We start from the raw sequence: 72,089 nt of genomic DNA, 5'->3' as shown, positions 1-72,089 counted from the left end.
TAGAGAATGAGGGCACATGTGTAAGGTTCGAAAGAGAAGAAAGAATTGGTTATTTTAAATCCTAAAGATACTGTTTCTCCTCCATGCATCTATGAGAGCTAGCCTAATTCATAGCAAATGGAATACTAATATATAGGTCTAAACTTCAATACATAGAGGGAGATTTGTTGAAGGTAGGGGGGGAATAAGTCTAAACTTCAAAACCTCTAAGTCCATTCTGTTTAATTAAATGAACTCATGAGAAGCCATTCTGAGTCAAGGATTATGTGGAAATTGCTTTATTTTTGCAGGTGAGAGAATCTGAGTCTCCTCGTAGAATAAAAAGCCTAGAATGGGGATTAGAAGGATAACAAGGTCTAAAAAGTGTAAAGCAAATGGCTGGTGTTGAAGTCCCTGGGGAAAAGACACATATTGAGAAATTCAAATAATGTGATGCCTAAAGAACTATAAATGACAGGAACTTATATCAATTTTGAATCATTTTTGTTGTTTTGATATAAATGCTTTCCATTTTTCTAGACTGAGATAAAGTCTGCTACATGCACAATTTTTTTTAGCTTTTTAGGAAACTCAGGAAAAGTGATCTCTCACCCCCGCCCCCTCCCCCTCCACATCTGTATTGATATGGAGCCAAGCAAAGAAAATAGTCCCGGAAGTGACACATGAGTGAAACTGAACATTCAAAAAGACCTGAACTGGATCCAAAATCACCATTAAATCCCACCAGCTTGGCTCAGTGGTTGAGCGTTGACCTATGAACCAGGAATTCTAGATTCCATTCCTGGTCAGGGCACATGCCTGGGTTGTGGGCTCAATCCCCAGTAGGGGGTGTGCAGGTGGCAGCTGATCAATGATTCTCTCTCCTTATTGATTTCTCTCTCTCTTCTCTCTCTCTCTCCCTCTCTCTCTCTCTCTCTCTCTCTCTCTCTCCCTCTCTCTCTCTCTCTCCCCCTTTCTGACATCAATAAAAACACACACACAAAGTCACCATTTAAAAAAAGACATTCGAATGCACAGCAGTCTAAGTGAAAACTCTGAAATACTGCCCCTGACCTTACACATACAGAAACAGAATGTAGGTCTGTGGGTTTGAGCGAAGTTCATTCTAATATCATGTAGATTTAAATGGATGCCTTCAATTAATATGTGGATAGTTGTTTTTTATTCCAATGGGAAAGACTTCCTAAAACCAAGAAGCAGAAGTTCAGAGGTGAAAAGCATCATGCAAACAGTGGCGATCTAAAGGTACTTTGATGCCATTTGACCATACGTTCTGAGGCCAGAGTAGTAGATGAGACGATTAATTGGGAAGAATTCACTTCCTGGAGATGGAGACCTTTACATGGATGGAGAGGCGCTTGGAATACCCAGTAGGCAATAGAAAGCATGAGAGTTCTAAGCAGGAAAGTGACATATCAAATTTATGATTTAGTAAAACCACTGGCCTTGAGGATAACAGGACTATGAAGGGGACAGGAATATAGTTTGAAAGGATCCCCCATGAATCAGTTTTCTTACAGGATCAGCAGCCCTCTGGTTATCTAACACCAGAGCAGTTTCATTCAAAACTTTCTTCAGAGGCCTGGCGTCCCTGCCAGAGGAAAGTACTGAGGAGCAAGAAACTGCTGCCTAGAAAAATGGAAACTCAGATTTATGTTAAAAAAGACAAAACCACAGAAAGATGACTTTGGTGTTTTCTTTCAACTAATGAAAATATCAGAAATTGCTAATACCCACAGTTTTCCAGGAAGAAAGAATTGCTTTGCATGGGGCTTTCCTGCCAATGTTTTCTCCCCCCTCACTTTTTAAGAGAGCCTTTGGGGCACCCTGTCTGCCACAAATTCAAGAAGTGAATAAGTACTTGTTTTAATTTTATAAATTTTATACAAAAAGTGAGTTATATTTGTAAAAACAATGCTGTTGGCTATTAAGAGGAACAGAAAATAAAGAATAAAAATGTAGCTCAATGTATTCAAAAGATAGAAAGGAGGACCTTTAAACTATGATAAACTGGGGGAAATTGTGAACATATAAGAATTTTGTGAATAAAATTGAACATAGAATTACCTAAGGTTAACTTTTTAAATTCCTTACAAAAAAAGAAAACTTTTAAATCATGTTTTAAGAAATAAGATGAATAAGAAAAGGAAATAGCCAATGGTTGAAGAAGATCAAAAATAAGGCAGATCTGTTCACTTTTTTTTCATTTCTCTATCAAGATAGTTTTAAAAAAAAGTGATTAAGAGAAAACTGATTCTTCTAATTTATGAATACAGGATACCTTTCCATTTATGTGTGTCTTCTTAATTTCTTTCATCATTGTTTTAGAGTTTTCAACGTACAGATCTTTCACCCCCATTTGGAATACATTTAGTCCAAAATATTTTTTGATGCTAACATAAACTGCACTATTTTCTTAATTTCTTTTTCAGATAGTTCATTGCTAGTATTTAGAAATGTGAGTTATTTTTGTGTGTTGACTTTGTATCCTGCAACTTTACTAAATTCATTTATTAGTTCTCAAGTGGTTTAGTGGAGTCTTTATGATGTTCTATATATACAATATAATGTCATTTGTAAGTAGGGACAATTTCACTTCTTCCTTTTTTTATTTTAATGCCCTCTATTTTTTTTTTTCTTGCCTGATTATTCTGGCCAGGACTTTCAGTGCTCTATTGAAGAGAAGTGGTAAGAGTGAGCATCTTGTCTTGTTCCTGATCTTAGAGGAAAAGCTTTTTGCTTTTCACTATTGAGTATGATGTTAGCTATGGACTCATCATAGGCTTTTATTATGTTCAAGTATATTCCTTTATATTGAGAGTTTTCAATTTGTTGAGAGTCTTGATTGTTTTTAATCATTAAAGGGTATTGAATTTTGTTAAATAATTCTCCTGCATTTGACAAAATTAAATGATCATGTAATTTTTATCCTTCGTTATAGCCAAAGCAATCTTGAACAAAAAGAACAAAGCTGGAGGCATCACACTATCCGATTTCAAAATATGCTACAAAGCTACAGTAATCAAAACAGCATGGTATGAGTATAAAAACAGACATAGAGCAATGGAAGAAATAGCCCAGAAAAATTTTACATTTACAGTCAATTAATCTTCAAAAACAGTGCCAAGCACACACAATAAGGAAAGTACAGTCTCTTCAATAAATGGTACTAAAAAAACTAAATATCCAACATTCAAGAAAAATAAAACTGAATCCTTATTTCATACCATATATGAAATCAACTCAGAATGGATTAAAGACTTAAACCTAAGGCCTAAAACTATAAAAGTACTAGAAGAAAACACAGGAAAAAAGCTTCTTAATATTGGTCTTGGCAATAATCTTTGGATATAACACTAAAAGCACAGGAAATAAAAGTAAAATTGAATTATATTAAACTAAAAAGCCTCTGCACAGCAAAAGAAATGATCAACAGAGTAAAAAGACAACCTAGGGAATGGGAGAAAATATTTGCAAACCATAAATCTGATAAGCAGTTAGTATCCAAAATATATAAGGAACTCAAATAATTCAGCAGCCAAAAAAATAAAATAAATGACCTAATTTAAAAAAAAAGGGGGGGGGGGCAAAATCCTATGATCCACAGGATAAATGAAGAAACTCCTTGAAAATTACCCGAATGTGTGAAATGACCTTAATTTCAACCTAGAGGATTTTGCTTCCCAAAACAAAAAACTACTTACTAGTTCCAGTGCTAAAAAGGCAATCCTTAAACCCCAGAGCAATTTCCCCTTTTTATTTTAATCAATAACTTGGATGTTGAGATAGACTGTACTACTATGCAAAATATCTGGGGCCTTTCCTGGGGAAAGATTGTATTTCCTTGCATCCTTTAAATAAAAACTTGACCAGTGGCTCTGGCTATTGAAATGTGAGCAGAAGTACCATGAGTCACATTGTCAGTAGAAGCACTGAGTCAAAATAGTTCACTGCACGCTCTCTTTTCTCCTGCAGGGTCAGCAGACCGGTTCCAGATAGTGCTCTGGCAGCATGGGTCCCAGAGTGAGCACCATACCATGTGGGAGGATGTAGGCATCCATCTCTCCATTTATTTAGGTCTTTAACATGCTCTTTGCAGAGTTTTCAGTGTGCAAGTGATTAATAAGACTATCCATTATATTAGCTTTTTTTGTAGTATCCTTAAGACAGTTGTTGTTTTCAACACAGATCATGACTCCTGTGAACAAAAACAGTATTACTTTTTTTCAAATATGATGACTTCTATATCTTTTCCTTGCCCTATTTTTATTCTAAGGACAACATGCAAAAGAATGAAATTGGACCCTTATATCACACCATATCCAAAAATCAACTCAAAATGGGTTAAAGACTTAAACCTAAGACCTGAGACTGTAAAACCACTCGAAAGAAGAAAACATGGCTTCTCGACTTTGGTTTGGGGAATAACTCCTTGGACCCCCCAAAACATTAAACAGTAAAAAATTGAATGGAAGTAGTAAGAGCAGATATCACTGCCTTGCTCCTGACCATAGAGGAAAATAATGCTTTTTTTCCCCCAAACATAATTTTGGATTTCTGATTTTTCTGTACAATTAGATTGGACTTTGTTTCATGTATTTTGAAGCTTTATTATTATGTGAATATAGATTTTCAATTTATATAGTCTCTTCATGAATTGACTTTTTTATCAGTATGAAATGTCTCTTTCATACTATATGAATACTATTATTCCTTGTTCTAAAGTCTACTTTACCTGACATTAATTTAGCTATTTTGGCTAACTTTTGATTAGTTATCCATCCATTTTTTCATATTTTCCATCCATTTACCTTTAATATATTTGTGTATTTATATTTAAGGTGGGTTTTAGTAGATGGTTGTAACTTGCTTTCATATCCAATCTCACCATAAATAATGTAAGGCATTTCAGACTACTAGCTGCCCACATCTACAATCTGTTTTTATCTTTTCCACACTAGATTAGTAAACATTAGAAAATGGGTTTGCTGGGTGGGAAGAGGTCAACCAAAGGACTTGTATGCATATATGCATAACCCATGGACACAGACAATAGGGTGGTGAAGGCCTGGGGCGGTATATAAGGGGTCAATGGGAGAAAAAAAAGGGACATATATAATACTTCCAACAATAAAGATTTTAAAAAAGAAAACGGGTTTGCTAAACAACTAGCTAACTAGTCTCTGCCACACCTAATATTTATCCAGGCATACTGCCATTCAGGAGGAAAAAAAAAAATCCCATTTCCTAGCTTCCACAAAGGTAGGGGATACTATGAGAGAACATTCAGATTAACAGAATGTGAACAACAGTAATGGGGATAATGTCCTTGTTATCATTTGAAAGACAGGTTGTTTATCCTCATCTTTGTTCTTTCCGCTTCAGATGGGCTGACATGTGTTCTCAGCAGGGACCCAGGTTTACCCTTACAGTGGGGAACCATCCCAGAAAAGAGATAAACAACAAGGTCTCAACAGTACCTGGGCCCTTGAATGAAGGAGGCAGAACTACTTTCCTAGACGGCCACACACGATTAGTGAAAACAGCATTGATATAGTCACAGGCACTCTATTTTTCTTTTAAAAATTATATGACTATAAATTGACATGAGGCAAGCATCTAAGCACTTAATCTACTCTGCTCACTTATACTTACTTTTTAAGAACAAAATAAAAACAACCTCTACAGTTGTAGCTTCTTAACTTCCAGGAACAGCAAATAGTTCCATACATGCTGAATCAAAAGAGAAACTGAAGTTTTGTGGCCCCTCTGACTTTGGAAATAGTTTCCATATGATCTAAATCGCCTTAAATTTTTTTTTATTTCATCTGAATCCAAGCAACAAGGTCCTGTTACCACTGACCAGGTTTGTTCTGTACCAGAATAAACGTATAATATTCGTCCAACAAATGTTTAACATTAATTTGCATTTGTGGGTCCTAAGAAATAATAAGGATGCCAGGTGCCTAACTGGGCTCAAATTTTAAAAACAAAGCCAAGCAGCCATTTCTAAACAGGAGCTTCTTACACAAACTGTGATTCAGGGAGAAGCCTGCACTGACCTGCCTGCCTCCCACACTGAACTGTCTGCCTGCACTGTTCCTAACCCTTGAGCCAGCCCTTATCAAGGAGTTCCTGGAGTTCCTGAAATTGTATTTCAACCAACAGGACTGAGAATTTCCCCATCAATAGAAACTACATAAATATAATCCCATCAGCAGCTTCACCAATCAATCATAGCAGCTTCATACTGACCAATCAGAACAGTGTTTTTTGGATCAATGAAAGGATTTGGAGGGTAATTTTCAAGGAGTTTCTTCATTTATCCTGTAGATCACAGGATTTTGCCCCCCCCCCTTTTTTTTTTAATTCTCATAAGACAGACCAATCAAGGATGGGGCAAGGACTTCTGTCTATATAACTCAGCCTCCTCTGCCTTGAAGAGCTCATTTTTCCCTTTCTATGGAAGACTAAAGACTGCATTTCCCTGGATGAAGCCGAAACAATGAAAAAGTCTCCACAGACCAGAGTAGAGCAGAGAAGGCAGAGGGAAGCAGGGCAGAGTGGGGCAGAATGGCATGGAACAGAGCAGACGAATAGGACAGAGCAGAGCTATCTAGCCTCACCAGTGAGCTGCCTCTCCCTAGACCACTACTCCCTCCTCCCTCTCCCCCCCAGGGCTGCCTCAAAGCCATACTGTTCCACAGCCCTGATGCTTCATAATAGAGCTGTAACACTACCAGCCATTCCACACCCCTGCTGTTCTCACAGCCCTGCTGTATCACAATGGAGCTGTTTGCACTGAATAGTTTCCTTCTTCACCACACCCCAAACTCAGGATTCCTGTTGGGGATGAATTGTGCCAATGACTATCGGTTGACACATTTATGCAAAATAAACGAATATAGAAGTTACGTGTCTTATTATTGGTAGGCAGAATGAAAAGAGGGGAAAAAGAAAAAAAGAAAAGAGGAGGTGAATAAACACACATTGGTAAATATGCAATGTTCCTTAATTCATAATGTGCACCAAATTAAGACACTTCAATTCTAAAGAGGCATGTAGAAATCTGTAAGGAAGCATGAATAGGTCAAGTATACACATGCTTATTTTTAAACATATATTTTTATTGATTTCAGAGAGGAAGGGAGGAGAGAGAGATAGAAACAATCAATGATAGCCCTAGCCGGTTTGGCTCAGTGGATAGAGCATCGGCCTGCGGACTGAAGGGTCCCGGGTTCGATTCCCAGTCAAGGGCATGTACCTTGGTTGCAGGGCACATCCCCAGTAGGGGGTGTGCAGGAGGCAGCTGATCCATGCTTCTCTCTCATCGATGTTTCTAACTCTCTATCCCTCTCCCTTCCTCTCTGTAAAAAAACAATAAAATATATATTTTAAAAAAAAAAAAAGAAAAGAAAGAAACATCAATTAAAAGAGAGAATCAGCCGAAACCAGTTTGGCTCAGTGGATAGAGTGTCGGTCTGCGGACTGAAAGGTCCCAGGTTCGATTCCGGTCAAGGGCATGTACATTGGTTGCGGGCACATCCCCAGTAGGGGGTGTGCAGGAGGCAGCTGGTCGATGTTTCTCTCTCATCGATGTTTCTAGCTCTCTATCCCTCTCCCTTCCTCTCTGTAAAAATCAATAAAATATTTTTTTTTTTAAAAAAGAGAGAGAGAGAGAGAATCATCGATCGGCTGCCTCCTGCATGCCCCCTACTGGGGATCGAGCCCACAATCTAGACATGTGCCCTAGGCTGGAATCGAACCCAAGACCTTTCAGTCTGTAGGCTGTCGCTCTATCCACTGAGCAAAACCAGCTAGGGCTCACACATGTGTATTTTGACTAAGTACTGCCAGATTGCTCTACAAAACGGCTGCAATAGTCAATCTTTGCACCAGCAGAGGTCCATATCCCCCTCCTGCCCACACTCATCATTTTCCAGTTTTCTATTTTTCCAGTTCAATAAGTATAAAGTGATATCTCATTATTCTTATAATATGTATTTCCCACTTATGAGTTAGGCTGTGTCCTCATATTTTTGTTGGCCTATTGAATTTCCTCTTTTGTAAATTCTCTTGATCTTTGCCTGTTTTTCTACTAAGATTGGTGTATTTTACAAAACTTTTGTAGAGATTCTTGCATATTCTAAATAGTAATCTCTTATAGATTCTAGTCATTAAAAATAATTTCTCTCATCCTGATTATTAATATTTAATTTGGGTTTGATTAAAATAATCAATTTGGTTGTGATAATCAATTTGGTTTTAAGAAGTCCTTTTTCCTTTTATGTCTCTAAGATATGCTCCCTTTATTAGTTTTCTTATCTTCCATATTTTATCTTTCATATTTGGGACATTAGACATTAATCCTATATAATAAAGAGGTAATATGCAAATTGACCATCACGCCCTCACAAGATGGCTGCCTCCAACCAGGCTGGCAGGGGGGTTAGTGAGGGATGACCAAACAACTGAACAAGCAGGCTGTGTGGGGCGACCAGGCCGGCAGGGGGGGGTGGGGAGCAGTTAGAAAGAACCAGGCTGGCAGGGAGGCAGCAGTTAGGAGCGATCAGGCCAGCACACAGCAGTGGGGGGCAATCAGGCCAGCAAGGGGGGGACAGTTAAGGGTGACCAGGCAGGCAGGCAGGTGAGTGATGAGGAGCCAGCGGTCCAGGATTATGAGAGGGATGTCCGACTGCTGGATCGGGCCTAAACCAGCAGTCAGACATCCCCTGAGGGGTCCCAGATTGGAGAGGGTGCAGGCTGGGCTGAGGGGACCCCCTCCCCCATGCATGAATTTCATGTACCAGGCCTCTAGTTAATCTATATTCATCTGTGAATGTTGTTAGGTTGGAATGCATATTATAATTTTCATATCAAAAACCAGTTCCCCCAACACCCTCTAGACAATTCATTCTTTTATTGAATTGTTCATAGTTTAATTATCCACTCACTGACTGAAGGACATCTTGGTTGCTTCCAACTTTAGGCAATTATAAATAAATCTGCTATAAATACCCATGTGCAGCTTTTTGTGTGGACCTAAGTTTGTACTTGGTTGAATTTTGTTCACTATCAATACTTTTATCTAAACACTTTTTTCAGTGTATGGTTTTAAAAATCCAAGAAAGCAACATTTCCATGGTTATGAATTATATACGAACATTTCTCACTTTGATTCATCATTCTAAAATTTTATTTTTTATTTTTATGGAAAAGAATTCTCAAATCCTTCCCCCTTGTTTTTTCCTGAACTTTTCCATCTCTCCTCTTTCACCCTAGCCCAAGTTTTCACATCTATATCTGTTTCTCCTTTCCAGGCAAGGGCTCCAACCAGGGGGCAAGGCTGCCAGTAAGCAAAGATTTACTCAGCGTGTGAGGACGTGGAAGAATACTTGGCTGGTGCGTGCCCAGGCTAGCTTTCTCTGGCAGTGCTACACTGGAGACTACTGTCAAACACAACGTCATATTGACCAACGACCTGGGGAAGAGCCATTAGAATCAGCAGAAATTATCTGTGGATTGGTCTAATTTTTTTTTTTTCACTGTAAAGGAACATTCCTCTTTCAGGATTGTTATATTTCTTCAATTGACATAAGGAAAATGTTTAAATTGTTTAAACAAGATATGTTTTATGAAGAAGGAACAACAATTCAGCATATATAATAGAGTTTCTATTTAGTAATGCTTTTTGGTAAAGAGCAAATAAAGGATTTCCTATTTTTAGTCAGGTTTTCAGATGTTTGCAAAATGCTCACATTTATTGTAATATTATGCTGAATGCTATAATTTTAACATTTATGGTATGGTGAGGCAATAGAGCATGGGCAGATAAAAGGAAATAATGCATATTATAAGATACATTCATTTGTCTTGTGATCATACATAAATGGATCTTAAAGTGCATATACTGTGTGTGTATTCTTGTACATAAATAAAAAATTTGCAAGTATTTGTGGACACTATTCTATGAATAAAAAATATTTTAAATGATTAAAATATGGCAGCAGTCAATTAAACTGTGATTTATAATGCAACAAGTCATGTAGAAGCTGTAACACATTCAAAATAGATCTTGCTTTGCTATGGACTACTATCCCCTTTGATAATCTTAGGTGGGTTTACACCAGGTCACATGCCTTACTACTTCTTCATATAAAACAAGAAAAGGAAGAGTGATAAACTCTCCCAGAGTAATATACACAAGAGCCACATGAGCACACTTACTTTTGTGGTATCTCTCCTTTGCAAGCCTCCAGGGCCACTGCCCATACATTCATCTTTGACCTTGCAGACTGGTAAACCTAGCTAGACTCTGAATCTCTTCAGCATCTTCATTGTTTTCATTTTTCTATTATGTTTACCTTGCTTTTTTAACTTTAGGTTTCCAGACTCCAGCCTAATCTACCAACCAAAACACATTCCCACTATTTTTTTAATCTTCCAGATTTTGGATTCGCCCAATGACCTGAAACTATGAAAACTCTCAACTCTTAGCTTGTTGTGAGCAAAACTTGATGACTCATTGACTTGATCTGAAGTGTCTGCCCTACCTATGTGACTGCAGAAACCCTGTGTTTCAGTTTAGCATCAACCAAATGAATGCATGATTATCCTCCAAGCATAAGTGGGTATTTAAAATAGTCCCTACTATAAATCTGTTTACTCTCAGAAAAAACAAATATACCAGGAGTCCTCTGTCTTCAATCATTTATCAAAATGTATGAGTATAATACTTTTCCATGTTTTTGTGATTATTCATGGCTTATTATTCTAGTGAAAAAAATGTCATAGGCTTCAGATTGGGAAAAAGATAATATATTTGAAATGAAGCTCCTGTGATAATAAAATATTCTGCTATTAGTAAAAGGTAAGATAAAATTTGTATGTCACTATTTCAATAATTTCATTATTCTGATAAATGCAGGGAGAAGTTCAGAATACCCTCCCTAGGTTCTTAATAAATTTTAAATAAACAAATTAATAACAATAATTTAAAGCAAAATAACTAATTTTATTATCAAATAATTTCGAAGTACACTGAATAGAGGATGAGTCTAAAATCACTTCACATCTCTGCATTTTGCTTTTCCCAGTTGTAAATTGTAAATACGAACATCTATCTACTTCATGAAGATTTTGTCAAAATCAAATTAAATACTGTATGTGAAAAAAATTGTAAATTGTAAAACACTATTGAAATTTCAGGTATTATTCTGTGACATTTTCATCAGAATAACAAACATTAATATAAGAAAACTTACATCTATTAAAACATGTAAAAGAAACTGATGTTATTATTTTTTTTAGAATTCTTTTTTTAATACATTTTTATTGATTTCAGAGAGGAAGGGAGAGGTAGAGAGAGATAGAAATATCAATAATGAAAGAGAATTATTGATCAGCTGCCTCCTGCATGCCCCACAACCCGGCATGTGCCCCTGACATGAATCAAACCTGGGACCCTCAGTCCCAGACCGACGCTCTATCCACTGAGCAAAACCAGCTAGGGTGAAACTGGTGTTATTATTAAATGAGTTTTATAGTATTTATTACTTTAATATAATATAGGTTAGAATCATAATTTAAAAGAGTGAGTGGCAAAGTTTTGAATTTGTGCATATTCAACATAGTATGAAGAATTACTATTTACTAGTACAACAATGCAATGAATATATGTAATAGATAAAAATGAGCTAGGAACTAAGTGAGAACATTCAATGTTGAGACACATATTGGAGATTACTGAAATGGATAAATATATTTTTAAGTGTCCTTTCAAATATGCAAGGAATATTTGTAAGAGATGGAATGAGAGCTAAGAACTGAGAACAAATCTATGTAGAAACATACCTGGTTATTCTTTTTTGAGTTAACTACAACTTGTTGCCTATATACATTAAGAACTTCTTTGTGACACATTTCACACACTTACGTCATCTAAGTCCTACTTAGATAGACTAAGGTTAATTTTGTAACAGAAAACAGAAAAGGATGACCCCTCCTGGAGGGACTCTGCCAGGTGCCAAGCACATGTACCAGGGGGAACAGAAACATGCCACCACACTATGGACTGCATATGACATATGATCTCAAGTAATAAGCTCTAGAGATACCATCGATCCACTTTAATAAAATGTATAGAATTATGGTCCAGGGAGCTGGAATGATAACTCAATGCAAAGCATAGGGCATCCAATATAATATAGTGTTTCTCAAACTGGAATATTTAGCAGACAAAATAATGACTTTTTACTGTTCTTATCAAAATGTAAACATGTGAGACTAGCTGGGAATTTTTTTTAAAACATCAGTAGTCAGACACATAAAATATTGAAATATATTACAAAGCAAATAAATAAAATATGTTAGTACTGGCTGATAGATTTCTAGATCAATAGATCCGAAGATAGAGCTGACAATCATATCAAGTACTATTTATAGAAATTTAGTTCAAATACAGCATCACTTTCAAATTTATTTGGGAAAGATGAATTCAAAAAAACAGTATTAGAAAAGAATGGATAGCCATTTGGAAAAATATAGTTAGATTTCTCCTTCCTGTCCTTATACCAAAATAAATGTTTGATTGATCCAACATTTAAACATAATAAATGAAAATCTTAAAGGGCTTCAAGAAAATATTAAAGATTTTTTAAAACATATGCTTGAAGTAAGAATGGCCCTTCTAAGTGAGATGCCACAAAATTCAGAATTAAGGAAAATATTTGATAAATTTAACATAAACATACAAAAGTTAAAAATAAAGAGTGGTGAAAGTGTTTTAAATTAATAAGGTAGTGTTAATTTCTTAATTAGAGTGGTATAATAGTTAACGAGTTCACACGCATGTAGGCACAAATTCATAAATACATACAAACACATGCATATCTGTGATTATAAATGTATAACAAAGCTTAGTTGAATTATAAAGAATAACTGGAGTCATGTTAGTATACTTTTCATCATATATCTTTTTAATTTCTGAATTTTTAAAATTGTTACCATGGATTTTGTTATCTTTTCTGAATAAAATATTATTTGTAACAATAAACATCTGTAGCCTTCGGATTCCATCCATATTAAAATAGCTTGTTTTAAACTAACCTTCCAGTAGAAAACAATGAAAAAGCTGGGGAAAAAATGTATAAAACATAGATTTAAAGGTTTTGGAAAACATCCAGTATAGGCAGGGCTTGAAGGGCTAAAATCCTTGAGAGAAGGGAAGTATGTCATGAGAAATTCGCATTATTTCTGGAAGGAAAGACTTCACTGAAACCATATTCCAAATATCAGAGAAGGAAACAGCATAAGCAAGAAGTGTAAGCCTTACTGTGCTGAGACACGGAGGCCAGGTCTGGGGGCTGCCCTACTGCGCAATCATCAGGAAAGGAGGGAACCTCAGAGATGGAGTTCAACAGTTCGTACACAACTCTCCCCTAAATCATCGGCTGACTTCTATCCTAAACTGCACTTACAGGGAAGACTCCAAAAAACATTTAAAAAACTTAGTAGAATTAGCATCTGGGAGTTTAGAGTGCTAAACCAGAGATGGTAACAGCCACAGGGCATTGAGAGAAAGGCTGGCGTTCGACTCTGCCAAAGTGGGGTGGCTTTGCTAAGTGCCTAAGGCTTTCATCTGAGACCCCAGAAGGGCAATGCTCTAATAGTGAGATCGCACCTTGGAAATAAAGACAAAACTTAAATAAGTAGGCCTAAGGACCACTGAAAGCTAGCCTTTAAAGGACCAAAAGAAAATTTAGCCCATCTGGAGGAAGATAATATCATTTGGAATTTATACAATTTTCATCCAATCCAAACATATGAGGCATGCAAAAAGAATAGAAAAAAATCAAAGAAAAATGAGAAAAAGAGAGAAGTCTACAGATTTTTATATACCAGTTAGTTATCACACAGAAAAATTTAAAAACAGCCAAAGAAAATCACACATTGCTTTCAAAAAAGCAAAAATAAAACTTACATCTTTATTTTAATGTATATATACTATATATATATATATTTATATATTTAATTGATTTCAGAGAAGAAGAGAGAGGGAGAGAGAGATAGAAACATCAACTATGAGAAAGAATCATTGATTGGCTGCCTCCTGCACACCCCCTACTGGGGATAGGGCCTGCAACCCAGGCATGTGCCCTGACCAGGAATTGAAATGTGACTTCCTGGTTCATAGGTCTATGCTCAACCACTGAGCCACGCTGGAGGGGCAAAAACTTATATCTTAATGGCCATCCTTACTATGGGAGGCGAAAGGCAATGGGGTGTCTTTAAAGTGATCAAAAAGAAAAGGCAATTCACCTAGAATTCTCTCTCTAGTAAAATACTTTTCAAAAATGAAGGTCAAGATCTACCAAATGTACAAAAAAGAAAAGTTGAGCAACACACAATCAGTTGGCCTGCACTCATGCATATTGTAAGATAATCCCTCATATTAAATAAAGATGATACTATATAGAAACAGAACTTCAGAAATAAAGACAAACATTGGAAAGGTAAATATACATGAAAATTGACTACGTCAATGAACAATATTGTCTTGTAAGGCAGAAGTAAAATTATGACAACACTGGAGCACAAAAAGCAGGAATGAGGTAAATGAAGTTGAACTGTTCCAAGGTGCTTGCACTGAGAAGCGACAAATGTGCTAATTTAAGGTGGACAGTAATATATTAAAAATTCATAGTAGTTTCTGGAAATTACCACTGTAAGGAAACTAAAAGAATACAAAGTGAAAATGTTAATGGAGAAGGAAAGAATGGAATAATTAAATATATCTGATTCATCCAAAGAAGACAAGAGAGCAGAAATAAAGAAAAAACAAACAAAAAAAACAAAACACACAGACAAATGGAAAATATAGACCAAGTGTAGGGGGCACAAAGAATTTCAGAGCTGATCAAAGGAAGATATATAAGCACAAGATGGCAAGAGCACACAAGCTTCATTGGGAAACTCTTTGACAGGTTTGCATGGGGGCATGTCCCCTACAACTGACCAGAGGCTGAGGTGCGGGGAAGAAAGACAGGAAATATAACCAAGATGCTAGGGTACCATGTAGGGGACTTACCTCTTCTAGGTGAGGTCTCTCAGCAGCCTGGTAGAGAGCTTGTCTGCCCGGTTATTAGAAGCTCCTCCGCATCGATGACTTCTGGGCATTTGCTTTTTGATAAATTCTGAAAAGTATATGCGCATACCGAAATTAGATGCCCTGTATACCAAATAAAACAAATGCTGGCTGTGGGACAGGGGATAAGAAAAGCAAAGAATCTAGAGTCATACTTTAAGAGTTCTAATCCTGGTTCCAATATTTATTTTCCGGGTGATTCTGAGGAAGTAACTGAACTCCTCTTATCATCTATAAAATGAACACGATAATAACAGTACTCTCCTCACTGTACAGTGTGGATTGTGTGATTATAAACTGCGCAGACGGTGCCTGGTGCCAAAGAAGCACTATATGGCAATGCCTATTATCAGTACTATTTTTAAAAGCATTTGATAGACTTCTGAGGATTTCACACAGAAATACCAGTTGTCTGGTACCTTTTTATGTCTCAGAGGATATATGTTGAAAGATTTTTTTTTTTTTTTTAAATATAAGTTCTGCCCGGCTGGTGTGGCTCAATAGTTGAGAACAGCCATGAACCAGGGTTGTGGGCTCAATCCCCAGTAGATGGCATGCAGGAGGCATCTAAGCAATGATTCTTTTCTCATCAATGATGTTTCTATCTCTCTCTCCCCCTCTCTTCCTCTCTGAAATCAATTGTAAAAAAAAAGTTCTGATGCAACAAACAAATAAGCTTTTAAATTAATGCAAACTACCTACTTATGGTTATTTCTAGTAGCATGATGCTCATACATGTAGAGTGTTTGTAATATAATCACTAGCTTTTGATACCTTCTGAAGTTTGTGAGGATGTATTAAAGGTATTTAGGCAATAGGACTCTAACACTTGGTTTGTGCTCTTATTCTGGCTTTATCTCAGGGAAACATAGAAAATATTATTGGACATCTGAAGACCTTATTTAAAATCAGTTACAGCTCTTTCTGACTTTGGCCAAGTCAGTTCATATTCCTTTTTTTTTTTCCCCCATCTGCAAACAGGCAGAATGAATGGTGGTTAGATGAACATTTATCTAACACACCATCAATCTGTGAAAAATGTAAATTTATACACGTACATCAATTCACACACAAAAAATGCAGGAGCTGTCCAACCATGGTTCTCAAAGGAGCCTAAAATTTTGTTTTGTCGATTAAAACCGTATCAAAGTTATGGGACAATTTCCAGCACATCTGTTCTGGATAATATTATCATAATTATTTCCTCCCATTGAACATCTTAGCAGCGCCAGAGCAATAAGCCACGTAGGAGCAAATGTTTTATGATTAAGCAGTAACAAGTCGCCAATTCTTTTCTTCCTCTTCTGTGCGATCCTTGAAGTCAATTAAAGATTTCTGGTGGAATTCTTCAAGTTAAAGTAAAGGTTATTTGGACTTAACAGCTATAAATGGACACTCACCTCTCAGCTAAGTGCAAAGACAGGGTTTGACTCATTTTTTCTTACTGCGAGGTCCTGCCGGGTGTGGTCAGTGGAGGGACAGACCGGGCCACAGGCTGGGACTTCAGGGGCACACACCGCGGTGCCAAGGTCCAGCCTGTCCCACAAGAGAGGCGCCTGTACCCCTAAAGCCAGCTCTCCGTAGTCCTGCCATCCAACGCAGTGTCTGTCGGGAAGTCCACCGATTAGAGAGGCACCTTGGAGAGCTGAAGCCCCCAGAGACCATGGGTGTCTTCCCTGCACCGGACGTAAAGGGAATGGCTCCAGCGACCGCCCCGACCCCGCATCGGAAGGGGGGACCGCTTGGTCCCAGGGGGTGGCCCGCAGGGCTGGGTCAGCATCTGTCCGCACAGGCCTCGAAGGCCTGAGGCTGGAGCTGGGGTGCGGGTGGCGCGAACTGCTGAACTGCGCATGCGTGTCCTGCTGCTGCTGCTGCTGCAGGCCGGAGCCAGGCAGGTGCAGGCGGGGCCACAGGTGGGGACGCCTCCAGGATACCCGGATACGGCAAGGTCCTCCTGCTGCAGAGCAGATCTCGCGGGATCTCCCAGGCGGGCCAGGGCCACGTGGGATGGAGACACCTGAGAATCCCTTGCCAGACCGGCCCTGGGTGGCCCTGTGCGCAGGCGGTAGGAGGTTGGCCCGAAGGGCCTTCCCCACGCCTTACAAGGAGTGTGGGGGGGAGCCGTGGGCCCCGGGAAAATGGCCTGCAGGGCCTGCCAGGGTCCGACATGTTCATGGGGTCGCTTTCAGTGTTTGCTTAGCACCAACCTATTCACTCAGGTAAACGTCCAAGACAGTGGAAACCTGCGGTCTGAGAACAAATGGAGCCATTTCCAGAGCCCGGGAAGTAACCCAGCGCTGCCCCCGGAACAGCGGAGATGCCCGTGTCACTGGGAACACAAAAGAGAGAATCCAGATACAGCAAACCTTAGTGCCGAGACTACACCGTGAGGAGGAGAGAATCTTAGAAGCTGCCACAGAAAGAACTATTAACGTGGAAATGAACACAAATAGAATGATTGGAAAGGTCTCTTCAGAAAATAACATGAGTCGGAAGTCACTAAAATGACCTCTTTAAAATGTTAAAAGCAAACAACTGTTAACAAAGAATTTTATATCCAATGAAAATACCTCTCAGAAATGAAAATTTAAAAATTTTGAGTAATCCGATGACTGAAAATGTATAATTCAAGTACTATCATAATCCTGGAGTGGTAATATTAATAACAAATAAAATAGTCTCCTGAACAAAATTATTACCAGATATTTTTATTTAGATCACATGTTGAAATTATAATTTTGATACATTTAGTATCAAATGTATTAAATGTATTAAAATTAATTTTTAATTAATTTTGTGATTATTAGAAAATTTAAGGTCATATAAGTAAAGTCTCCCTGAAGTCTGTCCTGGGTCTGGGTCTTGTGGTGATAAACTAAATATATTGGAAATTAAATTTTATCATTCATATAACTTAATTATAGATATGTAAATTTTAATAATTATGTAAATTATTAACCAATTATATAATTTAATGTGTTTAATAATTAAATATTATATTCATTATAATTATATAAATATTTATATACATATATTATTTATAAATTAAATTTCTGTTGAACATTACTAGAATAAAGTGTCTAGTAATAGATCCACATATATGTGATCAATTGATTTGTAACAGAGGTATTTTAAAAACTCTTACTATTATCAATCAATATAAAAAGAAAACCAGTATAATTTTAAAATGGGCAAAAGGTTATTTGAATAGTCACTTCACAGAATAGATATACAAATGATGCATGAAAAGATGCTCAACAGTATTAATCATCAAGTAAATGCAAAGTAAAAACACAGAGATAGCACTACACACATGCTGAATAGCTGAAATTATCACCAACAAATTTCCTATGTTTTCCATTTTTATACATCTCTTAAAATTCCTGCTTTTAGACAACTTTGAAGCATGTCTTCTTCTTTACTTCTTAGAGTTAGCTAACTCTGAGATGTTCTAATCTCTTCTGAGACCTGGTACTTTTCTTATTTTATTTTCTGTGCTAGTCTTTTCTTGTTTTATGGGTTTAATAAAGTCCTCTTGAGGGCATCTATACTAGTATATATAAAACCCTAAGCGACCCGTCAACCATTTGACCAGTCACTATGACGCGCACCGACTGCCAGAGGTCAGATGCTCAACACAGGAGCTGCCCCCTGGTGGTCAGTGTGCTCCCACAGCGGGAGCGCCGCTCAGCTGACAGACAGGCTCCAGACACCGGGCTCATGGCTGGTGAGCACAAGCTTCTCCCTCCTCCACAGCAGCGCTACCCAGCAGTGGCGGCAGGTGCAGCGGGGTCAGGATGAGCAGGAGTGGCGCAGTGCCCAGCCCAGGCTCAGGCTCAGGCTCCTCCCTGGCCGCCTGCCACTTCACGCACTACTACATCTCTCGGGGGATGTCAGACTGCCAGTTTCGGCCCCATCTCCGTTGGCCTGCGGAGATCGGGCCGAAATTGGCAGTCCAACATCTGGGGTTCCGGATTGTGAGAGGGAGCAGGCCAGGCTGAGGGATACTACCAGTGCAAAAATCCGTGCACCGGGCCTCTAGTCAATGATAATATTTTGGAGATACTCTTTACTCTGAAATGTCTGCTGCTTCTGGTGTCAGTTGATGTGATATTTGCTTATCTGTGCATATGTCCCATGATCCTTTCTTCTGTTCACATATAAGTTTGAAGAACTGGTTTGATTAGCAGGTATCTCTTATTGTCAATCTGTTTCCTGAATGAGGAGGGTCTGATTTAAAGTTATTTGTGTGTAGTGTAATGTTGGTCAATTGAGGTTATTTGAGGGTATGTGGGCTGGTTGGGGTTGGAAAAGAAAGAATGAAATTGGGGGAGCCAACTGAATGGAAGTAAGGAAGCTCACTTCAATCACTTTGGTTTATGGCTCTACCATTAAGAAGGTCCCTCTTATCAGCCACAGCCTTCTCTTGTGCAGGCTCTGAATCAATCATCAGTATGATTCCAGGTGCCTTCCATTTTCAGGATAGTCATGCTCTTATGAGTATATTATTTTTATTCATCCTTGTTATCCTTTTAATGAATTGGGGGAGGGGAAGTATTTAATCTATTGTCTTGTAAAAGTAGTCCACTAATTTTAAATCTATAGAACATAAACCTCAATTTCCCCAGTGTTCCTTGAACCAATGTTTTGTGTTTGTTTGTTTGGTTTGTTTTTTTGTTTGTTCTTTTTTATCTTATAGGCCACTTCTAAAGAAAATTAAAGCACTAATTCCTCTTTTGCAGATCTTCCCACATCAAAAAAATGTTTGGCATAGTTAAGGATTATAAAATTCTCTGCAGTAGTACTCAGCCTGATGTGGGAGAAATTAGTGAAGTTATTCAGTCTCCATGGAAATATCTAGCAGGGGGGATCTACTAGCAAGAGCATGGACTTTGGAATTAGATAAATGGAGACTTGAATTACATTTCTCAAACTCAAGGCCCCAGACAATGTTGCTTAACCTTTTAGAATCTGCATTTCAATACATGAGTTGAGAAAAATAATCTTGTCTCACACGTTTGCTGTGAGAATTGAATAATATATATGAAAGGTAAAGCAGTGGCCCTAACCGGTTTGGCTCAGTGGATGGAGCGTCGGCTTGCAGACTGAAAGGTCCCAGGTTTGATTCCGGTCAAGGGCATGTACCTTGGTTGCAGGCACATCCCCAGTAGGAGGTGTTCAGGAGGCAGCTGATTGATGTTTCTAACTCTCTATCCCTCTCCCTTCCTCTCTGTAAAAAATCAATAAAAAATATATTTAAAAAAAAAAGAAAGGTAAAGCAGTGTTAACACATAGTTGGGTGCTCAGTACATGCCATCCCCATTCCTCTCTCTTTTACTTTCATCTGTAATCCATGATTTAGACATGTCAATCATATAATAATCAAACTCTTTAGATCCCAAGAATACTGGGATGGCATTGGTTAATACAGGATTCAAGTGAACAACTCTATAATATATCTTTATATTGCATCAAGTGTTTACCACCCAAAGTTATATCTCCTTCCCTCACCATTTATCCCCATTTTACCCTCTTCTGTCTCCCCCACCCCCCTTTCCCTCTGGCAACACTGTTGTATGTGTCTTATTGTTTTGTTTTTGCTTAATCCCTTCACCTTTTTCACCCAGTCCCCCAAACCCCTTCCCCTCTGACAGCTGTCTGTCTGTTCTCTGTATCTATGAGTCTGTTTTTATTGTGCTATTTTATTTTGTTCATTTGATTCCACATACAAGTGAAATCATATGGTATTTACCTTTCTCTGACTGGCTTATTTCACTTAGCATAATAATCTATTTTAAAATATACTAAAACTCTCAGATTGGTACTATTATAGGATGTATTTGATTCGTTTGCTCCTCTGCTCATATTCTGAATACCTGAGTGTCTTTTGAGCATATTATTATGTCATACTGTAGTATTATTCAATTTGGGCATCTCTTTGAGCTCCAGCCCTACGTAGTTATTCCTCCTCATCCTTAAGATCTAAGCTTTAATATCAATTCCACAGAAAAGTCATCTTTCCTCTCTCCAGCTAGGTCAAGCCCCACCATACTATAAACATTTTGTTTGTAACTATGCAGTTCTGCCGTATTCATGGTTTATAATCATATTATATCTGTGATTATTTAATATCTATCTTATTTGTGAGATTATAATTTCCTGAGGGCCTTTTTGCTTACAAGCATAGCTACAGTGATCAGCCAGTCCATAAACAAATTGTAGGAACTCAATATTTTTGGCATGAATGAAAGCAGAAAGCTTCAGGAGCGGCTATTTGCTTATTTATTGGTGTTTTTCACTATATTGTTCCTAACCAAGTTATTCTCATACGGATTTAAAGAAACTCCTTTGTTTTAGGGTTAGTTAAGAGTTCAATCAGGTTGGGATTTTACATTTGCAATGTTCTCTTTCATCACTTCTAGCACTTTTAAATATTTAGCCTTGACTTCCACTTCTTTGTTTACATAGGTTCCTTCTGAAAACTGAGCTTGGCATGTACAGTCTTCTACAGGCTCTCTGCTTTTCATCTTCATCAGCATAGTCATAAATGTATTTGACAATTATGCTTTAATGAGAAAGAAAGTTTGTAGTAATCATTGAAAATGCTGTTTTCATAATTTAATGGCCTAGTGAAAAGATATTTGCTTATCAGCATTGTTTTACACTCTGATTATGTTGTGGAATGTGACATGGGGATTGGATGATAAAAGGAAAAGAGTACTGTATCTAATTGCCCAGCATAAGAACAGAGTTCTAAAGAGTTTGCCTGCCTTTTAAAAATCTCAGCCCGATATAATTTACCCTTTAATTCCGACAAATTAGTGAAAGAGGATCAGATTATTTGGCTAAACTATTTCTTCAACTCTTGAATATTATGGTGCCAGGGTTGAAGTATCACCTCAGATAAGTATTTTAAGTTAACTAAAACAATGAAATTCTTTGTGCAATAAATTAGCTTAAATTCAAAATTTGAAGTTCGTTATGTTTGCCAAGGATAACTGATTCTTTGCTTAACCCACTGTGCTCTTCAAAAGAGTTTACATTTCTTTAAAAAATATTAGAAATGCTAAAAGTGTTCAAGGTTTCAAAATATAATATTGAGTAGAAAAGTATACATTATAATATTCCAACTGTAACAAATTAGAGAGAAAAACTTTTGGTGAATTCTGCTTTGCTCAAAATGCACAGATTGCTTTTATTAGATACAAAACATTAAACATATTAAAATTTGCTCCGGTAAACTTTGAAAACTAAATTAATAATGTTAATACTATTTTATAGGCCTTGACCTCTTTTTAAATACACACTTAGAATGTTTATCAATAAACTTTCATTAGCTGTAATAATGTATCTTTTGCTGTGATAATATGTAATAACTAGAGGCCCGGTGCACAAAATTTGTGCATTGGAGGGAAGGGGGTGTCCCTCAGCCCAGCCTGCACCCTCTCCAATCTAGGACTACCAGTATCAGGCCTAAACGGGCAGTCGGACATCACTCTCACAATCCAGGACTGCTGGCTCCCAACTGCTCGCCTTCCTGCCTTCCTGATTGCCCCTAACCGCTTCTGCCTGCCAGCCTGATCACCCCCTAACCACTCCCCTGCCAGCCTGATTGATGCCTAAATGCTCCCCTGCCAGCCTGTTTGCCCCAAACTTCCCTCCCCTGTGGTCCTGGTCACCCCTAACTGCCCTCTCCTGCAGACCTGGTCCCCCCCAACTGCTCTCTCCTGCAGGCCTGGGTCCCTCCCAACTGCCCTTCCCTGCAGGCCCAGTCACCCCCAATTTCCCTCCTCTGCCGGCTTGGTCACCCCTAACTGCCCTCCTCTGCAGGCATGATCACCCCCAACTGCCCTCCCTTGCAGGCCTGGTCCTTCCCAATTGCCCTCCCCTGCTGGCCATCTTGTGGCGGCCATCTTGTATCCACATGGGGGCAGCCATCTTTGACCACATGGGGGCAGCCATCTTGTGTGTTGAAGTGATGGTCAATCTGCATATTACTTTTTTATTAGATAGGATAGAGGCCTGGTGCATGGGTGGGGGCCAGCTGGTTTTCCCTGAAGGGTGTCCCGGATCAGGGTGGGGGTTCCCTTGGGACATGGGGTGGCCTGGGCGAGGGTCCTGTAGTGGTTTGCAGGCTGGCCATGCCCCCGGCAACCCAAGCGGAGGCCCTGGTATCTGGGATTTATTTATCTTCTACAATTGAAACTTTGTAGCCTGGAGTGGAGCCAAGCCTTCTGCTTGCTCCATGGCAGCAGTCATTTCTGTTGGAATTTATTTATCTTCTATAATTGAAACTTTGTAGCCTTAAGCGGAGGCCTGGGCCAGCAAGGGCAGGTGGAAAGCTTGGCTTCCTCCATCACTGGGGAAAACCAAGCCTCCCTCCTACTCTCTATAGCCGCAACCATCTTGGTTGGGTTTATTTGCATATTCGCTCCTGATTGGCTGGTGCGCGTGGCTTGTGGGTGTAGCAGAGGTAAGGTCAATTTGCATATTACTCTTTTATTAGATAGGCTATTTATTTATGTCATCAAGAATAAAATTAGGGGTAATTGAATATTCATTTAGTAATATTGACCCACCATGGAGAAAGAAAAATCACTGTATCTCAGTAGTAGAAAGATTGATAAATAGTATTACTATTCTCATGGAGCTTATCCTTAAGTTTAAGGAACTAAACATAATACAAAGCAAAATTTTAAAAATTAATATCCTATGGTCAGGAGTAAAAAATTAATATGGTCAAATTAAAAGGGCATATTAAAGACCATTGTTTAATTACTAGAGGCCTGGTGCACAAAATTTGTGCACATGGGTCCCTCAACCCGGCCTTCACCCTCTCCAATCCGGGACCCCTCGGGGAATGTCCAACTGCCAGTTTAGGCCTGATCCCACAGGGCCCACAGGGATCAGGCCTAAATCGACAGTCAGACATACCTCTTGCAATCCAGGACCACTGGCTCCTAACCACTCACCTGCCTGCCTGCCTAATGCCCCTAACTGCTCTCCTGCCTGCCTGATCGCCCCTAACCTGCCTCTGCCTGCCTGCCTGGTCTCCCCTAACAGCCCTCCCCTGCCGGCCTGGTCGCCCCCAACATGCATATGGCTGGGGTCCCTCAGCCTGGCCTGTGCCTCTCACAGTCTGGGAGCCCTCAGGAGATGTCCTCAGGAGATCGAGCCTAAGCCAACAGTCAGACATCCTTAGCTCTGCTACAGAGGCGGGAGAGGCTCCTGCCACTGCTGCTCTACTTGCCAGCCATGAGCCCAGCTCAGGGCTTCTGGCTGAGTGGCACTCCCCCTGTGGGAGTCCACTGACCACCAGGGGGCAGCTCCTGCTTCATAGCGACTGGTTGTTCCACCATTTGGTCAATTTGCATATTAGCCTTTTATTATATAGGATGGGAGGGACTGACAGAGGTCAGAGGGGAGGAAGATTGACATAGACAAAAGTGTGGTGATGGCCAGAGGTTGGGGGGCTGGGTGGAGGAGGGTAAAGCGGGGGGGGGGGGGGGGGGCGGAAATAGGAGACATCTATAATAGTGTCAACAATAGAATAAAAACAACAATGATATACCACTACACTACACACCTATTAGGGAAAAAAAAGATACATTATGAATTATGTATTTACTACTTTGATAAAATTAAAAAAATTAAAAAGAAAGAATTTTGTCCAGGAAGGAGTGTTGTTGAAATGTTTTTTTTATTTTATTTTTTATTTTTATGGTAAAGCTAAGGAAGCTTCAGAGCCCCTGTGGGGGCTGGATTTGTTCTGGGGGAGATAGCAAGCAAGTTGCTACCAACAGCATTTTGGATAACCTGCCTGAAATGATTTAAAAGAGAAAGGGCCAGATTCCCCGAGCCTACAGTTATTTGTAATTTATTTTCTGATTCTAAAGAAAGTCATTTTTGAACCTTATTTAACCGCCCCTCCCCCCCTAAAATTAGTCCTTCAGGTTCAGTAAACTTTAGGCCTCACAAAACCTGTGTTAGTCCCTGAGGGTTGGGGTCCCCAGAGGAGTTCAGATTCATTCATTATATTTATTTGCTCCTTTTAATTCTTCTTCTAGAGCAGTGGTTCTCAACCTTTCTAATGCCGCGACCCTTTAATACAGTTCCTCATGTTGTGGTGACCCCCAACCATAAAATTATTTTTGTTGCTACTTCATAACTGTAATTTTGCTACTGTTATGAATCGTAATGTAAATATCTGTGTTTTCCGATGGTCTTAGGCGACCCTGCTAGCAGCTCTCAACCTGTGGGTCGTGACTGCTGTAGAGCCTAAGACCATCAGAAAACACAGATATTTACATTACGATTCATAACAGTAGCAAAATTACAGTTATGAAGTAGCAACGAAAATAATTTTATGGTTGGGGGTCACCACAACATGAGGAACTGTATTAAAGGGTCGCGGCATTAGAAAGGTTGAGAACCACTGTTCTAGAGGGAGAGTGAGGACAGTTCTTTACTCAGTAATTTTTTTATATATATATTTTATTGATTTTCCACAGAGAGGAAGGGAGAGGGACAGAGAGCTAGAAACATCGATGAGAGAGAAACATTGACCAGCTGCCTCCTGCACAACCCCCACCGGGGATGTGCCCGCAACCAATGCACATGCCCCCGACCGGAATCAAACCCGGGACCCCTCAGTCTGTAGACCGACACTCCATCACTGAGCCAAACCGGTTTCGGCTTTATTCAGTAATTTTTATAATATGAATTGTATTGGAACCTGCTCCTTCTTTGGCTGTTTACAGGTTTACCTTACCGGGAAGTCACAGAGACTTTAAGCCCTTTGAAGATAGGGACAGAGCTGTATTGTGTTTCTATAATACAGGCACAAAGTTAATAAAACTTTTATAAATATTTGTTGAAGAAACTGATAAATTTCAGTGCCATGAGGCATTACTTTTCCTTCTGCTCCATCTCTTTATTGAGAATTTTGTGCAAAGCATAAGGCTAAAGGGCATTAGCAGGTAGAGTGGAGTAAAGTTGCTTTTTCCAAACCCTAGATCCCATACTTTGATTTTACATAGTAGATGCATTTCTGAATGACATTTTGAATTGGGTATATTAGATTTTGCTAATATCAACTCCCATTACTCATAGAGATTATGTTTAAACATTTCATACTATGAGGTGCAAAATATTTTGCTTATTTCAAGAATCTTTGTGCATTCTTTTGGTAGTAAAGTGAATTATCAACATGGTAAGTCTATTTGGGGGGTCTGATTAAAATGGGGCACACCAGCACTAAATTTGGTTCGAACAATGACTAATTTGCACACCACGTGTGGAGGTGTGGAGTTAGATAGCTATTGTATGTAACCTTTTTTTTTTTTTTTGGTCCCTTTGCTCCCACAGCACCTGCTTCAACTAGAGGCAGTGTCTTGACCCTCCATGACCTCTTTGTCATGGTGACCACGGGGTGTCTACTGCCTGAGGCCTTGGCAGTCAGCCCGGCCTTGACCTTCCCAAGATGGCAGCAACCCTGATGAACGTGCACCAGGTGTGGGGTCCCCTCGGCAGAGGCAGAGCAGGGAGGCACATGGGGAGAGCTTTCAGGCAGGCCGGCTGAACCCAACAGAGTTGCACGACAGCTTCCCTCCTCCTCTCCTCTCCTCCTGTGCCAGCGGCTGATGGCTGAGGGGAGCGGCAGCCACTGGCCAGGCCGGGTGCGGGCTCGCGAGGGTGGGGAGCCTGAGGCACTGGTCCCGGCTGGGCGGGCAGGCACTTCTTCCCAGGGTTTCAGAGGGTGTTGGGGGCAGAGACGCACCCCAGCCTCTGTGCTGGGACAGAGCTGGAAAGGAGGGAGGCTGCCCCCTCCCCCACTGCTGGGTGGGACGTTGCGGAGGAGGGGCTGTGGATCCCTAGCCAAGACCCACCCTCCCAGGGGCAAGTCATGGGCTCAGGTACCGCGGAGGCCGCCAGACCCTTGGGGGTGGGAAGGAGTGTCTGGGCCCGCCCCGCAGCAAGTCCCTGGCTCGGGTGTCTGAGTGGCGGGTGGGCAGCAGGTGGCAAGAGTAGACGGAGAAACTGGCCTCGGGCCAGATAGGTGAGGCACACAAAACTTCTGCCCGGGCAGCGCCGGGGCCACAGAGTTGTGGCAGATAACAAAGCACTGGCATCCGAGGCCTCGATGCTAGTGCGGGGGTCTGAGAACCTTGCAGGGTGTGGGACACGCCTCTCCTGCCTCCACCTGGCATGGACTTCGCTGCGCCACCAGCGGGGGGAAAGTAGGGGCTGGTCCAGTGTGAGCCGTTCACTGCTTGCCGACCGCCAGTCCCCTATGAGCTGGCGGGGGAGGCGACCGGTCGGTCCTTTGGTCATCCTGGTCATGACGGACACTGCCTTTTTATATATTTATATATATAGATTACCAGGATAATTGCAGGGAACTCCCTGGAGGATTTCACATTTACTTAAGTGCTGAAGGATAAGTAGTGTAGTATAATAGCTGCATAGTTTCCCCAAGGTAAATAACAACAAAAATAATTACTATGTTATTAATAAAAACTAACACAAGTTGATCACATACTCTGATGCTTTTTTAAGTACGTGACACGTAATATCTCAATTGATTCTTAGAGCAATCCCTAGAGGTATTATTTGTCCCATTTTTCAGATGAGGTAATTGGAGCATTGAAAGTTGAGCAGCTCACTCAAGACCACACGTTGTGTAGAAGAGCATAGAAAATCAATATGGAACAAGACTGCAGAGGTCTTTAAATCTATAATAAAAGTGTAATATGCTAATTAGACCAGACGTCCTTCCAGACATCCTGCCGGATGAAGCTGGGGCTGCAAGGGAAGCCTGGGTCCCAGGTGCCAGAGGGAAGCCGATGCCAGCAGCTGGGGGAAGAAAGGCCTACTCTTGCACGAATTTCGTGCATCGGGCCTATAGTGCTTTTATAAGATGATTTGGTTTTCTTAAATGATGGCCACTTATAAAAGAGAGTGATTCCAGTGAAAAAATTAAGGATGCATTGAAAAGGAATGGAGTTTACCAAAATGAGAAGGCTCCAGTGAAAACATTGAAATAGTATAGGAAATTAATGACAAATATCTAAACTAGGGACAATACTAAAATACTGGCTGAACTGATGGGGAGAAGTGAGAAATAGGTGAATCTAGCTAAAGTTTAGATTTCAATCATGTGTTTAAGAAGGTGTAATGAGTCATTTGGAAAAAATTTTCCCACCAAATTTGCTTCAAGTTTTCAAATGTTTAATATATAAATGCTTAAGTTTTGATTACCTATATTTTGAACCATTTAATTCCCAGCCCATACTTGATAACTGATCATGATGTTCATTATCTTCACAATTTGCTCTTGAGCAGCTGTGTATATGAGATCCTCCTTTTTTTTCTTGTTTTATCCATCTTTCTTACTTTCCCTGACTTGTGTAATTTATATCTATTTTCTGCTCCTAAATACCTACTCATTTACTTTCTAAAAATATTTATAGTGTATCTATTATCTTGTCCATTCTTTTACAATCACTTTCTATCTTCCAAATTATTTTCTTCTCCTTTAGAAATTTATTTCCCTCATTTTATTCAAATTTTCCCTTAATAAAGTATTTCTAAACTTATGATCATCTCTCCTTTCACATAACCTACTCAGGTTGACTTTGCAGACTTTTGGTATTAAGGATGTTATTTATATTAATGTCAATAACCCAAATTTAAAAGATAACAATTTTGAAGATTAAAAATGATTTCTAAATCAAAATAAGGATGCCAAAGAGACTGAAAATAATACTTTGAAACATGATTATTTTAATATGTATACAGGGAAAGAGTAAATTCACCAGCAGAAAAAAAATACCAAAATTAACATTTTACAGATTTTTAGTCTCAAAGCACAATACATTTTTCATAGAAACAAATATATCACCATTATAGGTACCATAATATGGCAACATTTATACACACAGCCATGTACCATTAGGAAAATCAGTGGCAATGGTGATGCAATACATTAGTTCATCTTCGTTCAACGTTTTGCTATGATACTTCCTGGCCCGCAGGAGTATTTGCCAGGATACAAAAGGAAATGTGACGTCAGTGAGAACAACACACAAAAAGCTCTGGCTACCCAAGCTTACCCCTTTGTTTACTGTGTGACCACAAGGAATGTTTTCCACCATCGCTCTGACTTCATTGCATTTACTACAAAAGCCATTCCCAGGGAATCAAACAGTATAACAGATTTATGTGGATATTAAGGAATTTTTTTTTATGCAAACAAGAAGTACAGCACCAGGACTTAATATCCTATATGCCTAAACTTAACAGAAGAAAAAAACTAAAGTGAAAAATAATTTGAGATTATTTGGAGTAGGTAATGGCACAGTATCAAACTGGGGAGAAATGTAATAACACCGTTTCTTTCATTTTTAGAGTTATTATTTTTGTCATTATTGTTTTTAAAAACATACCAGATGATTGTCTGAGGGCCATTCACATTCAATGTTTAGATTCATTTTATTAGTGGCATATACAAAGCACCATATAATATAACATATAAAATGTAGAACAACCATGACTATGTAATTAACTGTAGAAATAACTGCTAAGAAAATATAGCAATATTTAACACAGGATTTCTAAAACCATTACATATCCATTACTTTTTCCAAAGCTAATAATGTCCCATGTTTTATTTTACAGACTTTGTGTATCAAGCTTTATATGCATTTGGCATTTTTTTTTGCAGGGGAGTAGCTGAAAATAGTTGCGACCTTCTGTACAGTAATGTTACAGTTTTATACACTTCAGAAATATGGTATTTGGAATAGTCTTCACGCTCCTCTTCCAGGTGTTCCGTCTCACACAACAGCAAATACTCTGAATGCCTTTCCTCCTGGAGGATTCTGTAAACTGCAAAAATATAAACAGTACATTGATGTCACCTCTACATATAATCCCTCAAATAAATCATGCTTTCTTATGACAGTCAAGTAAGCCACCCTGTGAGGCCAGATGGTCACCTGTCTTAGGCTGCTGTAATTTATAGTTATTGGAAAGCTAGAATGAGGATGACATAATTCTTCTTTTTAATTTTAAAAATATATACTTTTATTTTTAGAGAGAAAGGAGGGGGGAGTGAAAGAGAGAGAGAGAGAGAGAGAGAGGAGAGAGAGAGAGAGAGAAAGAAACATCATTCAGCTGCTTCCTGCAAGCCCTCTACTGGGGATGGAGCCCGCAGCCCAGACGTGTGCCCTGACTGGGAATCCTACCAGCAACCTTTTGGTGCCCGGGACAATGCCCACCCAACAGCTAAGTAGGCCAGACAGGAAGTGAGACATTTTGACATTTTACAGTCTTCTACTGAGGACTCTTATTCCATAACTTGTCGTGTGTTGTTTTTTTTTTTGTTTGGTCTCTGGTATGGGTTCTGTAGGTTTGCACCTACGTGACCAATAAAACCTTTAGAATGATGACACAATTCTTTAAATCTTGGTTATATGCTGAGTTGCAAGCTCCCTAAAGAAACTTAAGATGCATAGTAGTAATAATAGTATTTTATATCGACCTTCACTGATTCCAGATCATGTTTTCATAGATTTACCACCTCTGGTTCCAACAGAGCAGTTAGCAGCTGCAGTGCAGTTTTCCCTGGGGGAATACTGAGATGCTGCTATGCAACACCGAGACCCAGATTCACTGCCTGACTGACAAGGTCAGATATGAACGGCAAGTTAAAAAGACGGTGATATTTAAGCAATACTCTGGAGCCCTAGCATTATCATTTCCGAAGTCAGACAAAATTTAAATTTTATGGCTATCATATTCATTAAGATTTTTTAACATCTATAGTTTCAAGAAAACGCTTAGTGAGAAAATTTAATGGTCAAATCTGGAAGGTCCTAAGAATTTTTTTCATTAAAATGAAACACACACACACACACACACACACACACACACCACTCAATTTCATTTTGGAGATATTTTAAGACAAGTGAAAAGCAATACAGAATCATGCATTTTACTCTTTCTTAAATTAATTATTTTATTTGCCAATATCAATCAAGGGATGTTTTGTTTAAATGCCTAAAGTTTAAAACAGATTAATAATGCCATTAATCATTATTTATTCTAATCAAATGTATACCTTTGGAGTCTGATTGTGTACAGGATTTTTTTAAATGATAATATTTACACAGCTTTTTTAAGCATATAGTTTTCCTTTCTTAATGATAAAAAGGACTTTGGAGACCAACACAATAAATGCTAAGAGGGAGACAAAGTAGAATTCTTTGTACATGTTTATTCATGTATAAGAAAAGGGGAGAATTTTAGAGTAAAAAAAAAAAAAGATGTGCACACACCAGAATCATAGGAGCCAGGTTTTTCATACAAGCTGATGGCCACTTGGAAGCCATTTTATTCAGAGGACACAGATTGACCAAGTTCTAGAAGTGAATGCGTTTTCTTTGCACACAGTGATAATACTGGGAAAATGCCTATTTCTGAGCTTACAGATATAGCGTAAACCTGAGCTCTGAGACTGACCAGTTATATGGCCTTGGCCATACCACGTATCCTCTCTGAGCCTCAGTTAATACTCTGTCAACATTAGTGTTGACAGAATCACCTTCATAGTGCTGTTGGTGGAACTGCGCTAATGCACTTGAAGTGGCCAGCAGCATCTGGGACATTCATAGCAGGTTCTCAGAAATAATTATTCTCAGTCTTACTGTTTAAAAATAAATTTAAGAAATATGAGAGGTGCCTTGGCCGGGTAGCTCAGTTGGTTGGAGGATTGCCCCATACACCAAAAGGTTATGGGTTCGATTCCCAGTCAGGGCACATACCTAAGTTGTGGGTTGGATCTCTAGTCAGAGCATGTATGGGAGGCAACTGATCCATGTTTCTCTTGCACATCAATGTTTCTCTCTTTCTCTCCCTCCCTTCCTCTCTTTCTAAAAAATAATAATAATAACAATAAAAACATATCCTGGGGTGAGGATTAAAAAAAAAAAAGAAATATGACAGGTATAATGAAACCACATTGTTCAGCTTAGCTTATAAAACTGCATATCAGAATCTTATAACTCAAGAATTGACTTAAGGAGACCATAAGCCAGGCTGCAGATAAGTCACCCTGACATAGTCTCATCTGGGAGATGCTAAATACAGATCAGTCTTTTCCTGGAGACGGCACCCCGATGGTTCTGTGGGAGGCAATCCTGGCCCTGCAGGGCATACCCTTCGGTGTCCTTTAAAGGAACCTTACTATAATGTAGACCTTCTCTCCGTATCTAAAAGCTAGAGGGTTTTCTGTATCTATACAAAATATATGGGGTTTAATATTATGTCCACAAGTACCAGTGATTTGAAAAGTCACTATAGGTTCTTTCAACTTTTATTAATACTTCATAAAGTAAGCCCCATGAATTTTCTCAAACCACCAAAATATATACTAATGAGCCAGATACACCGAGATGACCTGAAAGAGTTCACTTATGTCATAGGAGGCACCCAACATTCAATCAGAAAGAAAATTTGGCTCTGGGGAAAATCAGACATTTTTTTTTTTTTGGTCAAATATTCTTTTTTTTTTTTTTTGGTCAAATATTTTGTCAGATAACTGGATTAGAGAGATATTCAGTGCCTTGCTCATCTGGAAGAATTACATATAAAAACCTAATCTAGAAAATCCAAAAGAGGATGAAAGATATTTCCTCCTTAGAAGATCAGTTAACAAAGGAGTGGTTCTGACTTGTAATCGGATTTTCATTTTGATTTTTGTAAGCCTGCAGGAGACAGGCACCTCTGGTACTACGGCCTCTCCCATCCCTGGAAAACCTACTACTGCAATCAGCAAAGGAAACGCCGCGCAGCCACTAACCTCAAACCCACACAGAAATGAGCGGCTTGTAAAGCAAGCACCAAAGGATAGAGAGATTACACATATGGTCATAAGTGTACCTTTCTGAGAAGATTCCATTCTGAAAAGAAGCCGTGTAAGCCTTTCTTTTGTCCACAGGCATAACGTCAACATAACCACCGTGATTGCGAACCACCCCGGCATGTACCGCTGCTCTGCAGATGCTGGACAGCTGAGGGGACAAGGGAAGACCTGCCGTTAGAAAACCCAAGCTGGACTCGTCCGCTCACTCTTCTGCTGGACTGAGTGAGCAGCAGCAGGATGACGATGCTTTGTGCAGAGAGGAAGGTTTCAAAAGTCTCAGAGTTAAAGCCACTTCTGAGCCAGTCTGAGGGCAGAGCTCAAGGGTGGCTGCAGTGATGAGATGCTCTCCCCATCTAAGCCAGGGAACACAGCCTGGCCAAATGGCAGGCTTTCTCTGTTGCTGAAGCAATAAAATGCAAATCAGCTCCTTTGACCTCTTCTGGGCCTATTGATCATTCTCAAATCTCCTTCTTTGCTACTCCCTACTGGAGTCACTCTGACCTAATGTTCACAGATTGGATTACCAGAACCTCATTTGTCTTCAGCTTGACTTATAAACAACTCAAACATGCCTCTGTATAGCCCTACGGTCCCTTTTCCAAAATACAGGTATATATTAAATGGGGAGTTTTTCCCTATTAAATAATATAATGTCTTCAGAGAAAATTTGCCCCAAACAGTAACCCCACTCCAACCACCCCCACCCCCCCAAATATAAAGAACAACCACAGCTTCCACCTAGATGTACAATGTCTATGGCCAACCCCGTGTGGATGTCTGACTCGAGGGACCAGGACCGCTCGCTCTGTGATCATTGCATTGTGTCAGTTACTTAATCTGAATTGCATGGGATTTCTATGGAGGAGAAAATTGTTGTTTCAGGTCCAGCACTTTCAAATTTTTTAAATGACTGACTTCTAGAAGTCAACACTTTCTTTCTGGCCCATTGAAGGCTTCTCTAAATTTTAACATTTGCTTTAATGCAAATGTTCTGCCGAAATCTTTCAAGATGGCTGGGTACAGCCCTAAACGGTTTGGCTCAGTGAATAGAGCGTTGGCCTGTGGACTGAAAGGTCCCAGGTTCGATTCCGGTCAAGGGCATGTACCTTGGTTGTGAGGCCCATCCCCAATAGGAGGTGTGCAGGAGGCAGCTGATTGATGTTTCTGTCTCATCGATGTTTCTAACTCTCTATCCCTCTCCCTTCCTCTCTGTAAAAAAATCAATAAAATATATTTATATATATATAAAAAAAAGATAGCTGCGTAAGTGGGAGGAAATCCCACACAATGAAACACCAACTGGTCCAGCATGAAGTGATCCACCTCCTTTCCCCACGGGCCTGTTCTGAACCCACTGGTATGCTCTTCTCTCATCTCCACGCACATGTGAGAGGCTTAATGTGCTTTGTGAAGTCCCCACAAGCATGTGCGTCTTACGTGACCTTGCTTTATTACTGTGCTCTGAACCTTGTGGCATCCGTCAGTATTTATTAGATCAGAGAGCCAGAATGCTAAGCTGGTTAATCCTCTTCATGTTTTAATCAGTCACAAAAGGCTATATATCTAAACCACACATCCTTACTCTCAGGAGGCATTTTATCCATCAGTTAAAGTCCCTAGCTGAATTAATAGTTGTATCCAATATGGTTCATAACAGATGGAATTAAAAAGAATTCCTTACACATTTCAGTATTTATCTTGCTCCGTCAAAAGAGGCATTATCAGCATTTTTTCCCAAGGCAATAAAAGTGCTTAGACAGCATTTGCTAAATCCAAGCATGTAATATGTTTTGAAACTATTGTTTTGCCCATAACTATGCAGTCAGCAGGCATTCCGATTTGAGTTCAGAGATCAGAAGAGATTTTCTGTTCATGTCCACACTTTAAAAGCATTAATACATCATGGGGAAAAAAAGAATTTATCTGTGAAAACAGTGGAACATTTTTAATGAATGCAATAAGTAACTTTATCTGTCACAAATGAGAAATAAAAGCTAACAGCAATAAAACATATAAGTTGTAACTCTACAGAGGAAAAGAGAGGAAGGCGGGGAAGGGGAGAGGGAGGAAGAAGGAGGGAAGTGGGTAGATTGGTTCTCATCTCTCATCTTGCATTTAAAGATGTAATATATTTTGTAGTGGTGGGAAGATTGGCAGGTGATAGGGTGAATCGCTTTCTCTGCACTTACCAGTAATAGTAATCTTTATATTTCCAACTTATGCTTATCTACATAATAATACATAATTATCTGCCCATTTCACTGAAGCATAAAGATAAAATGATCTCAGGATATAAGTCCTAACAAATCCTTCACTCTAGCAAAGAGATTTCTTATTGCTATAGAACTGTGGAGTATATTTTGAAAGATTTTCAACTAAAATGAAAAGTTTTGGTGCTTAAAGGGACAATCTGGATAGAATGATTTCTTTGAAACTCTCTGATGATTCTCGATATTCTAGATATGCTCATTCATATACATGAATTCATTTATTTTTTTTCAACAAATATTTATGTGCAAGGTATTTGCTTAGTTTCTGATGTTACTCTGTGCTCTAAGTCAAGTCAGGGAGCCAGTCTGTCTTGATCACAACTGGGCACCCATCAAATCGTTGATGATAAAGTGATGCATGCAATGCCCAGCTGCTGCCCTCGAGAGACTTAAAAACTAATAGAAGAGGTGGGGAAACAATCATAATACCTCACAGAATCAGCTGAGTGCTATTAGGAGAAAACAAAGCAATAGGGTTGAAAGAAGGGCAACATTATCCCTGGAATAGGAGAGAAAGTAGTCACAATTTAGGATGTGAAGAGTGACCATGATTTTAACAGAAAATTAGAAAAAGGATGTTTTTAAACAGAAACAATCCTATATAATAAAGAGGTAATATGCAAATTAACCATCACTCCAACACATAAGATGGCCGCCCCCATGTGGTCAAAGATGGCCGTCCCCATGTGGACACAAGATGGCCAGGAGGGGAGGGCAATTGTGGGCAATCAGGCCAGCAGGGGAGGGCAGTTGGGAGGGACTAGGCCTGCAAGGGAGGGCAGTTGGGAGGAACCAGGCCTGCAGGGGAGGAGAGTTGGGGGTGACCAGGCCTGCAGGGGAGGGCAGTTGGGGGAGACCAGGCCAGCAGGGGAGGGCAGTTAGGGAGACCAGGCTGGCAAGGGAGGAAATTTAGGGGTGACCGGGCCGGCAGGGGAGGGCAGTTAGGGGCAATTGGGCCGGCAGGGGAGCAGTTAAGCGTTGATCAGGCTGGCAGGGGAGTGGTTAGGGGGTGATTAGGCTGGCAGGAAGAATTGGTTAGGGGCAATCAGGCAGGCAAGTGGTTGTGAGCCAGCAGTCCTGGATTGTCAGAGGGATCCCAGATTGGAGAGGGTGCAGGCTGGGCTGAGGGACACCCCTCCCCCATGCATGAATTTTGTACACCGGGCCTCTAGTAAGATATAAACAAAACATGAGCACCAGCAAGTTAAATATCAACAGGACATTCCAGCTGCAGATAGCACATTGCAGAGCTGGAGTTTGGGGAAAACGGAGATGTGGAGAATAATTTCAAAGGTAAAGCTGACCTGAAAGAAATGCCTGCATTAAAAGGAACTTACCCAGAGAAATAAGGTAGTAACATACATATTGCAGACCTCTTTTCGTATTTACATAGAATTCAACTGAACATGTGCATCAAGATTATTGTCTCCTAAGTGTGATTTTTTAACTCTCTGGTTTAGAAACCTGTAATGGTTTCTAAATGTCTGCCACACAAATCTAAACTCATCAGCATGCATTCAGACTGTCCATTTATATGTTTCAAGAGCTGGATCCCTCTACATCACACTAAATTGGTTGTAGCCTTTTCTGTTTCTGTTCTCATCAGCACAGCAACAAGCAAACCTACGTGCTCTGCTCCCTTGCAGCTTATGTGGTCTCCCTGCATGTCTCCATGGGAGCCATTCACCCCACCTAGAATGTGTTCCCTAATCCCCTTTTCCAATCCACGCTTGAAGCCTGGCTCAAGAGGTGCTCATCAGTACCAAAGCCAACACAGCTCATATGCCTTGTCTGATCCCAGGAATGCCATCCATTACAGCACCCCTCCACTGGTTTCCTTTTGTATGTATTCTAGCGTATTATCTGTTTGTCATTCTATGGTACTTTGTAAATCCTCCTTTGGCAGTGAAGATATTGTTCATACATTGGACAAATTCTTAATTATCCAGTTTATACTTCAAATGCTGAAGAACCGAAAGGAAGATTAAAGAAAAGCAAAATGCATTTTCCTTCCAAGAATGCCTCCAGACAATTTCTTTAAGTTTGTGATGTAAGATACATGGGTAGGATATAAAGAAAAAAGTAATCAAAATAAATTATTGTGCACCCATATTTACATATGGATTTACATAAATGAATTTACACATTCATTTTTCAGTATTACTGATCGTTAACTCTTCTGAGAATATGTATGTCAGTGCAGAATCTGTTTCTCTATTCTGTACAGTAACTCCCTCCCCTTATCCATGAAGGCCACTCTTCCAAGACCCCTGGTGGATGCCAGAAACCACAGATAATACTGAGCCCTATATAAGCCACGTATTTCTCATATATACACACTATGATAAAGTTTAATCTATGAATTAGGCACAGTAAGAGAGTAACATCAATAATAAAATACTACAATTATAAATATGGACTGTAATAAGTTATGCAAATGAGGTTGTGGTGTCTCCCTGCCCCCCGCCGTAGAATATCTTGCTGTACTGTGGTCATTTTTCACTTAAAGGAGCACCTTAGGTTTTCTCTCTGGCATCACCACTCTTGCACTTGGGGTCGTTATGCAGTAAAGGAAGGGTGAGCGGAATGCAAGCCCTGCGAGACCATGACAGTTGACGTGATAACAGATCTGGCCACTAAGTGACTAATAGGAGGGGAGCATCTACACTATGGAGACGCCGGACAAAGGGATAATTCACATCCCAGGTGGGACAGAGCAGGAGATCACAAGACTTCATCAAGCTACTCAGAACAGCGTGCAATTTAAAACATACAAATTGTTCATTTCTGAAAAATTTTTATTTCTTATTTTCCGACCATGGTTGACTGCAGGTAACTGACACCATGGAGTGTGAAACCTTGGACAAGGGGGGCGGCTGCAGTGTATGAGCGCCCCCAGAATGAGGACAAATGTAAGAATATACTGAAGCAGTTTTATATAGCCTTTAATGGCAGTGCATTTAACAAACACTTCCATAAAGTAGTTAATAAATTAAAAAGTGTACATATACACATTTAAATGTGTGTGTATGGAACCTATACATACATGCACATACAACACACTCAACACATACACAAACTCACGAATGCTGAGAACTGCATAAAGTAGGATACTTACATCAGAATAAACCCGAGTTCCAATCACACGAGCATAATGTGGATTTGCCTGCATACAGTTACGAGGGCAGTATACTCTGAAAAATAAATATTTATTTATGCATAGTAAGTAGCTGGTTACTACAATCGTTGTTATTACTAAGAAGACAGACGTGCTTACACAAAAGTAAACTCAGCATTTTAACCCTACTTTTTTTTTTTCTTCCGAAATAGGTCAAATGTAAAAAGACACATTTGCTTCTGTTTACACTAGCCACTTCCAGCCTTTGGCACAAATGTGTTTCTTTTCTTAAAAAAAAAAAAAAATTACCAGGAAGGTTTCTAATGTAGGGCTTCAGAGCAGAAAGGAACATCAGGAAGTAACTCTAAGTATCTGGATGTTTGGTACCCAATGTGACTGTAGAATTTACTAAACAGATAACTTGGAAAATCTGAATCATTGTTTGACTCGTAGATCTCATAGTTTCTTTGCTCTGTGTTCGCATCTTACGTGTCTCATCCAATTCCATGGTTTTAATTATCATCTATAAACTGTTGATTTCCAAATTTACATCTAGAGTTGAGACCATCATAAATAAGTTGTTTCTTCATGCTTGTCTTGAGTTAATATCCTTTCACTTATCTGCTCTTGGAATTTTTCCTCAGAATAGATTTATGCCTCAACTTATTTAAGTGATAGAAAATTATAAACAAATGCACCGACAATATGGTTCCCTAAAAGTCATAGAATACATATAAATAATACCATTATGAACTAGTTTTTGCAAATATTAAACATTTTATGAGGGGGGGAAAAAGACTTCGTTTCACTGGTCTATAAAAGAAAATAGGATGGGGGCTTAACAGGCTAATTAGGGTCAAAATTATGCATAAATCATTATTTCCACTGATTTGTTATACTGGTAACAGTGAAAGTTAAATTAAAAAAAATATATAATTTCCCTTTTGTGGAGGTAGTTATTTCCCTTCATAAAACAAGTAAAAAAGTAAAAAACTTATTTATTAATATTTTACTTGGATGATTTTTTCCTTTCAGAACAATATTGCTATAGATTGTTCCATGGATATAAAATTACCATTTACTGAGCATCTCCTCCAGGGAGGATTCATGCTGAAAAGCTCCACTGTGATCCTTACTATTCAGTCCTCATAAACGTGTCACAAGCCCGAGAGAGGGCCTGCCATAATACTGGCATGTAGTAAGTATCTAAAAAACATCTCAATGAAAAAGTCTAAAATTCTTCCCTTTCTCTCCCCATATCATAAGGTTAAAATTTCCCCGATTTACTTAGCAATCTGTTTCTTCTCTCTGTCAAGTACAATGTATAAGTACAGGGGTTTGAGATAGCTGAAAAAGAAATTCTACAACATTTTCTAAGATTATAAAACACACCATGATCTTCATTAAATCTGTGAGCCTCATGAGACCAAAATAAGTGAAGTGCTAGTAAGAGGAGATGATACTTTTATTATAAACACTAGAGGCCCGGTGCACGAAATTCGTGCACGGAGGGGGGTTGTCCCTCAGCCCAGCCTGTACCCTCTCCAATATGGGACCCCTCGAGGGATGTCCGACTGCCTGTTTAGGCCCGATCCCATCTAAACGGGCAGTCGGACATCCCTCTCACAATCCAGGACTGCTGGCTCCCAACTGTTTGCCTGCCTGCTTTCCTGATTGCCCCTAACCACTTCTGCCTGCCAGGCTGATCACCCCCTAACCACTCTGCTGCCAGCCTGTTTGCCCCCAACTTCCCTCCTCTGCCGGCCTGGTCACCCCTAACTGCCCTCTCCTGCAGGGTTGATCACCTCCAACTGCCCTCACTTACAGGCTTGGTCCCTCTCAACTGCCCTCCCTTGCAGGCAGGGTGCCTCCCAACTGCCCTCTCCTGCTGGCCATCTGTGGTGGCCATCCTGTGTCCACATGGGGGCAGGATCTGACCACATGGGGGCAGCTATATTGTGTGTTGCAGTGATGATCAATCTGCATATTACGCTTTTATTAGATAGGATATTTGATCCGTGTTTATAGCATCCCGAGCAGCGAGCCAGATGTCTGGTACACACGTGAACACCCCGATTACAGGCACAAGCCTGCTGCCCACAACAGCGGAGGCCACTCTGGCATTTGGGAAAAGAACACTCAGAATGCGTGGCCTTTGGGACAGCCCATTGCTCCCTGCTGCCTAGCAGTTTGAGATCACACACCCTTTGAGCCCTAGAGACACAAGAATTTTGGGCCAAAACAGTTATCAAAGGATAGATGCACCTTACAAGTTCACTGGTAAGGAAGAATGCGAACATTTAGAAGACGTTACCTTGGGCAGTGTGAAGCTGGCTTATGAAATGGACAGAGCTGTTCCACCGTGGTCTCACAGGTGACAGCCTGAACTACAGAAATCAAACACAAACAAGAAGCAAATTCTTTGGAAACAGTAACATGCAATACAGTCACAAGAAAGTGAGATGGAAAAAAAGTGCTAACCTGTTACTTTGGAGACCGTAAAGGAATTAGCAGACTGGTATTTGCTGAAGATGAAAACAAAAAATGTCTATCATTTTCTTTTAAGTATCATCGTCCACACAACTTCTGATATATTTTAGGTCTATGAATACTTTGTTTTTTTCTTAAACACTCTTATATAAATATCTAAATAAGTAGTAATATAAGAATACATCATCTACTTTATGCTAAATCCATATTACTTTCAAGTATGAACCAAATCAATAGCATTCTTAATATTAGTGAATGATCTCTTCATTATCAATCTCAAAAACTTAGAGAATATCATAAAATAGTACACATTTATTCTATATATTTGTTTCTTATTAAAATTAAAACTCTCCATATACTAATTCTCTATCACCATAGAACCAAACTATTCACAATAGCAAACACAAGGTAGTGTAATAAAAACACTAAATAATAAGTACCTTATAGGAGTGTACATTATTTAATCCCCCTAGTATGCAGTAAAATGCCTACTGTAAATGAATGAATTCCTCTTCATCATATGCATTATAAAAAAATAGGAAAACAAAAGTAGGTATACCATGTACATCAATAATTTCATAGGTTTATCTATATCCAGATTTTCAGAAAAGCATCTACTGCAAAAGGGAAGGCTTTAATATGACACACCTTTCAATTTCAAGAGTTTCCATAATAAACATAATCAAATAGGAGTTAAGAGGAAACAAATAAATAGGATAAATGTTTTTAAAACAAATATCTAGTGTTTGCCTTACTAAAAATAATGACTAATATTTATTATTTATTCAAGGAAGTTAATAAATATTTGCAGAATGAATCAGTTAATAAATGTTTCTATAAAGCTTTTACTTGAGAGTAATAGGGGTAATGGCTGACAACCACACATCAAGTCTTTGGTCAAAACTGTCAACGAAGGATCTCATTCCACAAATTTGCAAAGATTTTAAATAAAATCTTATCATTATGAATTTCAACTTTACTGTGGATTTTTGTGCAATTGTATATGTACAAAAGGAAACTGACACATTTCCTAATAAAAGGAATTTCATCTGAGGTTCAATAATGTTCCTTTTTTACACAGAAGCAAGAGACACTACAAAAATATTTCCCAAACCCCTATTTTTCTACTCTTTATTGAGTTGGAATAACATATTTCATGTTCTTTACAGGAGAAACATTTTAGAAGATAATCACTGCTTTTATATTAGACTAGTGGCCCGGTGCACGAAATCGTGCATGGGGGTGGGGGTGGGGGTGTCCCTCAGCCCAGCCTGCACTCTCTCCAATCTGGGACCCCTCAGGGGATGTCCGACTGTCGGTTTAGGCCCAATCCAGTTGGACATCCCTCTCGTAATCTGGGACCACTGGCTCCTAGCTGCTCACCTGCCTGCCTGCCTGATCGCCCCTAACTACTCTGCCTGCTGGCCTGCTTGCCCCCAACTGCCCTCCCCTTGCCGGCCTGCTCACCCCCAACTGCCCCCCTACTGGCCTGCTTGCCCCCAACTGCCCCCCTGCTGGCCTGCTCGCCCCAACTGCCCCCCATGCTGGCCTGATTGCCCCCAACTGCCACCCCTGCTGGCCTGCTCACCCCCAACGCCCCCCCCCCCCGCCAGCCTGATCACCCCCAACTGCCCTCCCCTCCTGGTCTGATCACCCCTAACCACCTCTGCCTTGGCCCTGCCACCATGGCTTTGTCCGGAAGGTCTCCTGGTATAATTAGCATATTACCCTTTTATTAGTATAGATTAAATTACATTTAAATGAACAAAAGAAAGGTGATATATTATACTAGAGGCCTGGTGCACAAAATTTGTGCACTGGGGGGAGGAGGGAATCCCTCAGCACAGCCTGAACCCTCTCCAATCTGTGTTCCCTCTCACAATCCGGGACTGCTGGCTCCCAACTGCTCGCCTGCTTGCCAGCCTGATCACCCTCTAACCACTTCCCTGACGGCACGATTGCCCCCAACTGCCCTCCCCTGCTGGCCTGGTAACCCCCAACTGCCCTCCCCTGCCAGCCTGGTCACCCGCAACTGCCCTCCCCTGCCGGCCCGGTTGCCCCCAACTGCCCTCCCCTGCCAGCCATCTTTGACCACATGGGGGCGGCCATCTTATGCAAGGGCGTGAGGGTCAATTTGCATATTACCTCTTTATTATTTAGGATACGTAGTGACTTTTCAAAATGCTCTTTGTTATCTACTAATCTCAGTTTATTAACAAAGTTACTGTTGTAAAAAATAAACTATTCTCCCCTAAACAGGGCAGGGAGAACAAGCAAATCTATAAGCCTTCTCTGCAATATTTTCTGTCATAGCTGAAAAGTTTATTGGCTCACATCAAAAATCACTATAAATTTGTACATTCTTGATGAAACTAAAAAATTTGGAGTTTCAGGATGTTCTTTGGAAGCAAAGCATTCAACTTTAATTTCAATACTTTTTCTTCTTTTTGTCTATGGAAATGTTGTAGCCAAAATGAACCTTGAAAATGACCAGTTTCTCTCTGTATAAATTCTTCTATGCTTTGCCCCAAAATAATTTATTACCTCATTGTTACAATTTAAAATCAAAAGAGCAGGCAAGTACTTACCCGATTGTTTGAATACCATTTCTATTGGACTTGATGAAATAATGTTTTCTTCCTTGTCTAGTGATATCTACCCAACCACCATCATTGTCTATTATGCCATAATGAATTGCAGCTTTACAAATACTGGATTGCTTGGTGAAAAGGGGAGGAGAAAAAGATATTAAAATATTAGAGTTCTGCATAAAAGACAACTAGTTACTATTTACATTAAACTTTAAATTTGACAAGCATTTCTGAGCAAAATATCTATGCTTATATAAATTACTTTGCACATTAAAAATTATATATTATATGAAAGGACTCTATCCCCAAATAATTGTATTTCTCTAATAGTTACCATTTCATAATATACACTGCCAATAACTTTAGCTTTACTATCCACACAGCCAGCAGGGCATTCATATCTAAATGAAAGAAAATGGGGACAAAATTTAGTTTCTCTGAATGTCGGCAAAAAAAAGAAAATATTTCTGACATTTTTGTCAGTTAATTTTGACAATAATAATAAATATTACCGATTGCAGGTTGTTCCTTTGCACTGATCTCTTAATCTTACTTCACATGAAACAATTTGGGCTAAAAGAAAAAAATAAATGTAGAAAATGTAAAAGGTGCTATATAATTCTTCACAGTCAATATAATGACAAGCTTTTACCATTCTAAAAATACTAAAGGTGATAAAATATAGATGGATATTCCACCTATGTGAACCTTTTTTTAAAAAAAATGTTTTTTATTGATTTTAGAGAGAGAAGAAGAGAGGGATAGAGAGATAGAAACATCAATGAGAGAGAAACATCAGTCAGCTGCCTCCCACACATCCCCTACAGGGGATCCAGCCAGCAAACCAGATATGTGCCCTGACCCAGAACTGAACCAATGACCTCTTGGATCATGGGTTGCTACTCAACCACTGAGCCACACAGGCTGGGCTAAACCTTAAAATTTTCGTAAATAATGCAGAAGTCTTACACATTTGCTGCGTGCTTACAACTTCGTTTGTGTTACTATCATCCGCTCTTGCCCGAACGTGGGTGTCATGGACTTGTGACTGCTGCCGTTCAATTTCATTGGTTTCCTCTTCACGGGGAGTATAGTACCTGTCTGATCCTTCTGTTAGAGAGAATGGAGTTAAGGAATATGAATCCCACTTAAATTTGTACAAATGATCAAATAATGATAAATCTTGACATACCTGTTTAACATTTAAAACTAGAAAAATCGTTATTGTTTTTTTAAAAAAATGTACTATTGTTCAAAGTATTACAGATGTCCCCCATTTTCCCCCCTTGACCCCCTCCACTGCACTCCCACCCCCTCCCCAGGCTTTCGCTGCACTATTGTCTGTGTCCATGGGTTAGGCATATATGCATCTAAGTTCTTTGGTTAATCTCTTCCTGCTCCCCCGCCCCCTCTGAAATATATCAGATTGTTGCATGCTTCAATGTCTCTGGATCTATTTTGTTCATTAGATTCCACATACAAGTGAGACCGTGTGATACTTGTCTTTCTCTGACTGGCTAATTTTACTTATCATGATACTCTCCAGGGCCCTCCATGCTGTTTCAAAGGAGTCAGTACTATTTTTAGCACAGGTTTTGATTTAAGGAGGTGTTCTTATGTAATACATTGGAATGAATGAAACACACATCAGCTTTTGAGCCCTTGATTTATTGATGCTACCATTTAGCTCTTAAATGGAGTCTTTTCTAACCTTTGCTTATATTGTGAGAAGCAGAGAATCAGTACAATTCATGTTATCAGTGATTAGTTTTCATAAGACACTGTGAAGTCTACCCAGTGATCTAATAAAGTCAGGGCTTAGTGAATTTGAATTTGTTTTCCCAAAGGAAATCATTCTCTTAATAGTTTCAGAAGGATCATATTTAAAATTCTCCCATAAGGAATTCAGCCTAAAGGATTGATACGCCCTTGTTATTTATCACATCAGCTTTCCTGAAAAGGTTGTCCTCTTTCAGAAGGAAATTCAATGTGCAGAAATTTAAACTTGACAATGGAGAATAATTTCTAACTTTGAATTTAATATATTTTCCAGGTGGGATTATAGGAAGGGGTCAGAACCTAGAAAAAGGACGTCAGGCTAAAGTAAGGGTTAAGTAAAATGCAGTGGCCATTGGGGGAGGGGTAAATAGGCTGGAGATTTGGGGGCAAAGAGGACGGAGAACAGACAGACTCACATACAATGAAAAATGTTTCTAGGAATTAAAAATGGCTCATAGAACAGAGTGGAACATATGGTCACTTCTGGTCACTTATTATAGCGAATGAGCACGGAGTCATTAAGGAAAAAAGGGCACATCTTCTTATGAGTGCTGATAGGGGATGCGTTTACTCATACATTTTCTAATACACTCAGCCTGCATTAGTCTTCATTTAGTCATCATTAAGAAAAAAGTACAAGAGAGTAAAAAATGTTCACATGGATGGATACCCAACAAAAGCATGATGACTTTCACAAAGCTTTGCCATATCCAGTTTATCTTCCTGTGCTATAGGTAGGACACCGTATTTGTTACTTTAGGACATCAAATGCATTTGAGGGTACTGCTTTGTATAATACTTTTACAATACTATTCTTTTTTTTCTTATTTTGGCATGAGAAATTGTATACTCTACAGTGAGAAGCAGAGAATCAGTACAATTCATTGAGCATGGTTCAAGTAAGAATCATAGTATTTTGGCAAAAGCTTTTAACGTGCTAAAAATAAATTGTGTTAAATTGCTAACTCCTTCAAAAAATGATTAGTTATGGAGACAATGCCAGTTAACAATACACCAAGATCGCTTTTAAGAATGTAAATATACTTGTCACTCTGGGATAAATTCCCAAGTACAATTAGAAGTTATCTGGAATAATCATGAAACGTTCCTTTAAATACATAGTGGTATATAAGGTGTCCCTATTAAGCATTTTTTAAAATATTCTAAATAGTGTCTTCAAAATGTTTGAAATAGAGTTCTGGAAATTTTTTGAGTAATTGAATACACATTTGTTTTTTTTTCTAAAACAGTAATTAATGCACAAGTTAAATTAAAATGTCAACCAAACTGAGTGCCAGGACACAATAGCACATACCTTTGTAGCACAGATTTTCCCGACAGCCTCCTCCAAAGCTGGGTGGGCAAGCTGAACAGGGCCTTCCGTGTTTGTAGGGGGCGTGGCCCCACCAGTTCCCCCTAAAGAGATGATCAGTACTCTTAGGAGGTAGTCTAATAGCATCGTTTATAAGACATTGCAAAATATTACTGTATGAGAATCTTCTAAGTGATGATTTTGATGTGTAGATTTAAGACATTTATATCTTTTATCACAGAATCTTTTGGTTACCCGGTTTAAATGTAAATTGCTGCCTCATTCGTTTGAAATATACTAAGTAATTTGTTATACATATTGTTAAAAATTATAAAATCAAACTTTGGCAGAACACCAAACTCTGCTATGGAATATTCATCTATATTCCATTTGTTTTAATAAAAACAGATTTTAGACTTAGCTTTGACCCTACATATGACTGTGTGATATTTTCAATGTCATCATTTGAATGGTCTTTACACAAGTAAAAACGCATTTCTCAGTTATTCTGCAGTTGTTCATCTCTAACAAATCAAAATTATTGAATATTTATGCCATGTCATAGTAAAAATGAAGGCACAAATATGATTCCTGTCTTCATGAGGATCATATTTTCAACTTAATTCCTCTGAAGTACTGATTTTATGCATCAGGCAACCATAATTATTGTCATATTAAGTAAACTGAGTTAAAACTATATACTTTACTCAATAGTACACACTGAAAATGAGAAAAAAATCAGCAATATGAAGTTGTTTTCATGTTATTAAGAAAAATTTACATATGACACTGGTCTTTTGTCTACTTACTTTGGGGAATAATTGCACACCAAGTAGACAGCTTTGGGCCATATCTGCCCCCAGATGTTCATGTTATGGCACAAATTAATGGCACAGCCTATTCTGCTGCTTGTTGCCCACACCACCTAGGGGAGAGAAAAGAAAGGCTCAGAAATGGCAAGTGGAGATGAAGTAAGACGCAACATATCCGAGAGGGAAATGTATAAAACACAATTTGAGAAACAAACATTTATCATTCAAAATGAAATGAGGCAATGTCCAAAAGGATATTTTTCCTAAGACTTGGGATAGCGCTTAATTCAATTAAAATAACAGAGCGACAGCTGAATAACTCTATCTGGCTATAAAGTGTAAAGCATCTTCAGAACGCATTTACTAAATAATTCACAAGTTATATTTTCACAAACCTAAATTCTGTGTTAATGTTTCTATGAAGAAACGTACCTAACAAAAGAACAGAATTCCTCATCTTAAACAGAAAGTACTGGAGCAAAAATTTAGGTGTTCACATTTCTTATACAACGTAATATTTTCACTGGGCCACTGGTTGTTGGGGAGTTCAGTACTGATCTTGTCACATGCAAAGGCACAGAGGACAAATTCTCGGCTTTATTTTCCCTAATAAGCAACCACAGGTCTTCTGGAAACTCTGAACCGTGGTGAGCTTTATCTAGTTGAACCTGCCTTCAGGTGTGTGATTTCAAAGCTAAAACATATCCAATACCAAATATAAGCATTAAATAAAAATTAAAAAAAATTAAATGCTGCACACAGGTAAATACCGGATATCAGTGGTAAATAAAACAATACTTTTATACTTTGGAAAATAAAAAAATAATGACACCTGAATTTGAAGGTAGTAAATTTCTACTCCACTTGCATTTATTGGGGCCATATTTAAAATATTTCATATGTAAAATCATTGCAATAAAGTCTTTTTAAGTATATGTGTTTGGAGAGTTTTTCCTGATCATTACTTACATTGCTTGTAGACATTTCTAAGCTTATTCTACATACATCAATAACTACAGAATTAATAACCATACCAAGAGCTATAAGAAAGACACAAGTTCAGTAGCCAACGTTCTCCTATAGTTACACAAATTCAACTTGGAGAAATTAAGTATAATGTACCCCAAACATACCTGTGTATAATGAGTACAAACAGGACCAGAACATCTGAATGGGCAATACGGGTTGCATTCATGTTCATATGGGTAGGTGAAGTCTCTCACTTCATCATACCATGCTTGTACATGAAATGTTGGAGGCCTATATCTATTTGAAATTAAATAACCACAAAGAGCAAGTCAAGTTGGAGAAAATGTGGAACCAAATATTGCAAATAGATTGATATAGTAGGGTAGAGAGATTTTTGTGTGAGGTATTAATCTTAAATACCTATACCCATTTCATTACTATTATATCAATGAATTAAAAATAAAAATAAGTCTCAAATACTGTTGATCATTCTTGTATATTTATTGTTTTTATTATTCGTGTTGGTGTGATTATTTGTTTTCCTTTTTGGCACCAAGCCTTTGAAAATGTGCTACATGAATTAATACGCATTTCATTTCAAACATGTTGTCAGAAACAAAAAAGTTACATGTGAAGATACCTTCCCCAATGTGCTCCCAAATTCTGTCCAATTGATGGAAGCAAGCTTGCAGGCCCATGTTCCCACAAACAAGTTTCAGCCCAGGACTCTGCAGACCTCTCCAGCTCGACATCCCATGTCTGTAGTTCAAAACAAAAGCAAAATACAGATACCAACATTTAATATATATGTACTAGAGGCCAGATGCATGAAATTCGTGCATGGGGGGGAGGGGTGCCCCTCAGCCCAGCCTGCACCCTTTCCAATCTGGGAAGGGATCAGGCCTAAACGGGCAGTCGGACATCCCTCTCACAATCCAGGACTGCTGGCTCCCAACCACTCACCTGCCTGCCTGCCTGATTGCCCTTAACCACTTCTACCTGCCAGCCTGATCACCCCCTAACCACTCCCCTTCCAGCCTGATCAACGCCTAACTGCTCCCCTGATGGCCCAATAGCCCCTAACTGCCCTCCCCTGACGGACCGGTCACCCCTAACTGCCCTCCCCTGCCAGCCTGGTCACCCCTAACTGTCCTTCCCTGCAGGCCTGGTCCCTCCCAACTGCCCTCCCCTACTGGCCTGATCACCCACAACTGCCCTCCCCTGCCGGTCATCCTGTGATGGCCATCTTGTGTCCACATGGGGGGCAGCCATCTTTGACCACATGGGGGCAGCCATCTTGTATGTTGGAGTGAGGTTCAATTTGCATATTACTCTTTTATTAGGTAGGATAATTTGGACATTTCTTCAAAATATAGTATTGCTCAGTTCTTATGTTTTCTCCCATTGTACTCATTTGTAAAATCAACATCTTAGTCTGGTTGCTCACCATCTCTCAAGATTTTTGCATTAGCCTTCTCCTTAATGTCCTTGCCTCATCTCTCATCCCTCCACTCTACTCTATCAAGCGTTGAGAATTACCTAAGTGGATACAGATACACTGAAGTGATTCCTCTGTCTGAACAACATGCAACAAATTCCCATATCCACGAAGTTCAAGACCCTTGATCCCTCTGTTTCTCATCACAAACCCTGCTCTTCCTTGCTCTCCCTGGCATTGTTTCCTTTGCCTAAAAAATCCTTCTCCCAATGATTTGTCAGACAAACCCCTACTATTCCTTCACAATCCAGCTTTATGTAATGCATTCTTGACACTTTTTCAATTCTCTCAAATGCCAATTATTCCCTCCTTGAAGCTCAGAAAATGAGCAAGAGGCTGATTTCCTTTTGTGTCCAGTCTGTTGGAGATTAGAGAGTCAGCCCTCAAAAGCAAGCAGGCTTCCAGGTAGAGCTCCCTGGAAAATCGTTTGCCCTAAAAGAGACAAACAAATTCTCATCTTTAATCTTGGGAGTCAGGTTCTTGCATGGCACTTCAGTCATAAGTACAGTGAAACTACCCTTAGCCATAAGTTTCTAATCTAGCAACCGCATATTCAAGGAGTAACCAAGAACCAGAAGAAAAACAAACAGTTCCTAGATGGCTTTTTAAAAAAATGCCTGAAACCACTGTAATGATTATAAAGCCAAAAATGTGGAGTTGAGTCCTCTCCCCTTCCTTTCAATTTGAGCTGGACAGTGATTCCCTTCCAATGAGTAGAATGGCACTGAGAGACTTCGCAGGCTGAGTTAGGAAAGACAGCCTCTATCTGGTTCTTTCTCTTTTAAGACACACATCTTGGCAGACCTGAGCCAACACATGAGGAGCCCAGCCGCCCTGCACAAGTAGCTGGAAAGATCATGTGGAGAGACCACACAGAGACAGAGAAACGTGGAGGAGCTCCTTGCTGGAGTTTTTCCAGCCCCAGCAGGAGATCTGTCAGTGTGCTTGTCCAGGTCACTGCAATCACATGAGAGACCAGTCAGAACCACCCAGCTAAGCCCTTGGAAGAGACCTTAAGACCCTTATTCAAGGTCATTTGACTTTTCTGCACATAATGCTACAACCTTAGATGTCAGGGTTACCTATAAAGTTAAAGATGGATTCCTTTCAGAGAGGATATACATACAACCAGTCCCAAATTCACAAAACAAAATGTTATATTTGAAAAATTTGTGTTTATATCTGCTGTATAGAAATTGAAATAAAATTTGAAACATATCATTCAAATCCTTTAGGCTAAGTTTCCTTATTTATAAAATGTGTCAGTTGAAATAGAAGATAACTCAGGTCTCTTCAAGGACTAAAATTCATTTGAGTATATTATATGGGTGAGCTGTTTTTATGGCATGACAAATTTTCTACCTAATCCATTAAAAATAAGGAGGGAAATACATATATCAAGTGAACTATGATAAGGCTAAACTAGGGACATATATTACTTTAATATAAGAACTATGGCAGAGGAGCCTGCAACTAAAATTTACTATCAATCTCTATATATAAAAGCCTAAGCAACCATAACGACCATAATGACCAGAATGACTGGAACGACTGGCCGCTATGACACGCACTGACCACCAGGGGGCAGTCGCTCAACACAGGAGCTGCACCCTGGTGGTCAGTGCACTCCCACAGCCAATCTCCCACGGTCCCTCCCCCCAGCTGGCAGGCCCTGATCGCCTGATCAGGGCTGGCCCCTGGGCTGGGACAGGGAACCGGGGGTGGGTGGTGGCGGACGCAGCCCCTTTCCCAGGGGGGCTAAGGGCCGGCTCCCTCCTTGGGTCTGGCGGCCAACCTCCCGTGTCCAGTCCCTCCTCCAGGCCGGCAGGCCCCAATCAGCCAGCTGCCTGCCCGCTGTGGTGGCGGCGTGGCGGCAAGGGAAGGAGGAGGGGGGGAGATAGGGAACGGCGTGGTGGCGGGGTTCCAATGATGGTGGCATCGGCATTCGGCGTCTGTTCCTTCTGCGCCTGGCCCAGTGACCATCGCCTCCTCTCCAGCCCGGTCCTGATCAGGATCAGCCCTGATCGCCAGCCAGGCCTAGGTTCCCCACCTGTGCACCAATTTCATACACCAGGCCTCTAGTATTTAATAAATATTAATTAGTGACAATTTTTAAAGTGATTATTTAAAAATCTATTTATGCATAGGTGTTTAGGTCAAGTTCAATAATACAAATCAAGAAGATTCTTTTTAAAAAATACATACTAAAAATATAGCTGTCCTAGAAGAAATATTTCCATAACAACATGGAATGTATATTTTTATGCCACAACATTATATGTCAGGTTTTAAGACCACCAGTAATTCATACCAATCCCATTTAAATGTAGGTTAGTCTCTATACATTTCTATTTAAATTCAGTTTGTAAATTAAATCAAGATGGCCTGAAGGGCTTTTTTCCTCTCTGAACTATTCACCCAGCACTAATTTAAAGCCAAACCGCACTTAAAATTACCATTTCTTTATAAGATGGGTACTTGAGGTGTATAGAAATGAAAAACACTCTATTTTCCACCTACATCCTAGGCTGTTTCTTCTTAGAGCCCAGTAAAGCACCGAATGAAGTTTTATTACTAAAAGAAACAGAAAGCAATTGACATTCTTTGGCTCCAATGTTATTTTTAAGCTAGTTCAACCTGGAGGCTCTACAGTGTGTGTGTGTGTGTGTGTGTGTGTGAGAGAGAGAGAGAGAGAGAGAGAGAGAGAGAGAGAGAGAGAGAGAGAGAGATCTTAAATATTACCAAAGAACTTTCAAAAGTAAACCTAGAAATATATAGTAACTTTAGTGCTAAAATGTTTTACATGTAGAAATTGGAAGTTATGTAGCTATCTAGACATGTACAGACAATTCCATTGGCTGCTATACTTTGGAAAGTATGAATGAGCATATACAATTCTGATTCCTACTCAAATACCTGCTTATCCTGCTTTAATAACAGACAATCAAAGAAGGTTGGATATTACTCAACAATGTAGTTTGAAATAGAGTTACTATTGCCAGTTGCCAGTACCTTGGGCAAAATCAGTACTGTACACAAGGCAAAAACAGTCCTTAGTCATATTAATTTTTCCTTCTCTTTGACATGGAAATAGTTTTCTCTCTTAAAAATGATTGTGTTGTCAAAAGTACCTCCTTGACCACAGTTAATTTAGAGCTTTTTCTAAATTCACATCATTTGAAAATGCATGTCCTGAGAATTGTTTAATCTTTACAGCTTAATAATTATTATTATAGTACATTAAATACGAGTTGAAGGCCAAGGTTAGTCACTAAGAATTTGTCTAAAGATGAGCATTTTCTTATGTGAAATCTAATGAACAAAATAAACTGATGAGCAAAATAGACCCAGAGACATAAAAGCATGGATTTCCAAGATAAATGCAAAAAATAACCCATGGACACAGACAATAGTGCGGTGAAGGTGGTGTGGGGCAAGAGCAGGGTGGAGAGGGTCAATGGGGGGAAAAGGGAGACATCTGTAATACTTTCAACAATAAATATAAATTAATAATAATAATAATTGGTCTTGGACTATCATACCATTACATAGCCTAATTAATGACAACAATACCAGTTCATGATACAATTTAATATTTCATATGGATTTTTAAAATATGCACTGCTCTCTGGCAAAGTAATAACATGAAACCATGGTGGTGTTGAAAAGGCAATTTCAGGGGACGGGAAGATGGAGGCTGGCAGGACGGAGTGGAGAGAGAGGAAGTGAGTGAGTGAGGGTATAAAAGGAGAGTGTGTGGTTGTGCGTGGGGTGTGTGAGAGTGAGTGAGGGAAAGTTAAATCTCGCAGAAGCAGCAGGGGCTGGCAGAAAGCCTCTCCTTGACAAAGAGAGACTACCACCGCTGTGGGCACTCCCGGGACGGCGGGACCCTAGCACAGAGGGAGCCCACGCCATCTTGAGTGGAGAACGGCCTTAGGTAGAAACTCATCAACACCACCACCAAGACAGGCCTTGGAACTGCCCCGCGACCCAGCACCCACTCCAGCCAATATCCTGCTACCCCAGCTGCAGACTCGCAGAACCTGTGACCTCCACCTCCAAAGACACAGCTTTCCGCAGCTAAAACAACTCCGAGACCATGTGGATTCCAGCCACAGAGAGGAATCGACAGGACTACTCCAGCCATGAAGACAGAAGAGAAGCAGTCCAGAGATGGAAGACGCTGATGTGGCCTTCCCATACTAGCAGTTAGCAGCTGTGCATCACTGCAGGTTGCCCAGGATCAAACCAGAGAGAGTCGGACCTGCATTACCACCATTTGTCCACCATCCAGAACTGTAATGTCAGTGCTGACATGTACACATAAGGAACTGGTGGACATTGAAATTGGGTCTCAAAAGAACTGTTGGCCCAGAAAGAAACTCACTACAGACTGATTCATTTGCCTGTCAGCATAACCATTATTGCTTGTCTCATTTTCGGTTCTTATAAGTGTATTTCTAATAGCACATGATCTCACACATCTAGGGGAAATAATGAACAACATAGACTGATGAACAAGAACAGACCCAGAAACAAGGAGGCATGGATCAGACTGTCGGGCCTCAGAGGGAGGGTAGGAGAGGGTGGGGGTAAAGGGGAGAGATCAACCAAAGGACTTGTGTGCAAGCATATGAGCCTAACCAGCGGTTAAGGACAACAGGGGGGTGGGGGCATGTGTGGGGAGGGGTGTGAGATGGGAATGGGGGGATGAGGACAAATATGTGATACCTTAATCAATAAAGAAATTTAAAAAATATAAATAAATAAATAAATAAAGCTATAATGATTAAAAAAAAAAAAAAAGGCAATTTCACTGGAAGTCCAGGTCTAAGCTGGAAGCTATGGTCTTACCATCCTACTATTGACAATTGTAAGTAGCATTATGAAATTATTTTAAAAAACCATTTAAGCATTTGAAAACAATTGAAAAATGAATTCTTTTGCCCCCAAGCCTACTTTAGTTCTGAGTTGTTGGAAATAATAGCACTCCAGCTTCCAATGGTATTGAGAATCCCCCTTCCCTAGGGTCATGTCTTCTGACATTTGCAGGTGAGGCCATTAGTGATAAAATTTTCCTCTCCTTTTCTTACATTAACGGAGCTAAAAGTATGCTTGCACTTGTCCAAATTACTCAAGTTATGGGTAATTAAAATACATGTTAGACCCTGGCAAAATTTTCCTGACCACTGAAATTGTATATTTTCAAATTTATCCTTGAATATGTCAAATTTGGTTTGTTTACTTATCTGTAACATTAGGAAGCTGAAATAAGTCTCTTCTATTTTATTTTAGCTTCAAAATTCTATTATTTTGTACTTATAGTCTCTTACAGAATACCCGTAGTACTTGTAAAACACCATAAACTGTAAAATAATCTTCTTATACATAATTAAGGGCTTTTCTTAACTAAGAAGCAAAAGCTGTGTTGTGATTTTCAGGAATGTAAAACCAAGAACATTCCAGATCTTCCAATTAGGTGTATAGAGCAGAGATCAATTATTTCTGACTATTCTTTATATGACAAAGTTTTAATATCATCCCAAACTGATAGTTAACTGATTGAATAAAACAAGAAAATATTCTCAGTAAAGGGGACTGGGCTTGCAGCCTGGGCATGTGCCCTGACCGGGAGTTGAACCGTGACCTCCTGGTTCACGGGTGGACGCTCCACCACTGAGCAACACTGGCCGGGTGTTCTCTCTACTTTGATTGAAACTCTGTGTCTGTGGTCAATAGAACACAGGTTTTGTTCCTAAGATCAACTGATTCTGACCAGAACCTCATTGTCCTAAGGCAGTGGTCGGCAAACTCATTAGTCAACAGAGCCAAATATCAACAGTACAACGATTGAAATTTCTTTGGAGAGCCAAATTTTTTAAACTTAAACTTCTTCTAACGCCACTTCTTCAAAACAGACTCGCCCAGGCCGTGGTATTTTGTGGAAGAGCCACACTCAAGAGGCCAAAGAGCCACATGTGGCTCGCGAGCCGCAGTTTGCCGACCACGGTCCTAAGGGCTTGATGATGAAGGGAGTGGATATGGAAGGAGTCAGGGGATTCAGGGTGCTGGAGGAGGCCAGTATGAATCAAAAGGAAAGAAAGGAGAAAAGTTCATATTGAAGAAGTGAAGTTTCTGCATGGTTACAATTCCCCCTCTTATCTGACTCTTACTATCTCACACGCCCACCTCTTCCATGATGGTCCCTGAGCTTTAGAAGGGGCATTTTAGGTGTTCAAATTTACAAGCAGTACCACAGCAATGGTAGCAGTAGGCTTGGATATCTGTATGCTAAGTAATAGAGTAAACCACAAGTTAGTCTCTTTAAGAATGCCAGCTGAGCCTGTGTGGCTCAGTGGTTGAGCGTCAAGCTATGAACCAGGAGGTCATGGTTTGATTTCCTGTCAGGGCACATGCCCCGGTTGTAGGCTCGGTCCCCAGTGGGGGGCGTGCAGGAGGCAGCCGACAGATGGTTCTGATCATTGATGTTTCTATCTCTCCCTCCCTTTCCGTTTCTCTCTTAAATCATTCTTAGTAAATATTCTCAGTAAAAAGTTAACACCAGGTCTCTCTTCAGCTTAGTCCTAAAAACCCAATGGGAAAATCTTTGAAATAAAGCAGTTTTCTACATGTAATTTCCCCCCACAGCTAAAAGGAACAGCAGGATTTTTTTTCAGCCAGCTCATGAATAGAAGTAGTTGAAGAAAATCAGACATATAAGTTATCTCTTTCTAAATATCACCTTTAAAGGGTAATTCTTGCTGAGCCACCACTTCTGGAAAAAACAGATTTGCAAATTATCCATTCTATGTCAAATTGAAATCCCTCCCAAATCACTGTTGTGTTTTCCTATTTAAATCAGAAAGTGCCATTCAAGAATTGAATAGAAAAAGTGTCAATTTGATCTTCTAAACAGCGATAACTTGACCTTCAAGAAGGAATTCATTATTCTATGGAAGCAACACATTTGACAGTTCACAAGATTTCAGATTTAAATTCCAAAAATAATGCCTCATTATAAAACCTTTAAAGCCACCCTCTTTTCTCCCTGTTGGTGGTGTGATTAGAACTGTAAAGAAACGGGCATCAGTGAAATAAATAAATAAGTGCATCCATGCTGAAAGAGTGTCTGATGTTTTTGTGACAGTCATCTGGTATAAAAAGCGCTATTGAAAACAGCAATACATTCCTGACAACTCTGAAATGACCTCAGGTGTTTAACGACACTGCTTCACCTGTTTTGAAAAGACTTTGTAGTTACAGGGAAAATGCACAAGGCTCAGATTTCAAAGGAAACACCTGTGTTACTGGGCAGACAGGCCTTGCCAGGTACTGAGAAAGTCGCATTACCTGGGGCAATGCACTTATTAGGGTCTCCTGGAAGTTAGAGACAGGAGACAGATGTGGTGTTTTACTTAAAATCCACTTTAAAGCCAGGCCTGACTGAAAGCCTTAAAAATGTAGCAATCTAAAAATTGAGGAAATTGCCTCTTCATTGTATTAAAATTAAAATAATTCTTGAAATGGAAATTTAATAGGTAAACTCACAAGATGATTTCAGTTAAACCCATTATTTCAATACAAAAGGCCCAGTGCACAAAATTCATGCATGGGTAGGGTCCCCAGGCCTGGCCGGCGATCAGGGCTAATGGGGGCCTTCTGGCTGCCCGCTGGGGCCTTCCTTTGTTCCGCCACGCCCCCTGGTGGTCAGCGCACTTCATAGCGGGTGGTCAAACTCCCAGTAGGTAGAACTCCCGAGGGGACAATTTGCATATCAGCCTTTTATTATATAAGATTAAACAGACTGCATGCATGATGTAGGGTAGGTTGTCCTTGTGAGGCAGCAGAGCCATTCATTTCACACAATCCTTACATTTCTCCGGAACGTCTGCTAATTCATCCCATCTCACTCACTGCCAAGGCCCTCGGGAGACTGGCCATAACTTACCTAGGCACGTATGCCCCACCTACTCCAACATGGACTGCACCACAGCTGCCTCTCTGGACCTTTAAAGAGCTTATAAAACACCAGGAGATCTTTTTAAAATGAGATTCTGATGTGGCAGACCAGGAGTTAAATCCAAGCTACGCCATTTCTAAGACCAGGTATCAGGCCCGTACACTGCATAACTGCGCCTTGAGGTTCTAGCTCCTGTCCATTCATATATCTTGGCATTGAGTCCATCAGAGATTTTCCCCTAAAGGAACAGTTCTTTCTTTTCCCTCCTTGCCTCTTTAGTTACTTACACTTTATCCTTTCACCAAAGTCCTATTCACATTCTCTCTCCTCTTGAAGTCTTTCCAAGGACAATACCCCATTTATCTCATCCCATTCTGAGCCTTCTTAATCACATAATTTACAGATTACTAGACAGATCTGTATCCAATATATTGGGTCTTAATTCCCAATGTACAGAAACCCTTCAATAGCTGCACTTGGATTATTTCTGTAAATGCCATATCTTTGTGTTGACTTCAGGGCTATGATGTCTTCATTGTGTTTCTTGTCATTTAAGATAGGAGTAGTTAGTAATTCTCAAGTCTATGCTTGAGGAGACGCAGTATTTAAGGAAATTCTTTAGCAACTGAGAAAGTACCATCTATCAGTTCTTTACACATGGACTCAATTTATAAAAAGGAACACCTGTATTTTAGTTTATTGATAGCCCATTAATTTTAGATAGATTCAAGACCAGAAAAAATATATGAAAGGAAAGATAAACTCTCACAATAAATGACTCTATAGTATCTACTTATGCATTAGTTTTTATATCTGAATATCAAAATAACAATAACCTGGGTGTTGAAAGTAAACAAAATATTAATTGCTTTTATTTAATGTACTCAGGGATGCTTTTCTAATTTTCAAAAATAAAACGAGATGGATTAGCAAATGAAAAACTTCTTGGAGAAGTTAATACAAGAAACAGTTTATGGACACATAGAAATGGAAACCTACAATTTAACACTATAACCGCAATTTAAACCAAAGGCTAATATTAAAACTAACAAACATGAACATGTATATGTTTACAGACTTTTAGTGAAACGGCTATATTAAGTTGCTCATTGTGCCTATATTGAGAAACCTATACTAGGTCTTCACTAATAATTCTTGCCTCAACAATGATAAATTGTTTTGCTTCCAAACAGTCACTGGGAGCTGCGTAAACTCTTTTCCTGTTTCCCCAAGCGGCTAGGAAGCTCAAAGCTAGTTTGATACCCAGAGCATTTTCACTCAGTTTTCTTCAACAATAAAACCAAGACTAAGGTGATACTTTAAAAAAATAAATGGTTTTCAAAAGTCCTTACCTGAAAATCTGAGACAGGATACTGTGTTAAGTACTCTTCATGAGTTCCTAGATAGCCTTTCTGAGCTCCTAAGTGCCCGCTCTCTGTCCCAAAAGGCTCAACTCTACATACTGAGTTATTTCAGGCTCCTAGCCCCGGATTCCAGTTGGATTTGGCCAATGGAAGACACAGACAGGAAATCAGAGGGTGGGAGCTGAGTTTAGATCTGTATTACTCCCCCCACCCCCTTTAACCCCACTCATCATATCTGAATACAGATGCTCCTCGATTTAGGATGGGGTTACTTTCGTCCTTACAAACCCATTGTGAATTTAAAGTATCATTTTCGAAAAGGCATTTAATACAACTAACCTACTGAACATCATAGCTGACCTAGCCTACTGTAAGTGGAATACATAATTACTGAACAGGGGTTGGCCCACTGTCCTACTCTGCTTTTCATGCTAATGTTCTCATCTTCTGTTGCTTATGGAGGGAGTGAGAGTAAACTGGCTTTTGGAAGGGGAGGGCAGATCACCTGAGAAAACAGTGGGCACTTGAGGAGGCAGAGGTGGGTTCCAACTCCTTTCCTCTCTTAAAATTGGCTGGCAAAATGGGTATCGAGTAACCAGGTAATTCCTGGAATCTCTCTATTCTTGAAGTCACTATAAGCTGAAAGATCCAGAGTATTTCCCCAACAAACCAGAATGGAAACTCCCACTGGTTTTTAAAAATTGCAGCTAGGGTTTGGGTGGATTTAGACCTGCACCTGACCAAGTCAATTTCATTCATTAGTCCTGCCAACGTCTCCTTGAATTTTCTGAGACTGATGTGATTACAAAGGGGTTTTAGGGTGTGTTCACACTCTGGCCACTTCTCACCACCCACTTCTAGCCACCCCACCCCTAGCCACCATCAGCCTTTAAATGAATTATTGCAATAGCCTGTCTCCCTGTTCACACCTTTGCCCCACCTCCCACCACCAATGTCAATTCTCAACAAAGCCAGAGTGATTCTGAGTAGGTGAGATCATATATATGCCAGTCTGTTCAAATAGCTTAAATGTCTTCTCATCACCCAGACTGAAAGTGAGCCTTTACCCACGTCTGTTTCTGCCCTCCTCACTTAGACCTCTGGCCTGGTTTCCTACATCTCTTCAAACCCTCACACTCAGCCAGCCATGGGCCCCTTGCTGAGTGTGCAGATTCAAGGTCTTTCACTCCTATTCCAGGCAGGAAGGACATTTTGTTGTGTGTTACTGGGCTCTAGACAGTGCCTGGCATATGGTAAATTCCTAATACCTGGAAGGAATAAGCAGCAGTAACAATTTCAACATTTTGTGGCATTTTTCTGGCTCTGGGTGTTGGACTCTTCTGTTAAACCACTTCCCTCCTGCCTTGCTTGCTAAGACCCTAGATTTGCTGCTTACATTTAAGGAGGAATCTTTAATCTCCCAGAAACTCCAGCGTAAGTAAATACTAAATTCAATAGAATGTCACTTTCTTCCCACAGGTATTGCCATCTACAGTACAACATTCAAAAAGAAAAATACATTAATTTGAAAGTGTTAGTGTCTTAAAAAAATTAAAAACAACAACTATCTATTCAAATTAAGGTTTTGTGAACTTTTAATTCTGTAGACCAAGATACTTAACACATAACTTTATTGTATCTAAACAATATTATTAGATGGGTTATTGCAATAGCCTGTCTTCCTGTTAGATGGACTGATATTATTAAAATAAAATTACCTTAGGAAAATTAGATAACCTATTGCAAACAGAGAATTTTAAGCCTTAATAACTTTAAATAATGATAATATTCTTTGAAACCAGAAAGGCATTTCATGTACCTTTCAAGGCATGTAAATTATCTACACTAATAAAAAAGTAAGATGCAAATTGACCACACCATCGCGATGCCCACCAGCCAATCAGGAGTATGCAAATTAACCCAACAAAGATGGCGGGCTAATTTGCATATGCAGGCGCCGAGTGGCTGGGGGCAGGGCGGGATGATTGCATCATCACCATGGTGACGATGCAGGCGTTCTGCACTGCCCCAGCTGCTCCGGGCCTCTGGGCAGCATGGGAAGGCGGAAAGGTGGCTCCAGCTGAAGCAAAGGCGGTGCCAGCAGCCAGGGGAAGGAAGGCCCATTCTTGCACAAATCTTCATGCATTGGGCCTCTAGTCCTATATAATAAAAGGCTAATATGCAAATCGACCAAATGGCAGAACAACTGGTTGCTATGACACGCACTGACCACAGAGGAAGTGTCGCTCAGCCAGAAGTCTGGCTCATGGCTGGTGAGCACAGCGGTGGTGGCAGGAGCCTCTCCCATCTCCACAGCAGTGCTAGGGCCTAAGCTATCAGTCGGACATCCCCACGGGCTTCCTGACTGCAAGAGGGCGCAGGCCAGGCTGAGGGACACCCCCCAAGTGCACGAATTTTGTCCACTGGGCCTCTAGTATCATATAACAATAGGTGCAGATATTTTTGAAATGATTGAATTTTTTAAAATTACCAGGCACGTGCCAGTGTACAGGGAGAAAACAATCTTTTTAGAAATCGTGGCAATAAAACCTTAATTGCAGTGAATTCCTGTCACTTTTAGCAAGATAAATGTGTAAACACTGAGCTTTATTTACCTAAATGAGTCCTGAGGCCATCATTTCTTTGTCTGCATTTATTCTGAATATCAGTCTCTAGTGGAAAATTCGGTCAGCAGACAGGAATTCCACAAGAGTAAACAGAGAAACTCACAAGCTAAGAACACTTTTTCAGGCTAGAGTTCAGGCTATGGACAGTCAGAAATAGGGCAAAACTGAGACCAGCATCACCCTGTTCAGCAAACGAGGCTGTCCCACGTCCAGTTTCTGGAATTATCTGCTGGACTGAAGCCCAGAAGAAGAGACTTGAATTCCAAATTTAAGCATGGCCTTAGGGAGAATGTCGGTGGCAAACAGGCACCAAGCCACCGACATGCCCCAGGGGCCACTGGTTGGTTGGCTCACAGCCTCCTCCGCTGCCTGGCACAAGGAAGGGTACCCAGCTGCATTGTGTTCTATCTTTGGAAATGTGTGTTCCAAGTCTCACCCACAGGTCGGGGAAGGGCAAGCAGGCACAGCCATCCACCCTCCCCGCACAGCCTACCAACGTTCTCTAAAATACCTGGAGATAGTTCTAACAGTGAAAAACAGCTCATATAACTGGCCCCTGTGTCTTTTTTAGGTAAAGTGTCCTGGTTGCTGAAGCACATTCTAGACTTTGGTACATTTTGTAACACGGTGAACTATTTAGTTGATTTTAATTAATTATGTTAAAAATTTAGTCATCTATGTTAAAAATCTGTAGAAGAGGTACCCATTAATTCATTATATTATTTAAATTCCAGAACTTTTGGATATTTTTACTATAATCTCAGTGGCTCTACATTACTGGACAATTTATAGTACAGTGTGAATGTTTTTTAATGTAGGAAAAAACCCTGCATTATTTGAGTCATTTACTCAACTTCATCTCTAGTGTTTCCAAATTCCAGGTCAGTATCTCCAGTGTTGGTGATAGCCTACCTTACACACCTTTTCTTATTTTATTCCCTCTTACCTATCCCCCATATGTATCTCTTATATAATTCCATTGTTCCATCCACTCCTTCATTCAACACTTATTTATTGAGCATTCAACAATATTTAATCAACAAATATTTACGGAGTACTTCTTCTATGGATCAGGCCCGGGTTTATATAAAGAGAAATAAGGCACAATCCTTACCTTTCTAGGAATTCAAAGTCTTGTAAAAGAAAACAGACATGTAAATATTTAATTGCAACAAAATGTTAATACTAAGTAGGTTTGAATAACATCTTTTAGGAGTGCAGAAGGAGTGGGCTAGGGCAGTGGTAGGCAAACTCATTAGTCAACAGAGCCAAATATCAATAGTACAATGATTGAAATTTCTTCTGAGAGCCAAATGTTTTAAACTTAAACTTCTTCTAACGCCACTTCTTCAAAATAGACTCACCCAGGCCGTGGTATTTTGTGGAAGAGCCACACTCAAGGGGCCAAAGAGCCACATGTGGCTCGCGAGCCGCAGTTTTCCAACCACGGGGCTAGGGAATGGGTGCACCAGAGAACGTCTTATTGAAAGATGCTTGTACTTGATCTTGAGGAAGAGTTGGGGAGCAGACAGGAAGCACAGGCATTCTGGGTACACAGGAAACTGAGCAAGGAGGCACAGAGCAACTGCCCCCTTTAAGAACAGTGAGAGTTCATTGTGAACACAGATTCAAATATACGCAAGGGAGTTGAGGGTAAGGGGCATATTGGATTGACCACGCCTCCTTATCTAAGCTCATCAGCCTGGGCTTGAACTGTGAGCAGCAGAGAGCTAACACAAGTTTTGTGCAGCTGAGTAACCACCCCAGATTCGTTTGAGGGAAAACAGAGATTTAGTAACAGGGAGGAAGGGGGACTAAAGTAGAAAGAAAGTAGGAATGGACTGGTATAGTCTGCTGGCTGGGAGCCATGGTTGCCAATCTTGGGGTGAGCAAAGGTTAGGATGCAACAGAAGAGATGAATTCAAAAGACATTTCTGAGACAGAATCTACAGAATTGGCACGGAATTGTGCATTTATGCTTGTGCGTGTATGTCGAGTGGAAGTGGGTGGAGAGCAGGCAGGAGTTGAGGATGTGCCCGATTTTCTGGGTGCTGTTGTTATTGTTTACTTAGAGAGGACTGGGCAGGTGTCAGTGAGAGAGAATCCAGGGAGCGGAGTGGGAGGACAGACAGGGTGGAGTAAAGGGTAAGACAGCTCATTTTCTTTTTGGACACCTTAGCTTGAAGTAAATGTTGGGTAATATTACACAGCGATGACCCAGGCAATAGAAAATATGAAAATGAATCTCACAGAAGATGGCTGGATGGAGATCTAGACTATGGAGCCATCCATATATGGATGATATTTACAATCAAAGGACTAGATAAGGTCCCGGAGGTAGGAGAGAAGACCTGGGGAGCAAAGGGTTAAGAGATGAGCAGGAAACAAGAACATGTGATGAAAAAAAAAAAAAAACACCCAGAAAATAAACGAACGAAGAGATGGGGGTCTTACAACCCATGGAAAGGAAAGGTTTGAAGAAAGAGAATATGCTCAACAGTTCAAATGTGTTACCTCACTACAGCCTGTGGGGTTTATATCCTTACAGCAATGTTACCAGCGAGGAAAGCAAAGCCCAGGATGGTTGCTGATTGTCGGAGTACACATACCAGTAAGCAGCACAGACGACAGGTGAACCTGCTGCTGCTATCTAGGTCCAAAGACAGTATGTTTTCCCCCTACAATCCATTGCCTCTTCAACAACAGCTTCATTTGATGACCTAAAAGCTCCAGTTTCTCATTTTACCCTAAACTAAATGTGGGTAATCTCTCTCCTTAGGATCACTGGTTTCCATAATCAGTAACTCCCTCTCCCCTTCCTGATTCTGCCACAGGTCTGTGCTGTCATCAGCCTAACTGCTTCCGTTCTGGACAACCAGCCTGCCACCTACCGTTCCTCATCCTCTGCCTCTACCGGAGACATGCTCCACCCTTTGCCACAGTGGGTGGTGGTCCCGGGCATCTTCCCCACTCATTAACCCTCACCATGGGGAATATTCCATTAGTCTGTGCTCCCTGGGCAGCATTCAAATACATACAGAGAATGTGGTTCTCTCTGCTTACTTGAAATTTTCCAACTGTGACTATTCTTCTCAATCAGCTTGTAAGCTCTTCAGATGAAGATGTGGTTTCCCAGAGTCAATTTTTAACCCCAATAATTAAATGAGCATTAAGAGTAGGGGTAGGGATGTATGTTAATAAGTGTGAATGTGGCTTGGCTGCCACAGGTTCAAGGACAAATAGACCCAAATAAGCACCAAATGTAAATAAGGTAACTGGCTATTCCAACTGTTAATGTCATGTGACCTATAGAGTAAAAGTGGGGGCATTTAGCATAGAGGATTGCAGATTTTACAGGTAACAGCTCTTCAGCCGGCATTCAGTTTTTTTCTTAGAATAAATTCACCTTAAAAGAACTCTTCGAAGATCAACCGAAGGACTTGTATGCATGCATATAAGCATAACCAATGGACGCAAGACACTGGGGTAGGTGGGGTGAGGGCATGTGCGGGGGGCCGGGGGGAGGGGGGTAGGGGGGTAGGGGAGGCCGGGGAAGGTCAATGGGGAAAAAAAGGAGACATATGTACTACTATTTCTAATACTTTAAACAATTAAAAAAATTATTCGAATAAATTATGTTTTCACAAGGTTGATAAACTTCTGTACTTACTATGTAATACATACATGAGCAGTATTTCGAATAAAATAATATTGTTCTTTTATTCTCCCCTTAAATGTATATTCCAGCCCTAACTGGTTTGGCTCAATGGATAGAGCGTCGGCCTGCAGACTGAAGGGTCCCAGGTTCGATTCCGGTCAAGGGCATGTACCTTGGTTGCGGGCACATTCCCAGTAGGAGGTGTGCAGGAGGCAGCTGATCGATGTTTCTCTCTCATAGATGTTTCTAACTCTCTATCCCTCTCCCTTCCTCTCTGTAAAACGTCAATAAAATATATTTTTTTAAAAAATGTGTATTCCAGAAAATGTGGGCCAGTATTACAGTTGGGCACTGAACTCCTCAGCAGCCCAGTTCACTGCCAAGTCACAGTTCCCTGGCTGGTTTCTGAATCTACATTTCAAGGATAGAATGAAACCAGTGAGACTTACAAGCAAGTCGGATAAACAGCCCAAACCAGACACCATACAATAGACAGTTATTTTCTTTGGAAGTCAGACATCAGAACGAAGCACAGAACTGTTCTTTCATTATTTCCATATTACTTGAAACACACATAAATATTCTCAGATTGTTTTTGTGGGTTTGAACTCCCAACTTCTTCCTTATTTTAAATAAGAAGCAACGGAACGTGGAATAATCCTACGGTGGCCGCCTTGGAAAGACCCCATACTTGGCTCTTTCTGTTTGAAAGCTCATGGATGAAGAAGTCATGGAGTTTGTTTACTTTGGACAAACACTTCAGCACACACAAAGCAGAAATGTGAGACATACTGATGTCGTTTCCTGCAAAGAATTTTGTAAAGAGCTAACAATTTCCTCAGATATTCTATTTAAACAGTATGTGGAGACATAAAATTAGGTATATGTTTTATTAACACCTCATGAGACCTTGCAATATGCCTGGTACTGAGCTGAATTTTACATAGATTATCTCATTCAACGCTCACAACAACCTTCAGAAGTGAGTACACATGCTAGGTAGACATAAGGAAACTGAAGGAGAGAGAAATAAATTAGGAAGTTGTCCACAGCCACGTAGCTGAAGGGTATCAGTGCCGGAATTTAAACCCAGGCAGCCTGGTTGCTGGGGCCCAATTCTTAATCTCCGTTGAGTTCTATTGAGTGCTACTTACTTTCTTTAGGGTAAAACATTCTCCCGGTGAAAGCTAAAAGAATATAATGCCATATTTTGTAATGGGTAATGTGAACTTTGAAGTCCCATGTTCAGTGGGAGTTACCCATCAAATGAATGTAAATTTTGAAAAAAAGGAAAAGGAGAATATACTGAAATGAACTGCACCCTGCAATGTATCCCAGGAGAAATGTTTTCTCAATAGTCATTAAATAAGTTTGCTATCACCAATGGTTATTTATTATCAGTCTTTGATGGTGCATTCCTAATTCATGCAAGGAGTATAATAGATTTTCGAATTTTTTTCTAAAATTTTAGGATATAAAGTGGTATATTAATGACTTACATGCTAGTAGTCTTTAAAAAAATAATGTGGTTCCACAACTTGTTAGGTCACATATTTTTATTTAATCCTTTGCCCGGGCTGATTCTCACACTTCAAAGTTCACAAATAAACCCAGAAGAACAAAAAAGCCATCACCATGCACTCAACATAAATCCACCACAAAAATGTAGCCTTTATAATAGGTCACTTACATATTTGTAAGAAATAAGGGCCCATTTGAAAAAAAATTAAACATATATACACACACACACATACATATATACAGGGTGGGGCAAAAGTAATTTTACAGTTGTAAGTATGCAAAACACAGAGTTTATTCTTGTGTTATTATTTATTAATTATTGTTTTATTTTCCATATGGACAACTGCAAACCTACTTTTGCCCCAGACTGTATAATCAGCAATCCACAATGCTTCTTCAAATTATTGGTCCCTGATTTTTCAGATCCACCACTCATAAGAATGTTCCACTAGTTAAGAATTAGAAAGTAATTGTTCTACTAAGTCACTTAAAAGCAAATACACCAGCTGTTCACATTTTCAGAATCAGAATGTTCCTGGTAAGAGAAGAATTTAGAGCACTTAGTAGAAGCATTGACATCTAATGGTATTTAATTCTGCTCTGAAATTCTAAAAGCTCTTAGAATGAAATGAACACTAATAAAAGAATACGCATAGGAAGATACTCTCGAAGAAAATCTTTTGTGGGTTTTTTGTTTGTTTGTTTGTTTCTTGTCATACAGGACAAATGGTAAAAGATTAAATAGTAGCACGAGGGCATTTAACCAAGCGGGTTGAAAGCATAATACAAAAAAACACACATTTCTTTGTACATACCATCAGAAAAATTTCCTTACCATATACTCCATGTTAGATGCTGTTGGGTACACCTGACTTCGTAATTTATTATGAAGGTCCAAGATACTCTGCATGTCATTGTCTGTGATGGCCCTTTTCCCTCTTTGCTTGGCCGTCCACCACTCGCCATCCTCATCCAGGTACTTTTCCAAAAGTTTTTCCAACAAAGTGGCATTAGGCACGACCATGGCTGGAATTGCTTTAGCCATGAATAGCAGCACTGTGGTCATTCTGAGCCACTCCCACGTGGTGCACTTCATAATGAATGATCTCAGGGTTTCCCTGGGAAAATCTCCAACACAGGCTCTTCCACTCCTTTTGGCTATAATGATATGCAGTGTGATTAACATGAAAATCTAGGCAGATATTCATCCTCTAGTGATAAAAGCAAAACAACTGTTGCAAAGGGAGAGCACCAGTTTAATTTCTCTCTATATAATGCCAGCAAATGGACATGCACTTTTGAAACAACTAATCCCACCCATTTTTCCTCCAAAGAACTTAACACAATGAAATGTATTGTTTCCCAAAAACAGACAATACATTTTCCAAAAATATTTATATATATAAATGAGGCCAAAAAGAAATAGCAAAAGTAGCCAAAAAGAGTCAAAGCTGGAAAATAATTTCTGAATCACAAGGCTCCAAATAGCTATAATTACACAGCCAGCCTGCAAAGGGCATTGCCTATCTAGAATGTGTTATATCAATGTAGACCATGTTTCTCTGTGCCCTAAGGCTTTACTTTGATCCCAGAGACCTAGCTACAGTTCACATTCAGAATGTCCGCAACATTCTGAAACTGAGGTGGCTATTTTAAAGAAATACAAAAAGGTATTTCATACATGCGTCCCTGAGTACAATCAGAGGGCCCAGCGAACGAATGTGAATGCATGATTCGGGTCACTGGAGGAAGCCTCCTCTGACCCAGACGCTAGCCTAACAATACCTCAATCATTATTTCCTGGAAGTGTGCCTAACCTGTGGCCCTCATCCGATGGAAACAATTCACCCGCAGCATCAGAGCTTTCCTGGCCACTCGCCCCAGGCGCACTGCTCTCTCAACCCAAGAGAAAAGCGCGCGCCGGAAGGAGGGGGTGAAACTTACAGTCTCTTACAAGAACCAGCTCCCCGAAGTCTCCATCGCAGCTGCTTTCCGAGCAGCCCACCCACCCTCGGGTCTGTTCTGCAAGCGGGTTTTATTTTAAAAGTAGGGATTAGGAAGGAAAGGAGGGTGCGTGGCGACTGGGCGATGCGTTTTAGGAATATCCTTACCTCTCCAGTGTGAAGTTCCCCTGGCGAGCGGAGCCCAAACGAGCCGGCCGGCCTGCCGTCCCTGCTCCACGGGCCACCGCACTCGGAGAGTCCCCTTCGGGAAGGGCTGGGCGCCGCGCGTCCAGGGCGACCTGTGGGCGCCGACTGCAGCGGGACGCGAGCCTGGGCCTCCGCGCTCCAGGAGGACCTCACCGCGGCGCAGGCAAAGCTCTCCAGTTAGAGCCTGGAGTTGGAGCGCAGGGTGCCGCCTGGTTAGCCGGCCAGGGTGCGCGCCCGAGCGTCTCCGAGCGCCCTCTGCAGGAGCTGGGTGCGGGGGCAGCAGCAGATCCCGGCGGCGAAGGCTGGCGGCGACCCGGGACTCCTGCTCCGAGTGGCGGCGGTGCGCAGAGCCGGGCGCCCAGAGCTTCCCCCGCTCGCTCCGGCCCCGGGCATTTATTGCGGTCCCTGCGCGCGCACGTGACGTGAGCGCCCTCCTCGCCCACCCCCACCTCTCCCAGCCGGGACGGGCGCCAGCCGTGGGAGCGAGGAGCAGCCGCCCGCCTCTCCGGGGGCCCCGCGAACCAGGACGCTCGGCCTCTGCGGGGACCCTGGGGGAGGTGTGTGCTAGGAGAGCCCAAACTCCTCCCGCCCCTCGCCGCTCCCCACCTCCCGGTTCCTTCCAGATGAGATGCAAAAATGGTTTTTAACAAGCCTTGCAGAAAAGGAGCTGCCCGGGAGACTGGCGGAGGGAGGGGGGTGGAATTAGCAATCTTTGCGCAGGGAGATTGGGAGATGCAGGAGGGGAACTAGGGCGCCGGAGGGGGAAATGAGGAGAGAAGGGCCTTTCCTTTTAGGTATTTTCCCTAAGGGATCGCCTCTGTTTCCGAGAGCCATTCTCCAAGAACTCAGAAATTGTTTTGGGCTCCTTTAAACCTTGATGGTGACCAGATGGGGAAGGGGTTTCATAGCGTCAAGGTTGATCTCCGACTCAGGATTGCCGGACGGTTGAGAGCCCACTTCATCCTTCACGTATGTGGCATTCGCTTCCCAAGTTGACCACAGCACTTTTTTTTTTCTGATGATGATGATGATGATGATGTAGACATTTATGGAGTTGATCTAACGTGTACCGTCAACTAATTTATCAGAGCTATGTGGACAGGAATTCAAAACCCAGACCTAGAATTGATGGTGAAATGAGCGAGTGAGTTCCCTTGCTGTTCATGCTGTAATCTGGAGTAGGAAGATTATTAATTCTAAATTCACAACGTCTCACCCTACTGTGTGGTGTGACTTCTATGGGTACATTTTTTAAATTAAGAAACAATTTACCTTTGCTTCACTCCTGTAGTGAGTGATGATTTGAATTTTCTTTATCTCTAAATGCTAGAGTATGTAGCTTATGGTCCAATAAAGTAAAACATTCTGATAGTAACTACGAAAGTCATCGCAAGCTGCCGCCTGTCTCCACCATCCAGCTACACTCCGTCAAACCTAAAAATTCAGATCCGGTCAAGAAAAGGGCGGCATCACCGACCAGGTCACAAAGGTGAAAGGTTTGGGCAACATACTTTCATAGAAGGCGTAATTTTGCAATTTCATAGCAGCTTAAGCACAAAAAGACTGTTACAAATAGTTATTTATAAGCCTCATGCTTATATTTAAAAGGAGGGTTATAACAGGGTTCAGAAAATGGGCTTTCTTTCCCCCTAAACGTGATGGACGACCCTGAAGTTTGTGATCAAAGAACTATCATTTATTATAGCAGATGAAGAGCACGTTTCTACGCTGCAGTTTTAATGAGGTATTATAAAGCATACCGAGCATCAAAGACCGTTAAAAGTAATCCCATTACTTGAAACATTTTCAAATAGAATCCAGTTTAGGAAGAAGGCAATGAAGATGATAAAGAAACGAAATGAAATGCATTGACTCTGGAATGTTTCCATTATGAACTTTGTGCATATTGTATACACATTATACATCAGGCACCTACAGGCTTGCATTAAAGAAAATAAGATTTGGTTTTAGGTTTTAATGCCAAAACTTTCTCCAGGCAAGAAAAAAAGTTTATATTCCTTGTTTCTGTTGGCTTCCAACATGGTACTGCGGGTCATACTTTTATGTAAAGGAATGATTTAAACATTCACTGTAGTCAACATTAACATACCTGACTTAACATATACGCGTAATCTGGAAATACCATTTTAAAGCGTAATCAAACACACTATTCTCAAAGACGATACTGTTCCCATTTTTATTTGTTGCTGAGAAATGTGTATGTGGACCGAGGAAAACACCTCCACACAGGACTCATGTGAAAGTGGCACTTTGGTTTGTGGCTGAGGCTGTTACTTGTAAAGAAGCCCTGGTTGTTTGTAGCGTTACCACTTTCTTGTGGCAGACACTGGTGGGTTGCCTAACCCAACCAGCCTTTAACCCCTTTCTTCCAAACCCATAACTCCCAATTAGCTGGGGGTGTTCCCCTTGCACGGGCTGTGAAACCAGCATCCTTAGAAGGTGAATGTTGGTCAGTCGAAGGAAGGAAAAAAATGAACTTGAGGGTGAGGAGGGGGGTTGGCAAGGGTTTTCCTTTGTGATAAAGAGAGATGCAAAATAAGAAAAATGTCCCTTCAGGTGCTGATGTGTAAGTTTGTGAAACTTAAAGATGCAGGTTTTATTGTGCAAAGAAAGAGACAATCCTGAGGACAGAGACTTATCATCTTGGCGGAGCAGAAAGACAGATGGTGCCTGAGGCTTCCTGCCATTGACCAATCATGAGCTCCTATCCTCCATTTTTCTGGTTGTAAGAGACAATCAATGTATTGTTTAAGCCACAATGACTTGTTACCTGCAGCTTGGACTTTTCTGATATGTTTCTGCAAAGAAGATACTTTCCTCTGGCAACATCATTTCCTCTTTGCTGCTGCTGCTAATAGTTTCTGCTCACGGGCATACT

The 72,089-nt window shown here is 40.3% G+C and overlaps 1 protein-coding gene across 2 annotated transcripts; it reads right to left on the bottom strand.

Moving 5' to 3' along the window:
* Nucleotides 1-29,982: 29,982 nt before the first annotated feature.
* CRISPLD1 (cysteine rich secretory protein LCCL domain containing 1) lies at nucleotides 29,983-68,136 on the bottom strand. 2 transcript variants are annotated; one of them, XM_008150322.3, is made up of 14 exons: nucleotides 67,876-68,136; nucleotides 49,053-49,171; nucleotides 48,577-48,709; nucleotides 47,441-47,556; nucleotides 46,635-46,735; nucleotides 44,510-44,650; nucleotides 44,053-44,113; nucleotides 43,875-43,941; nucleotides 43,538-43,668; nucleotides 40,941-40,984; nucleotides 40,774-40,846; nucleotides 38,460-38,535; nucleotides 33,089-33,219; nucleotides 29,983-30,034 (listed from the first exon to the last, which is right to left on the bottom strand). In XM_008150322.3, the coding sequence occupies exons 1-14, from the start codon at nucleotides 68,134-68,136 to the stop codon at nucleotides 29,983-29,985; spliced, it is 1,506 nt and encodes a 501-aa protein (XP_008148544.1). The 2 variants fall into 2 exon arrangements, with proteins under 2 accessions (XP_008148544.1, XP_028014517.1); XM_028158716.2 differs by lacking the exons at nucleotides 47,441-47,556; nucleotides 49,053-49,171; nucleotides 67,876-68,136 and having other exon boundaries at nucleotides 48,577-48,644.
* Nucleotides 68,137-72,089: the final 3,953 nt, after the last annotated feature.

This window comes from Eptesicus fuscus, chromosome 19 (genome assembly GCF_027574615.1).
Source record: "Eptesicus fuscus isolate TK198812 chromosome 19, DD_ASM_mEF_20220401, whole genome shotgun sequence".
Classification (NCBI taxonomy): Eukaryota; Metazoa; Chordata; class Mammalia; order Chiroptera; family Vespertilionidae; genus Eptesicus; species Eptesicus fuscus.
The sequence above is the reverse complement of the archived record's forward strand: the minus strand, read 5'-3'. Positions and strand labels throughout refer to the sequence as shown.

Excerpts from the sequence above, each read along its gene's own strand:
- CRISPLD1 (XM_008150322.3), bottom strand. The coding sequence starts at position 68,136 with ATGAAGTGCACCACGTGGGAGTGGCTCAGAATGACCACAGTGCTGCTA. Across the intron at positions 46,736-47,440 it reads GTGTGCAATTATTCCCCAAA|GGGGAACTGGTGGGGCCACG; the intron begins GTAAGTAGACAA and ends TCATCTCTTTAG. Across the intron at positions 44,651-46,634 it reads GGAAAATCTGTGCTACAAAG|AAGGATCAGACAGGTACTAT; the intron begins GTATGTGCTATT and ends TCTCTCTAACAG.